Raw genomic sequence first — 72,089 nt, forward strand, 5'->3', positions numbered from 1 at the left:
GGTGTGAAGCAAGAAATGTATGAATGAATGCAAAAAAACAATATCCCTTCGACATTAGTCCTAGGTATAAATCCAAACTCATCAGAAGATACACTGGAAATAAATGTACCCCATGTTCATTACATCTTAATAAAAAAGACCATGGAATATGGTGACAACACTGACATATTTAAGAAATAAGCAGTGATTAAAGAAGCTCAACCTTCTTTCCAATGGACTCAAATGTGACCAATAGTAAACACACAGCTATCTTGCTGTGTTTCTGAGGTCAGGAGGTGCAGCCCCAGAGAAGTTTCCTTCACTCCACATTGCTCAGAGCTGGAAAAAGAGCACTTCTACCCAGACAGGACTGCTAGAGAAAAGCCCTCTACCCTTCATTTCTTATTCCTGACTCCTCCCAAAGGAGGAAGAGGGATCAGGAGACATAGGACTCATCATCCATGGCTCCGTGTGTTCTTTCTTGTTGCTGTCAGAAAAGCAAAAGATCAGAACATAGACTGTCTCTAGCCCAGGAAAGCCCAGGAATCTCTCTTCCTTGGACACAGTGAAGCTGCAGTTTCCTTTATGGATGGCTGAGGAAGCAGAGATTCAGTGAACCGGACTCAGCTTAAGCCCTCACAGTTTCAACTTGACAGAGTGTAAGCTGTCCCATCTACTAGACTTTAGAGCCAGGATGCTCTCCAGTTGCATTGTAAAAGCATTCAATTTGATGGTCTCTGGTGAAATCTTGGGTCTGGATTTCACTGTGGGACTTTGAAGAGTGAGGGTATAAAGTTGGCCTGAAAATCAGCCATGTTATATACTATGGGGACCTTTGTACCAGCCTTCCAGCTATCAACTGGTAGGTCTTAAGTCACTTAAAAGCCAAGTTTAACAGTTCACAATAATAAACACCCAGATCTTTAAAAGAACAGCAGGGAACTGACTGAAAAGAATGCATTATCAGTACACAAGAGAATTGCATTCAGGGTTGTTCTCTCTATAGGCTTTAGGGAGACTGAGCAGAAGTTAATCCAGGGTAAAGGGGCTGCTCTCCAGACTTTCCTTCACTTGTTTCTATGTAATTAAGGCTCCACACCACTTGCTTGCACACTGCCACCTGACTTTGTACTTTTGGAAAAGGCACTCCAAACATCTTTCCAGCTAGGCAGATTATGGGCCAAATATCCAGGTTGACAATCAAACAAATTCCTTCACACAAGAATGAGACTTCAGATGCTGAGTTAAGATCCTTTCTTATAAACATGTGGAACATCATAAAATGTCAATGTCAACCCATTCTATTCAAGGAGATGGATGAATAAATGTGTAAATTGGGTTTTGACATTTGTTTAATAAAAACCAGATCATTAAAATTAGAAAAGTTTGCAGCCTAATGGTTTCACGTTGTTGCCTCTGGCCTCTTTCACAGAAAGATGAGTGTTTTCCTTAACATGTGACCATGACATATGACACAACAGGTCTATTTTGGATGGAAACACTTGGAACATGTATACAGTGGTTAAATCAGTTGGTCAGCTGCTTTTAAAGCCTGGGCCCAGAATAGGTCTTGAAAACCTTACATTCTATTTCAAGGTTATGATCCACTAAAATTACTTAAAAGTTCTAAAACTGACATTGTATCCCAGGATGCTATTTTGATGAAATTAATTGGAATTGACTTATGGTATATGAATCTGCATTTTCACTCTCTAAATTTTCTCTTGCTCTCCTTCTCCTTCCCCCTTTGCCATTTTCTTTTTCTCCCACTTTGAAAAAAACAAAAACTTTTCCTTTGTCATAAAGTAATAAAGCAGTGATAGTGTTAAATAAATTTTCACATTAATAGAGAACACCATCTAATCCAGAAGTAGCTCTCACATAATAAGAAAATTCACACCAGTTCCTATTTTTACTGGGAGTGTCTCCTTCCAGACCTTGGGAATTACACTTTATAGAAAAACAGGCCCCTATTAACCCAGAGGCTTAGTTTTGAAAACTTCTGACAGTCTGACTTGCAACCTGGAGGTCAAGACCTCAGCTGATGAAATAGGGCTCAATGTAAATAAGGACAACAGCTGTCTGACCTCTTGCACTTGGCAAACAGGGAACTGGGCTGTCTAATCACTCCCAACAGGGTAAGCTTTTCTGTGGATTGAACAGCCTCTTCTATAGTTTCTGCATTTATGAGCATGAACTGTTGGCGTGAAAATGGTGCAGGATCAGAGAGAAAGAATGTAGTAGGAAGCATGATGTAGGAATCAGCTGGGATGGACGAGCCTTGCACAGGGAGGCACAGGCATTATGGAGCCTGAGACTGAGCATGGATAAACATGAAGTTAAGGATGGTTGCATTCCAGGTATCTCTGCTCTGAGACATACTGGGGAGAAGGATGGCACCTTAGAACCATTTAACCTAATAATTTCCAATGGGTCTCAACAGTTTGATCTTGTCTTTGAATCCAATTCAGACTTCCGGATATATTAAACAGATACACTCAATTGCTTTGGGCAAAATCCAGAAGTGGAACTGAAGACCCACTATCTCTGTTTCCCTGTATCAAAATTCCTCTGATACCTCCCTCAAATCTCTGGATTAATTAGCTGAAGCATAATTTGAGAACCATGTACATCTCAGCAGGCCCAGCAGTGGTGACCTCTGCAGGGCCCCTGACTATGCTCACTTATGGGATGTCACAGCACCTTTAACACCCTCTTCCACCCCACGGTCTATCAGAGACTTCCTTGCACCCTGAGATGTACTGCACACAGAGAACTTGAGTGAGAATGACTCCCTGAGGTCTGAGCATTGCTATGTTTGCTGTAGATAGCTTGCTTTTTGGGGTTGGAATACCTGAATGTTTCATCTTCAAGATCTCAGTGACCACTGCACCAGTAACTAGTCTTAACAAATGCTTGTCCTGGAGAAAGTAATGATAGCCAGGAGATGACACCTGGGATGTTAATATTAAAGTTAAAAAGGACCCAATGCTTAGTATTGAACTAAGCATTGGAGTTAATACTGTAGAAGCATCCCTCAATTTCACTAAATACTGAGTAGGTGTAGCTGCTCTGATTAGTAGAACAACACATCTGAGGGTTAAGGGAAAGAGGGTTTTAATTTACAAAAAAAAAAAAAAAAAAAAAGGCTCGAGGGAGAAAGACTCCATTGGATAGAGTTCAAGTGGAGGGATTTTTTATTATTATTAAGGGAAAAGGATCATAAAAAGGGAAAGGGGAGGGGGAGACTGGCTTTCATGGATAGGAGCAGCAGGGGAGAGGAAAGAGAAGCAGAAAGAGAGAGGAACAGATAGAGAGAGGGAGAGAAAGAGAGAGAGGGGAGGATGTGAGGTGGGCAGGGCCCTTTTAAAAGGGAACATAGTGAATATGCACAGGTGGTGCTCTTAGTGTTTAAAGCTAAGGGTGTATCCTGTCAGAACTCCAAAGGCAGGTCTGTACAGATGCCTAAATACTAACACAGAGAAAGGTCACACAACTAGTAAGCAGGGAACGGCCCTTGATTCCAAACTTAACTCAGCTTTTACCAATCTGACACAGTGCACTGATTCTTGGTTGAGCCCAGTGCTGTAGGCGCTCGCTCACTAGAGACATGAACTGGGGATGGAGGAAGCAAAGGGTGCACGGAGAAAATGGAAGAATCTGAGTGTTATTTGGTAATTTCTCATAAGAGATGCAATTCTACCATTACCACCACCCTAAACTCCATCTATCTTGCCTTCTCTGTGTCAACTCACATCTTGACCCAGATTTTTTTAATTCTAACAGCCCATGGGTGGGTACTGTCTGGATTCCTGAAGGGTTTGTGCTACAAGAACATAACCACCCAGGGCTGTCCCCTCCCCAGTGATATCCACACAAGCAGCAAGAAGGCCAGACCCAGACAGGAGGAAATGAGGTCACAGATACGTGCATAAATGTGTATGTAACCTCTGGCATGCAGCAGACAAGTGACTTAGTGTTTTTGCTTCCTTAAAATACTTCTTCCTACGCTGGGAAGATGGCTAATTCAGTAAAGTGCTTGCCTAACAATCTTGAAGACCTGAATTTTATCCCAGAGCTCATAAAAAAAAAAAAGCTGGGTGTGGTACACACTTACCGTCACTAGTATTAGGAAGGCAAAGACAGATGGATACCTATATTGGGCCAGCCATTCTAGCCTACTTGGCAAGTCCCAGCCCAATGAGAGGAGAGGGATAATGACTTAAAATGACTACCACCACCACAACCAAAAACATAGATGGCACCTGGGGAGAACCAGGGTTGTCTTCTGATCTCCATGTGCACTTGCACACACAGGTGCACCTATCTGACACACAAAAATTTCTCCCTGCAAGCTCTCCATAGTTTCTTTCTCTAACATCTTCCTCTTTGTCTGAAGATGCTTTAGCATTACTGAAACTCCATTAGAAATAATATTTTCAAAAAGACAAACTTCAACATCCTACTATCACGGTCAGTTGCTCCTAAAGCAACTCTCCTTCACCCTGCACTTACACTTTTCCCCATTACCTGCTGATACTTCCTCTTTTTTTTTTTTTTTTTTTTGGTTTTTTGAGACAGGGTTTCTCTGTGTAGCTTTGGAGCCTATCCTGGCACTCGCTCTGGAGACCAGGCTGGCCTTGAACTCACAGAGAGTGCTGAGATTAAAGGCATGGGCCACCAACACCAGCTATTTCCTCCTTTTATGTTAAATCCAATGTTAGGATATGAAATTGTTGAGTTTCCTATCTCCATTTATTGATGGAGCTTGAGATTTGGTTTCTTACTCTGAAAGCTAAATTGCAAATGAAGATAATGGATTTGAAAAGAGGTTTGTCTTGCTGTTCCATGCCAAAGATATGATCCGATTGCTGAGAATAGTTTCCAAACAATGTTGGAATGGAATCAGAATAGATGTTGGAAGTAAGTGGAAAAAATACATCTCTTGAGCAGGAAAAACACAGACACTGGCGTCTTGCAAAGCTATTTCTTGAGTATATAGTAGTTCCTTTTACGTGCTAAGCTTTGCAAAGTTCATCAGGTGTTTGTTCATTATCCTTTGATTTTAATGACACTCCTGAGTAGTTTCCAGAATTGCAGTGGGCCATTTTGGACTCACTTTATACTCCTCTATAACAGAAGTTAGGTGACTTGCCCATAATCATTAGCCCTTTTGTGTAACAACCATGACTAAAAACAGGTCCTCTGAGTTGTGAAAGCTGCGTTAAAAAAGCGAATTGATAAAGAGCTCACAAACGTCCTAGCAAAGTGTTTCTCTTCCTTGTTTCCTGCCTGGATCCTGTTCACTGTGTTGGAAAATAAATGAAAAGAACTAATTTGGAGATGGGAGAGAGAGGCAGAACAAGGCTCTTCATCTCCAGCTGGTTTGAGATGTGTTTCTGAGGTAAGCCTGATGCTACTGTGAAACGTGAACATGGACAGGACCCTGTTCTAAGAGCAGGGAGCTGCTTCCTGTCTACACACCGGCCTCCTTCCCCTGTCCCCTGCCCACCCTGCCTTTGTGGCTTCATTATTTGTAGCAAGAGAATGGGAAGTGTCTAGGCTCCATCTCCTGGTTAATCTTATTCTCTCTGGCCCATAAAAATCTCTCAAAAGCCTTGTTAGTCTGAAAACATGAGGCAAACCTGGCCCCTGGCCTTTCCCAGGAGGCCTAGATATGAGTTTCTGGACTGCCCCCTTCAAATCTTCCTATAAGCTCACTCACCCGGCCACCTGGCTCACCCAACATCTTAAACATCTCTGCTCCTCTAAAGCAGGTAGTCAGGCAGATTAGAAACACTTTCTATGAAGAATATAAACACCATGGCCCACTTTTTGTTACCAAGGTAGTTTGTCTGTGCATCAAGAGATTGCATTTTCCCCTTTCCAGGGGAGGCTGTTTGACCAAGTAAGAAAGTAACTGGCATCCACCACCATCCTGCCAGTTATTAAAAAATTCTAACCCATAGGAATCACTACCCATTCTAGTGGAATGTCATTTGTTACATTGTTAATGTCTGGCAGGATAAATAAACTAGAGAGGATTCTGGAAAGTTCTGTCTCTACTGTCTTAATTGGTATTTAACCATTTGAGGAGACCTGAGAGGCCTTTTTTCCTCCTTTTCTATGGGCAGGTCAGAGTGTTCCTTCATGGTTTAGTTACTGGATCACATTTGCAACCTCTGTTTTGAATAATGTCATTAAAAATCATGACCAGTTCCAGATCTATTCAAGAACCTTTCTTTGCCCTCACCTACAACTAGCCTAGAACTTACACTGGAACCCTGCCAACTTTGAAATCTTGATCCTTTTGCCTTAGCTTCCTAAGTACATGGGACCACAGACCTGAGCCACCAAGCCAGACTAAGTGTTAAAGTTTGTGCTCAGTTCTTTCAAAGTTGACCTCCTTTTATAATTTAGTTATTTCTATTACTAGCCAAAGACACGTGACATCATTATGTGTACCTGAATCCTTGAATGTCCCTGAGGTTCTGATATTGACTCCTAGAGACAAGTGTGGTGGTCTGTGGACTTTGAGGGCACATCACGAGGGTAAGTGCCTCAGTGGAGGGTGGAGGGCACCTTCACCTCCCACTGTCCTCTGTATGGGAGGACATAAGAAGAAGCCTTGGTCCCAGAATCCACCACCATTTGAACTTGAACTTCTGTTGTTTGGAAGTCACACCGTGTGCAGGATTCTGCTCTAGGATTTCAGCATTTCCAACAGTCTCCAATAAATGTCCTTGGCATGATGCCCATCATTGTGGGTCACAATGCATCCACAACTGATGGATAGCATGACACATGGGCATACACTGAGGGGAAAGCACTTCAAAGACATTCTAGAAATCCATAATTGCTTTGTCTGGGTGCCTGCTACTCATTTGACAGATTAGATTTCTATTTAGCATTAATGGCTCTAACTTTTACCTAGGCATTTGCAGATTTGGTGTTCTGTTACTCCCATGGAAATTTTCTCAGCAATATTTAGATTTGCTGTGGTCACTTGATAACCAAGTTGTTACACTCAGTTTAGTTTAGTCATAACAAAATAAAACTCATAAAGCCAATTTGATTTTCATGCTTATTTTTAAGGGAAAAAAAAGGCTATCTCTGATTTAAAAATTTCTTGCTCAGAACTTGCACTTTCCCATAAAAATGATGTTTTCACAGTGTGTTCTTTGATAATGCCTGGTTTCTTAGAAGGCATCCACACCATATTACACTGCTGTAATTAAACCTTTTATTATTGTTTGGGTTCATAGTGTTTTCTCCTGTTCCAATCTCTCTGGGAGGTGTGAGAAGCAGTGTTCCCCTGGGATAAGGAATGGGCAAGATGTCCTTGTTAAGGCTGGGAGGTGTATTGCTGAGGTCTAGCAAGGGCACCTACGGATGGAACACATTACCCACCTAGACAAATGCCCAAAGAGAAATCAATAAACTGATATCTGAGAACCTGGAGCAGACAATGAAATTCCACAGATACAACATAGAGGGAACTTCTCCATTCCAGGGGCTTTCTTACAAGGGAAAGAGAAAGCTTCAGTTAGGGAAATAGTGGTGACAGATCATAAACTTCAAACAGTTGCTCTGGGTAGTAAGTCCTTGGAGATGCAGCTCAGTCTGAGTCTAGGCAACACTGCCTCTCCCCAAACAAATAAGTTGAGTCCCCTCTCTTGAGGGAAGTTAAACCCAACATGCGCCATGCTGTGGTTCAAGCTGAGATGCTATTTGTGGTCTGGGTCTCATCTTTTGTTCTACTACCCCATACATCCCTCCTCTCCAGCCCATTATACTTGTGTACTAGGCTTTTGCCGGACAATAAGATGGTATATATCTTATCAACATCTTGCCATTATATCTTCCAAAGTTACACACTGCTAAGATCCCCATTTAGATAAGAGTACATTGAAGTTTGAGGAAGCTGATCATTTGCAGAATCTAGCAATAGAGTGAACCAGGTCTTTATTTTCATTTTCTTCAGGCTTTGTAGACAAACATGAACTTAGAACCCGTCTCAGTTAGGGTTTTTAGTGCTTTGCAGAGACACCATGACCACCACAGCAACTCAGAGGTTCAGTCCATTGTCATCACGGTGGGGAGCATGGTGGTGTGCAGTTAGATGTGGTGCTGGCTACATCTTGCTATGCAGGGCCCAGGAAGTAGAGTGAGACACTGGGCAATATCCAGAGCATGGGAAACCTCAAAGCCCACCCTCACAGTGACATACTTTCTTCAAAAAGGCCATACCCACTCCAACAAAGCCACACCTTCTAACACTGCCATTCCCTATGAGACTACCAGGGACAGTTACATTCAAACTACCACAGAACCCTTTGTCCAGAAAACAGGGCAAACCTGTGACTGCAAGTAACCAAATATAAAGCTCTTCTTCCAGATTTTTCTTGACTTGCCAGAGGATGTTTATTTTTATTTTATCATATTTCTGGCATTTAATGTCATTCTAAGTTTTAAAATCAACATTATAGATTATTGGCATTGATTTCACCATCTTGCTTAATATGCTTGGCCCTTCATATCTTCTGGTTTTGTATCTCTGGATCCAACCAACTAGAAATTGAAAATACTCTTTTAAAAAAATTTGTCCTACATACGTCCAGATTTTCTTCATCATAATTTCCTGATAGTCTGATAATTACTCAAAGGTATTTACATTGTATTATGTTATAGTGGGTACAGCATGAGTTTAAAGTGCACAGGAGGACTGCATGTCTCCATGCAGATACTAGATCATTCTATGTAAAGGAGCTGAGCATCCATCAAGTTTAGCATCCATAAAGATGTTCTGAAAGCAATTCCCTGTATCAAAAAAAAAAAACAAAACAACAAAACTGTATTATACAGAAGCACCTTTAGACAGAAACAGTGAGAGCATTTCGCTCTATTAGGAACCATTAAGATGGTACAGTTTATACTTCCTAGGTTGTGCACATGTATGTATATCATTGTTAGTGGAACATTTTAGTTCACTTTAATGTGTACACACTCTATGAAGAGCCTCTGTCTTGACTTACTGATGAGCAAAGCAGGACGGCGATGGCTAACGGAAGCCCGTATGCGAGCCATCTTAGACATTCCCACCCCACAAAATCCCCGCCAACTGAGAGAGTTCTTGGGAACGGCAGGCTTCTGCCGCCTATGGATCCCCGGGTTTGCCGAAATGGCGGCTCCCCTCTACCCCCTCACTCGGCCAGGGGTTGCTTTTAAATGGGAAGAGCCCCAAAAGAAAGCCTTCACCAACATCAAAAAGCTCTCCTTGAATCACCAGCCCTGGGTCTACCGGACTTAGCTAAGCCATTTGAACTCTTTGTAGATGAGAAAGAGGGCTATGCTAAGGGAGTCCTCACCCAAAAACTGGGGCCTTGGAGAAGGCCCACTGCATACCTCTCCAAGAAATTGGATCCTGTGGCAACGGGATGGCCACCCTGCCTTCGAATGATTGCCGCCATAGCCCTGCTGGTAAAAGATTCTCACAAGCTAACCTTAGGGCAGCCTTTGACCATACATGCCCCTCATGCAGTTGAGGCAGTCATCAGACAGCCTCCAGATAGATGGCTTACTAATGCCCGAATGACTCATTACCAGACTATGCTGTTGGACAGAGACCGGGTCCACTTCGGGCCTTTGGTGACTCTGAACCCAGCCACCCTGCTCCCCCTCCCTGGGGAGCCCGAGGCTCATGATTGCTTACAGGTACTGGCCGAGGCCCATGGGGCTAGACCCGACCTGACTGACCAGCCTCTACCCAGCCCGGACCACATCTGGTTCATGGATGGAAGCAGCTTTTTGCATCAAGGAGAACGGAGGGCTGGCGCGGCGGTCACCTCAGAGGATCAGGTCGTCTGGGCCCAGGCACTCCCTCCTGGAACCTCCGCGCAGAGGGCAGAGCTCATTGCACTCACATAGGCTCTAAAGTTGGCAGAAGGTAAGAGGCTCACCGTGTACACAGACAGTCGTTATGCCTTCGCCACTGCCCACATACATGGAGAAATTTACAGACGGAGGGGGCTGCTTACCTCCGAAGGAAAAGACATTAAAAATAAGGAGGAAATCCTCGCTCTCCTAAGGGCTCTTCATCTGCCCTCCGCCTTAAGTATCATACATTGCCCCGGACATCAAAAAGGGGATTCTCTTGAAGCGAGGGGCAATCGAAGGGCAGACTTGGCTGCCCGAGAGGCGGCCCTGACCACAGACATCACTAACCTTCTGGCTCTAGAGCCCACCAATGACCGTCCCTCCCCCTCATGGGACTATGAACAAAGAGACACCCAAACCCTAGAGAAATTGGGAGCCACAAAGGAACCAAACGGGGATTGGACTTATGAAGGAAAGACTGTCATCCCCTACCGGGTAACCAAGTACCTAGTGACATTTTTACATAAGATGACACATCTGAGCTCCAAGAAGATGCGGGAGCTCCTCGAGCGAGAAGAGGAATTCAATTTCCTTTTGGGAAAGAATGACATTCTAAAACAGGTAACTGAACAATGTGATGCGTGCGCCCGAGTCAACGCATCCAGACTGAAGCTTCCTCCCAGGAACCGGATCAGAGGCTACCGGCCCGGAACACATTGGGAGATAGATTTTACTGAGATTAAACCAGGTAAATATGGATACAAATATCTATTAGTTTTTGTAGACACCTTTTCAGGATGGGTTGAAGCCTTCCCTACTAAACATGAAACAGCCAGGATTGTTACTAAGAAATTGCTTGAAGAAATCTTTCCCCGTTATGGAATGCCTCAGGTACTGGGAACAGACAATGGGCCCGCCTTCGTCTCCCAGGTAAGTCAGTCAGTGGCCACCTTGCTGGGGATTGATTGGAAATTACATTGTGCGTATAGACCCCAAAGTTCAGGACAGGTAGAAAGGATGAATAGAACAATCAAGGAGACTTTAACAAAATTGTCGCTTGCAACTGGCACTAGAGACTGGGTCCTCCTACTCCCCCTAGCACTCTACCGCACTCGTAATACCCCTGGACCACATGGGCTCACACCTTTTGAGATCCTGCATGGAGTACCTACCCCTATCATTAACTTTCTTGATCAAGATATCTCAGATTTTGCTAACTCCCCTTCTCTCCAAGCTCATTTACAGGCCCTCCAACTAATACAACGAGAGGTCTGGAAACCCCTTGCTCAAGCTTATAAAGACCAGAGGGACCATCCTGCCATTCCCCATTCCTACCAGATCGGGGACACCGTCTGGGTCTGGCGTCACCAGACCAAGAACCTCGAACCCCGCTGGAAGGGACCCTACATCGTTTTGCTTACCACCCCCACCGCACTTAAAGTAGACGGCATTGCAGCTTGGATACATGCTTCCCATGTAAAGCCAGCTCGACCTACCGATTCAGCTACTGCATCAGAATGGACTGCGCACCGCACTCAAAACCCATTAAAGATAAGACTCTCTCGTACACCCTCCTATTGATTGTTTGTCTGTCTACCCCCCATGTAGCAACCAGCCCCCATACCATTCATACATTAACCTGGCAGGTTCTTTCCCAGACAGGGGAGGTCATTTATGAGACCACCAAAAACCATGCCCTCGGTGTACGGTGGCCTACATTGACACCCGATTTCTGTGACTTGGTCGCTGGTCTAGATACCTGGGACATTTCACACTGTTACCCTAAGGCTTGCAGCAATGACAACGATTTGCCACGAATGCGCAGGTCACTCCAAAGTTCGAGAGAAACCACTCCTGGATGCAGCAGTCAATGGGCCAAAGACCAATTGTCAGACAATGACTTTTATGTCTGCCCCAGGGAGGGACGGGCCTGGAAGCAGACTCAGACCTGTGGGGGTCATGAACAATTTTTCTGTGCCGCTTGGGGATGTGAAACAACAGGGGATGCTTACTGGAAGCCTTCATCCTCATGGGACAAGATTCAGGTAACCAGAGGATGGCAAAAGGGCTCCACCGGTACCACCACTATGCCTCTCCTCATTTCCACCTCCACTTCCCCCGCCGCCGCACACCCGACCGGCCGCCGGTTCCCTCCAAAGCTGGTCCACCCCAGTGGGGCCCGCGCCCCCTGCCCGCCCGCCTGGCACCGCGCCCCGGGGCTGGGGCAGAGCGAGGAGTCCACGAGGCGGCCAGAGGGCGAGCACCAGGTGAGCCGGCCCGGGGCCCCGCCCCCGCGCCCCTGCCCGATGGGGAACACTCCGTCCCAAGGTCTCTGTCCCAAGGTCAGCTATCTGGACTCGGAGGGGGAATTGAGTCTGTTGTACCAGACACCAGACCTTGAGAATATGCTGATCTGGAATGGCTCTCTGTGCCTCATTTGAACCATCCAATAGAAATGACTCTGTATTTCACATCATTTGAATAACTCTGTACTGTGCCTCATTTGAATTATCCAATAGAATTGCTGCTTCTCGCTTCTGTATTGTGCTTTCTGCTATATAAGGACCCCTCTCCCTTGGCTCGGTGCGCTTGGCCTCACAGAAGCTAAGTCGCCGCGGGTACCCGTGTATCCAATAAAGCCTCTTGCTATTTGCATCCAAGTTTGTGGTCTCGCTGATTCTTGGGTACGGGTCTCCTTCTACGAAAGTACCTCTTCGGGGGTCTTTCACTATCTGCAGTCTTCTACATGCCAGCATCCAGTTATGCCAGCACCATTTGCTAAAGATGCTTTTTTTATTCCATTGTATAAATTTAGCTTCTTTGTCAAAAATCAAGTGTTCATAGGTGTGTGGGTTAATATTGGTGTCTTCAACTCTATTCCATTAGTCTACCTGTGTATTTTTTATGCCAACACCAAGCTTTTTTCAGGACTATAGCTCTGTAATAGATCTTGAAGTCAGGGATGGTAATGCCTCCAGAAGTTTCTTTATTGGATAGGGTTGTTTTGGCTATCCTGGGTCTTTTGTTTTTCCATATAAAGTTAAGAATTGTTCTTTCAAGGTGTGTGAAGAATTGTGTTGGGATTTTGATGGGGACTGCATTGAATCTGTAGATTGCTTTTGGCAAGTTTGCCATTTTTACTATGTTGATCCTACCTATCCAAGAACATGGGAGATCCTTCCATTTTCTGGTATCTTCTTTAATTTCCTTCTTTAGAGACTCAAAATTCTTATGGTACAGGTCTTTCACTTTTTTTGGTTAGCATTACCCCAAGGTATTTTATGTTGTTTGTGGCAATTATAAAGGGTTATGTTTCTCTGATTTCTTTCTCCACCAATGTATCATCCGTATATAGTAGGGCTACTGATTTTTTTTTTGAGTTAATCTTGTATCCTGCCACTTTGCTGAAGGTGTTTACCAGCTCTAGGAGTTCCCTGGTAGAGTTTTTTGGGTCACTTATATAGACTATCATATCATCTGCAAGTAGTAAAAGTTTGACTTCTTCCTTTCTGATTTGTATCCCCTTGATCTCCTTTTGTTGTGTTATTGCTCCAGATAGAACTTCAAGTACAATATTGAAGAGATATGGAGAGAGTGGACAGCCTTGTCTTGTCCCCGATTTTAGAGGGATATTCCCTGAGCCAAGACACACAGGAGTGGGCCTAGGCCCTATCACAAAGGATATGATAGACTCTGATGACCCCCTATGGAAGGCCTCACCCTCCCTGGGGAGCAGAAAGGATATGTGATAGGTAGGGTTTTAGTTGGGGGCGGGTAGGGGGTAGGAGAGGAGGGGAGGGAGAGGGAACTGGGATTGACATGAAAAACAATTTTGTTTCTAATTCAATTAAAAAAGATGTGTGCAAAAAAAAATATGGACCTTAAGTCTGGGTTTCAGGTCTAGCTCTTGGATTCACTCCCAGCTACAACAAGAGCTAAAAGAATGGAGTTTAACTCTCTTCCTAGGAATAAACTATGTGCAGTAACTTACTTACAGCAAATATAATGGGGTAAAATGGCAGGGAACAACCATGAAAAGCCTTGCATCTTCCTCTTGGATCGCTTGTACTGATGACCATATGCTGCTGTACCAGGAAAAGATAAAACAGCCATGCTTTATAAGGCAGAGCAACCGGGGCATCTTGCATTGAGTCAATAGGCACATGAATGAGCTCTCTTACAAACTGATCCTCCAGAGTCATTGTAGTTTCACAGTCATTGTAGTTAAACAAATGCAGCATAAATAAAAGTCACACACCTTAAACTAATATTCCCCAATGGTAGTTCACACAAATCTGAACTGCAGCTTCATGAGAGACCTTGGTCCACAGCCTCCCAGTTAAACTGCTCTTGCATTCCTGGCTCAGACATTCTGAGCAAGTGTTTGTTGTTTTAAGCCTGTAACCTTGGGGGTAGTTGGCTATGCAGAAAGAGATGACTAACTTACCACTATTTTCAAGTAGGCCCATAATCTTGACACAATCCAAAGCAATCTAAAGACATAGCAAGGAATCTTCATGGTCATGCTGGGCATCTCCAAAGACATTAAAATGAGCAGAGAAAAGTCTCTACTCAAAAGGTCGAGTGAAGGAAAATAAGCAGAATATCCTTTTTTTTTTTTTTTTCAGATGTCTCATTTCTTTTAGGACCAGAAATCATTTCATGGTCTAGATGCCTGGAGCTAAGAAGCAGTATCTGTGTCCATCCTCTCACTGGCTGCAAAGTAGCAGAGTTTCTAATCTGATTGGTTGCCCTAGCAGCAAAGGATACAGAAACCCTGTGACCCCATTCTTCTGCCCACTTCGGACTCCATCTTTTGGAAGAACAATTCTGTTACATTTCTTAGAGTCCCTCAGACTAGTGAGGCCCTCACTACCCACTGTGATAACTGTCATCATTAGAGGCCCTTCAGTACACCTATTCCACCCTTGCCTCATTCCCAGCCTCTTCATATTAGCTTAGTTTCCTGGGATCACCTCTTGGAGGCACTAATGAGAGCAATGGACTAAAGCTAGTGTTATGGGGATAGCTTTGTCTGCAAGTGGGATTACCATTCCCTACATGGGGAGGAAGCCCCAGTTTCCACCCTACTCTCATTTCTGTTATGGCAATCTGGCCAATCACAAGCTGAGTACCCAGTCTCTGATGCAAATGTGAAATTTTCTTATTCTTCATAAGCTGCTGTAATTGCCTCTAGATTCTTCAGCCTTTAAATGTATACATCAATGACTTAAGGAAGGGTCCACACCTTCAATTTCAGACTGGGGCTGCATGTTTAGTTCTCTTGTGTTAAGGCATCTGAATTATTGGACAGAGTAACCCCAGATGTCCCTAGCTCTCCAGATTTCGGATGACAATCATCCAAGTCGCCCCTATTAAGGCTGCCTTATAATTGCTTATACATTTGATAGGTCCATTCCTCTGGTGAGCCCTAATTAGCACATTCACTTGGCCCATTTTTTTGCACAAAGTCACTTTCCGTTATTTTAGTGCTTTTATTGTTATACCCTTATAGCTCTTATAATTTGGCTTTGAAATGTGTTGTATTGTTTTGGTGGATAGAAATCTATAACCATCATTCTTAATTGTGAACTGTGTCTTTTGCAATAACAAAGTGATCTTCTTCACACTCGAGCTTAGGCAAAAGGCTGAGAATTAATGAAAATGACCTTGTTTGCCACACTGAATTTGTTGTTGTAAATTCTTTGTCTGAAATCTCTCTCTCTCTCTGGGCTCACTTTTGAAGTGCTTCTATTTACTGCAATGCTTTGTCTTCCTCTCTCCTTACCTTCTCTGATTCATTTTGTTTTGAAGTTTTCGGCTCAAAAGACATTATAGAGTTGGGCTTTGGTTTTTTAATTTTGTTTTGTGTTAAAAACAAAAACAATTTTAATGGTTGAATTAAACCCATTTACATTTATTGACATGATTGATATGCACTGCTCAAAGTTTGTTTTATTTCTACTTTGTTTAAACTTACAATACGGGCCCTAGGGAAAATATGGTATAATGTTTCATTCTTTCAGCAAGTTGCCTTTTTTTATTCTATGTCACAACCCAATGTACTTAAAAGATCACCATTTCTAAAGCTGCACTGTTAATCTTCATTTTCAGATAAATTTTGTCTTTTGAGCACATGACCCAGACAGGCTCATGGACATAAGGTTTCTTGGGCTCTTCTGTGTTTAAAGCTATTTTTCTATGGCTTCAAAATTTAAAGGATTCTTTTGGCTTACCTTTGAAATTTAATAGTTTTGATAGGATAATTTTTATTCTCTTGCTTACTTTCCTGTGCTACTTTAATGGCCCTTATTATGCTATCATTCAAATTTAGTCTTCCCCTGGCACCTTGTAATTTAGTCTATTTTATGTATGGATTTCTTCTTTTTCTTCTACCTTTATAGCATGCAGTCAACCCAATTCTTTCCTTTGGATTTCCTGCCTTTTCATGTCTTAGGTGTTTTTTGTTTATGTGTGTGTTACATTTCAGATTCAACGTGGGGAGTTCCAAATAGTGTGTGCTGCTTAAGGATCTTGGAGTATTGTCTTACATTTTTCTTCAGGTTCATCACTGTTTGGTTCCAGACCAACTTTTATCCACCACCATGCTTCGACACTCATTCTGGCTTCTCTTAATAAGAATTTGTTTGCACAAAGCTGGTTTGTGTCTGTCCATTTCTGGGGTGCGACTGGTGATTTAGAGGATTTATCAGATATATTTGAGAACACTCTCATCTGTCAGTGTAATAAAATATGGTTTTTATCCTGAACAATTTTGTTGCTGGGTTGGAGGGGGGGGGCATTGATAGTCAAATTGTGTATAGGTTTCCATAGTAGGTTTATTTTAAAATGCATTTATTCTTAAGTTACAAGTTACATACACTGCTTTGTATAGATTTATAGTAATGTATCAAATGCCACATGGTGATTTATTTCATTAATGACTCAGTTTTCTTTTGCCTGCAAGAATCTCATTTTCTCTTTCTTCACTCTTCTGCCTGAAGCGTTACCTTCCCAGGACTGCCTGGCTCCTTCCACCTTATCCACTAAATCTCCTCCCAGTCTGATGTCAGTGCTCTGAACTAGCAGTGCACACCCCTTCATACACCTAAGGTCACATGGTGAGTAGATTGTTTTCTTCCTGTTTTTTGTTTGTTTGTTTGAATTTTAGGGGAAACTGTAAATGGAGTTCTTAATAGGTCTAAATAACAAAAACCCGGAGTCAGATATAGAGGAAAATGCTGAGAGATCAGAGAGAAGAAGGAGCAAGCCAAGACAACTTTACCACATTAGCTCCCCAGGAGAGAAGAGAATGAGTTCCTGTTTCTTTCCACTTATATCCTCTCTCTATCCAGCCATCTCACTTCCTATCTCTATCCAGCCATCTCACTTCCTATTTCTGCCCAGCCACCTCACTTCCTGTCTGTCTGCACAGACCTCCTGACCTCTATGTTAGTTAGTGGCAAGCTCCATCCTCTGATCTTTAGATAAACTTTATTTGTACAAACAAGATATCACCACAGGGAACAATAACGTCTTCTATTTATATCCTTATTCCCCTAATTCTTCTTGACTTCTGTGAAGACTTGCAAGTATGATTTTGGAACTAGCTCACTAGAACTTGGTACTTTTATCTCCATATATAAGAATTCTAAGTTGAGTATTCTTGGGTGAATTCTAAGTTTGGCATTTAGTTATGACACATACATATTTTTATATTAATTATGTTTTCTTCTTGAGTTTGTTTTAAGGTTCACTGTGTATTTGGGGCTAATGAGATAGCCATTGACAACTCCTGCTACTAATCCTCTTAAAGATGTATTTTTTTTACATAGATGTTCATGTCCAGAACTCATTGTGCACACTGCCACAAGTAAATGAGAATTTTCCTTTCATTAATCTTGCCAGGAAAGAGGTGTGACTTAAGTCTTTCAAATTTAGACATGTGTTGAAAAACTGTTTTGGTTAAATAACAATTGAGAAAATGTTATTTCCCTTAAAGATGGTTGTGAAATAACAGAAATATATTACTATCTTCACAAAATAAAACTTGAGGACAAAAAATTAAGCATACAGTTTATAAGTCAATTGTAATTATAAACTTTATGATGGAGATATTGCCATTAAAGCCTGACTTACATTGCAAGGGTGGCCTTCTGTCAGCATGCTTGGACTTGCACTACACAGACAGTCCTTATGTTACCATTAGTCATAGTAAATAGAACTACAAACCTATGATTGTAGGTAAGGAATATTCTCTTGGCATACTTACCTTTCTCTAATATCTCCCTTTTTGGTCATATTTATTGCCTTCATTTACAGAAGTATAAGATCTTCAAAGATATTCTTTCTTCCTATGTTTTGAAGTAGCAAAGCAAGTGCTCTGCTTTTACTCCAGTCTCAGAATGCATAAAAATGAATAGATTGTGTATCTGTAACAAGTGAAATTCATGGAATAATTAAACCCATCATTTAATGATTATTTTACAGCATGCCAATTTTGTTTTGGAAATTTAGGTACATCAAAAAATCTAAAATATTAAAATGACTATCCATTATATACCTTTTCATGAAAACATACTTTGGTCTATTTTTGAAAATATATTTTCTAAGGCTACATAATGCCTTTTCCCAAATATAGCTATACAACATAAAATTTGGTCCCATTTTTCTTGATATAAACCCAGTATTAAGGCAGGGAAATGGCTTGGTGAGTAAGTGCTTGCCACATAAGTGTGAGGACCCTAGTTCAGATTCATAGCACTGAAGCAAAGCCCAGTGCAGTAGAGTCTTCCTCCCAGCACTGCTACAGGAAGATATGCAGTAGAGACAGAAGAAACCCAAGAAGCCCGTGGGCTAGCTAGCCTGGTATATGTAGCAGTGAACAATAAAACATGTCTCAAACAAGGTGGAAGGTGAAGCTCAACACCTGGTGTTATCCCTTGACCTCTATTTATGCACCAGGGCATGCACATACCTAAACACACACACACACACACACACACACACACACACACACACACACACACACACACACTAAAGTATAAGTTGGAAATATAACAATCTGAAAATAAATTGAACACACCAAGTCTATCAGATATGTGAAGTATGGGTTACTTATTGCTGCCTTTGCAAAACTCTCAGCCTCTGTACAACATGATCAGAGAGCCTTGTACCACATGGCATTGACTCCTGTCCTAATTAAGGTTACTATAGCTGTGATGAAACACCATGACCAGAAGCATGTTAGGGAGAAAAGAGTTTATTTGGCTTACACTTCCACATCACTGTTCATCACTAGAAGAAGCCAGGACAGGAACTCAAACAGGGTAAGAACATGGAAACAGGAGCTGATGCAGAGGCCATGGAGGATGCTGCTTACTGCTTGCTCCTCATGGCTTGTTCAGCCTGCTTTCTTACAGAAGCCAGGACCACCAGCCACAATGGACTGGGCCATCTTTCATCAATAGCTAATTAAGAAAATGTCCCACAGGCTTGCTTGCATACATCCTGATCTTATGAAGTTATTTTATTAATTGTGGCTCCCTTCTGACTGATAACACTAAAACTAACATAAAACTAGCCAGCACAATTCTGGAAAAGATCCACACCCAAATTCCAAAATAGTGTATCGTTTTTGCACTGTCAAAAGATCACGAGTCTCATCATCTCACCCAGCTATAAAGTCCGAGAGCTGCAATAATTAACTTCCTGGCAAGATATGCCCATTGGAGAAACAGCTCATGAATGTTATAGAATAACCAACCATCTTTTGATTGGACTCAAGTCCTGATGGATGAGACAAAACCCAAACCTGACATTGTCAATGAGGCCAAGAACCTAAGTCTAGGTAATGGGCCCTAGGGGAAATCCTACCACTGTTATTCTTATGAATGGACATACAAGTAACTTGATTCCTAATGACATTTTGCTACATATTGCTCAAATCTCATCAGAGAGCTTCTTCTTTGGAATACTCATCCTTATGTGAAATGTCTTTATTGTACCCTTTCCCTCAGGGCTCAGGGAACTATGTAGAAGATAGTGGAAAGACTTTAAGCCACAAGTGGTAGATGACTTCAAGGAAACAAAGTTTAGCAAGCCCAGCAGGGCAGATGAACATATGAGCCCAGCCTGTATAAGACTTGCTCAGGCTCAAGGCTAACTAAATCCCAGCATAGAGGAGGGGAGTAGGCATGAAGTCCTATCCTTGGCCAAGTTCTATTGGCATTTGATTGCTGCTGGGTGAGGAAAAGTTGGTTTTGTTCAGTAGAGTGACACTTGATATGTTGACCATTTCAGGGTGGCTCCATTCCCAGAAATAGACAACACAAACTGGGAGGGAAAAGAGAGAGGGAGGTAGAAGGATGTGAATAGGCAAAGGGGGGCAGAAGATGGAAGGAGGGAGGGAAGGAGCTAGAATGTGAAGTGGGTGGGCAGGAAGGGAGGGGAAGTTATGGGAGGAGCATAGATATGGCCAAGATATATTGTATTAAATTTTAAATTATAAATGTAAAGGATAAATAAAAACATTGTTTTTTTGCCACATTGCAAAGACTTTAATTAAAAGTGCACACAATCTTCCGGGGGAATCCAATGAATATACCAAAAAAGCAAGTAAGCTGGGTCTCTCTCTCTCTCTCTCTCTTTCTCTCTCTCTCTCTCTCTCTCTCTCTCTCTCTCTCTCTGTGTGTGTGTGTATGTGTGTGTGTGTGTGTGTGTGTGTGTTTGTGTGTGTAAAAACACTATTTTTAAAAGTCTATGGGTCAATCAAGTCAGAGGCTGTTGTATTAAAATTATCCAGAAATAGATTTTCCTTCTTACTAGGCTAATTGGAAATTATTGGTAACTGTTTCACCTTTAAAAAATTAACATCTTTCATAATCACTGTAAAATTTTACTCTTTGAATAGATGGTGTATACATATCCACCTTGAGCAAAACAATTCCAATATCATCATTGAGGGTTAAAACTAGATAGCTTGTCTGGTTTTGCAAATGAATAGACATTGTTCTTCTTACTGATTTTTCTGTGTTGGCTATGTAATAAGAGTTTGGGCAATCACATGATTTCAAACACACTAGCATTCAGGGGTTGCAGGTTTGATGGGGAAAAAGGAGAGAGATTAAGCTGGGTAACTGATCTGGTAAAGAATATCAAGACAGAGGCCTAACTCACACCTCTCTAAAATGCGTCATTTCAATGTAACTCATTTCTTGAATATTGGTAAAGTTGTGTCTCTTCTATATTCTGTAATACGTCTTATTTCTCTTTTCTTTGAATTATATATTTATGCCTTATTGGTTGAATGCTAACATTCATTATATGTAGAGAGAACCGGGTAAGTACTCATCTTTTAATCTATGGTATAGCCCGTAGTCAGGGCTCCTTGAGTCTCGTAAAGAGGGTTGTGATGGAAAAAGCAATTCTGCTAGTGGATTAGACATTAGAAAACTCGGGATCAAAGGAGTCTTTCATCATTAAAATGCCAGGGAATGAGTACTGTGGTTTCTTGTGGCAGGTGCCCAGGTTAATTTCTCAAGGATTTGCATTTTGGGAAAGATTGGCAAGTTAGTTATTTGAAGCTGAATTTATCTCTAAATCACTGAAAGAGAAGAACAAACACCTGGCTGGTAAGGCCAAAACCTTGAAGTTGATGAATACAGCTTGGTGAGATTTTATGCTCTTGATTTTCTGCAAGCCTGATCTAAGTCATTGCCCGTCTGATCACCAGCAATTAGTGACAGGCAAGGGAATTGCCTTGAGTACAGAGTGAGGACTTGTGGACACACACACACACTCACACACACACACACACACACACACACACACACACACCTACATCTGTATCAAGTGCACTGGTCTACATGCAGGCATATAGAAAACTGGTGTACCATTTTCCATACTAAGCACTATTAATTCTTTGGCAAACAAGAATAAAATACCTATCTTTGTCTGATGGACACCATGCTTTATGGGTCATTTCAGAATTCCTAAATCTCGTCTCAAGTTTCTGAAAATAGCAATAGAGAAAGAACTCAAATTCGAGACACTAAGACTTACTTGGGAAAAATCAAAATTTAAGAGGCTGAGAGGCATGGAGATGAATCTTCTTTCATAATTACTGTCAGGAGGAATTAGAAGCACCTCCCAACTGCAACCCAACTGGGAACCACTAATGCAAATAATTTCCCTGGAAGCAGCACTTCTCCCAGCAACAGGGCAAAGTAGTCATTCATCACCACAGCTGCCCATTTGTGATAATGGCAACCCAAGTAAGGTGGCCGGGTTTGGTAAACAAAAAGGCAGGATGCCACAGGAAATTTGAATCGCAGATAAACATGAATAATTTTTAGGAATAAATATGTATGGCCTATGCAAATGCTGAGGTTATCCACATATCATTTAAAAGACATGTTGCACGGGGCATGCTCATTCTAAAGATTAACTATAGTTCATCATCATTTGAAATTCTAATTTATTTTATGTCTTGTGTTTTCCGGCAATCCTAAACCCAGTACTTCTCTTCCAGACTTCCCTTCAGAGAGAGAGAGAGAGAGAGAGAGAGAGAGAGACAGAGACAGAGAGAGAGACAGAGAGAGACAGAGAAACAGAGAGACAGAGAGACAGAGAGACAGAGACAGAAAGACAAAGAAACAGAGACAGAGAAATCTAAGAACACACTAGCAACACAAGAAATACAGATTTCTATAATAGAAAGTATTATTTCATCAATAACTATCAAATTGCATACTCTGAGAAAAATGATGCCTGTGCTTAATATTGTCATTGGGAAATGTTTTCAAATAAAGTTCTGTTTGTTGACAATCCAGGCTTTGTAGATGCACACAGAGAAAACCATAATCCCCTACTGAGCATTGTCCTCCCTCCCTGCTAGCCTCAAAGTGATCAGCATTCACAGTAGGTGTAGATGCATGTGTCTTTGTTATGTGCATGCACTTATATAGGTATTCACACTTTCCTTTTTAGTTCTTTATTAAGTTGCTTCTCTGACAATCGAATCCATGTGTATAACACATTCTAGTTCTTGTCTCCCCATATCCTCTCTAATCTCACTCCCACTCCTATTAACCCCCATTCTTCCCTATCTGTACCTCTCCCAGATCCATGACTTTGGGATTTATTGGCTGAGTGGTTTATTTTAACCAGGACCCTCCTTTTGCCTTTGGAGTAAGGCTACCCACTAGAGCTTGGTGAAGCCAGCAGTGGGTACACAGCTGAAGGAAAAGGCCCCTCTTTTCCCTGAGACTGTTGTTAAGATAGATGGGTGTGATGTTGAACTACCTTGTGTTCCCTAGGGATCCTATTCCCCATGGAGGTTTATAGTCCTTCAATTCCTACCTCCCAATACAACTGTCACTAGTCACATGTGATTTCCAAGCACTCAACATCTATCTTGTCCACATGGAGATGTGCCATTGTATGTCACCACACTTGAATATGAAATTTCATGGCAGCCATGAAAATTATGGAGTGGAAGCAAGAATGGTCACCTAAGTTACAGAGAAAGATAATAGGGTACATCTTTTTGGACAGATTTGCTCCCTACCCACTACACTCAAATCCTGGTGAACACACACACATACACACACACACACTTCCCTGGGCCCCTTCTCTTTCCCCTTGGAACATACCTTTGTCCACATAAATTGTTTCATTCTCCTACAAATTCATTCACTCTATCCTATACTCTTACAGCTCACAAAACATTTACTGAACTGATAAAGTCACTTGTTCTGCAGAACGCCCTAAAGCATAAGAATAATCCAGTCTGGCCACCACACTTTGGGAATCTGGATTGGATTTTTTAGGTTGAACCTTATCAATTGGTATCAGGTCATGTTTGGCTTCCAAACCGGCTGGCTTTGTATGGCTTGACATCATTTTTTTTCCACACACACAAACCTGTTTGGAGATCCATGGCAATATCATTGTTAAGTGCACCATTCTAGAACCAGACTTAATATTTCTAAGTTTTGAAAATTTGTTGAGACAGTGTTTCACTATTGCTTTGGCTGATACTGAACTCCTGAGTTCCAGTGGTTCCCCTGCCTCAGCCTCAGCAGGAATCTTGGCTTCCTTTTGAAAGCCTAAGTGAGTTTTAACTTAACTCTCTGAACCTCATTCTACCAATATGGAAATGAAGGTAATTCATAATTCATGGAGTCTGAGGATCAAAAGTTTAATCTTCATCTAGAATTTCAATACATTGCCCGGCACATACGAGGTGTACAATATTATTTTGAAGTATCATCCTTGTCTCTACAAAAGCCCATATATCCCATTAGCAAAACTAAATCTGTCAAGCAAGAAAAAAACACCAAAAACAAACAACCCTTTTTTTAATTGAAGAAAGTATCCAGGAACTTAACTTCCTGTTTCAAAGAGAAAAGCCAAATGACAGGGAGGGGAAAGTCAGGGAGGGCAAGGCAACAGACAACAGGTGGTCCCCATGGCTCCCTTCACATTGGGGCAGGGTTTTAGAGCCTAGAGATTGTCTGTTTATTCTGAATGAGAGCCAATGTCTGAGTGCCCTTGCGAAGAGTCCGTGTTGAGTTTCATGTTTATGCAGGGAGGGCCCGAAGAGCAACACGGCCACAAGGACTGATGGACAGAGAGATAGACTTGCCCAGATTTATGGCCCAGCAGCTGAACAGTGCCAGCTCTCTGGTGGGGACACACTGTGGATTTAACACAGCCCACTGGAATCTGGAGCCAGAAGTCGAAGAATACATCGGTATTATTAGCCATCTCCTGGCAGGAAGACCGCCCTGGTTCCCAGCTGTGTCAAGATGGGTAAGCTTCTTGGGTACTGCTTTCAGAGAAGCGCCCTGACTTTGTACCTACACATGAACCATAACTGGCCTCTTGTATGATCACCTCTGCCACCAAGGTCAGCCTTGTCAGTCACATCTCCAAAGTATAAAGTGCTGGAAAACCAGAAATGTGAACTAGACTGGCTGGTTGACCCACAGGGTCAAAAATCAGGGTCTTGGCTACAGAAAGGGTGGAATCAACTCTCACCTTTGGTGCTGCGTATTTGTGAGATGCAAGGCCGGTCTTTACTGGCTAGGACCTCAGTTTCATTATCCGAGAAACTGCCTAAAGTCTGCCTCACCAGTGGCTGTGAGGTTGAAAGGCAGATGTGGATATGTGGATTTACCTGGTACACCTGACTTCATTTTTTTTTTTTTTTTTGTTCTCTGTATGCAGGTCGATCCAGGAAAAGCCATCATTTGGATACACGAAGTCACCCAGCCAGTGAAGAGTGAAGGCAGGTCGGCTTCTCCACCGCTCCACACCCACCCTTGGTCCTCTCATCTTGGCTTCTCCCCAGAGGGCCTCAGGCGTCTAGGCTGGCTGCCAAGCCAGGAGGATGCTGTAACTGGCTTTCAGGGACTCCACCCCCACCACTCTTCTACCTCAGCATGGCAGCCTTGTTCCCTGCCCCACCCTAGAAGATAAGGTCTGTGGTGGCCCCAGCCTGCTGTGCCAGCTCCTGCAATAGGATTTGTCTCAAACCGCCATCCACAATCTGTGTTTATTTGTGGCATGCAGGGGAGCCAAGGGCTATGAAGAGAACTAGGTTCCAGAACTCTCCATGATCTCTTTTGGCTGTCAATCAAGCTCTGTACCTGAAAGGAGAACTGGGTTCTCTCTTCCCAGTGCTTCACAAAGGGAACTACACACTAGCTATAATGTGATAATTCAGTCTAGGCCAGGACCTTACCCAAGGTGAGAAGTTTTTCAGGAAAAAAAAAATTAGAGATTTAGAATACCAAACCTTATGGATTTTTTATTGCACAGATCGACATTCCAAGTTTTATATCCATGTGTATAGAGGAGCATAGTTGGTAACAAAGAATTGCTTCGGCCGGCCAAGGGCTCCTGGCCTGCTCTACTCTACCTGCAGCAGCTTGGGGCACAAGAACTGAGATCATTCTTAAGTTGCCCTTTCAGCGTGTCCATTACAAGTGGGAACAAGCTGGGGCCGGCTCACCCAGCTCAGAAGAGCCGGGTTTTACATCCCCTGCCAGCTCCACAGTGACTTGAAATCAGGGCTGTGGGACTTCTTCAACTACAGAACTGGGGGTCAGTGGCTAGTGAGTAGAATAAGCAGTGCTTTTCACCTTCTCTGTGAGAGGCGATTTTTCAACACCCACGATACACTGCTTACAGTCCTCCTAACGTATGACGAGATGGAAGTGATTTTCTGAACAGCTCCGTTTAATCAAGCGAGAAAACTCCATTTTCAAGTCTATAACTCTGTTCTCTTTCTTTTGGAAACCCTCATATATTTGACAACTTCCCAGCCTCCCCTTCAACATCTCCTCTCCCCTTTATGTTAGCAGAACTGTTCCCAGTATTCCCCCAGAGGGACAGGCATCTAGGCAGCTGGTGCGCAAACTCCAGCACTTCCTGGAAAGAAACCTGTGGACAGTGAGGCAGGCCTCCAATAGCTTCGCTGAGCCCCTTAGACTGCAGACATTCCCTGACTGTCCCTGTCATCTAGCTTCCCCTAACCTGTGGCTTTCTCCATGGATCATATTTACAGATGATGGCAGACGGCTCTTGGGACAGACAAAATACCCAAGTTTAAGGCAGCAAGGCCAAAGACCAAAGCAAGAGCTCTTCTTTTCCCTGACAACAGTCCCTCTTCTTTCCCTGGGGCACAGTGGGTCAAGTGAAGCCCACCTCTCTTCTGACTCAGACAGCTGGCTTTTTTTCCCCCACCCAGCACTTCTTTCTCTAGTCTAGGCATACAGCAGATTCCAGTTTCAGCTGAAGAAGAGGGGGAGGGTCCAATACCAAAGGAATCTTAAAAAAAAACAAAAAAAAACAAAACTCCACCTGACCCCTGTCTGAACAAATAATGAATCTCCAGAAAAAGCAGCTCGCTGATGGGTCCAGGCTGTGCCTGTGGATTTATGAGGTGACATCAGTTTGAAGACGAGGTGCAGGGCCCGAGCTGCGGGTGACACACTCCTGGATTGTTTTAACGGGCCAGCTCCTGAAGGACACCAAATCCCTCCCCCAACTGAGTGTTATTAAAGTGGCAAAGATGGAGAGGAGAGCTTTCCCAGATAAATCAGCTTACTTGCTCTGGGCTCACTTCCCATTACCCCGCCTACTGGAAAGCGCTCCCTGGGGGAAGGAAATGAAGGGCTGAGAAGCACTTGCAGGTACATGCTTAATGCCTTAAACTCTCGCTTTGTGTTAACAGCGATTCATGGGCTGGGCTTTAAAGAAATAGATGGATTCCCAATCTGACCAATTTAAATAATCCCTGAGAGAGGACTGAAGGGAGGATTTATGTCCTTAGAAACTAAAAGGCACGGCGGAGCTTAGCCTGGAGGCTGGGTTTCTGCACTCAGTATCGCAGAGCAATTCCGGGAGAAGATCCACATAAACCCTAGTGCAAAGAAGTTACTGGAAGAGGGAGGAAGAAGAAAGACGTGGACGTGGACGTGGGTGTGAGCAAGACAGGAGGGTGGTGAAGCATTTGTCCTGGAGACAGAGTGGATGGGAAAACAAGGCATGGACTGAAAGCTTGTGCTTCTACTTTACACTGTAACATGCATAACATTATCTATCTGCAGCTCTGCACGCATACAGCCTACCATGGTGTGTGATGATCATACCTAAACATATGTGTCTCTCTGATAGACCGTGTGCATACTTGCATTTCTTATAGGAAATGCAAAGGCAGAGAGATGCACTTAGATGTAGCATCACAAAAACATGTAATAATTAAGGAGAAAAACAGGTCTCAGAGGCCGAGTGTGGAAAGAAAATAACAACATGCTGTGACTGAACAGTATTTGAGAGTGGTGACAGCCTAGGAATGTTTCAAGGAACATTGCTGGAGTCTCACCAGGTCCCACAGCCACCTCAGCCCCAAATAAGCACACAGAGACTCATTATATTAATTATTAAACTATTGGCCAATGGCTAGGGCTTCTTATCGGCTAGCTCTGTCTAAATTCTTAACACATTTCTATTAATCTAAGTATTTCCACATGGTCTTACCTTACCAGAGAAGGGTCTGGACCTGTTACTCTTTCATCTGCTACATGGCGTCTCTCTCATGGCAGCCTCTCTCTGCTTCCTTCCCCAGAATTCTCCTTGTTTCCTAGCTCCACCTATCTTCCTGCTCTACTAGCCAAACTGTTTATTCATCAACCAATAAGAGAAACATATATATATATATAGAAGGACATCCACAATCAAGGGAAGTGAGGAAATTTAGTTTTCTGAAGAGAGTGTGTCTCTTGAGAAGGGAGAAAGGCAAAGGGTCTGTCAGGTAAGCCTGGATCATCTATATGTCTTCTGGGTAAGTCAGAGGCATGGTCAATCATGAAAACAAAAACAAAAACAAAAACAAAAACAAAAAAAACAAGGAAATGTCCTGACAGTCATACTTTGAGCCTCCTGTCTATACAATTATAAGCTATTCAGCAGTTCCCAAAGTGTGAGAACAGCAATATAAGGTGTCAATGCATAGCATGAACAAAGTGAGTTGGGAAAGAGAATGTACTAAACTCAGGACAATGCTTTATTTGAAGATTAAAATAATGAGTCAAATAATGACATCATCAAAAACTCAAGGCTCTTATAGAGGGTTTAGTAGTAGCTAGTATGTGTTGAATGGAAGTCTAGCTACATGCATCATTTTCCAGAGGCCTATTTTCAAAAAAAAACTCTAGTACCTGATTGCTAGGCTTGCTCTCTGTGAGGAAGCCATGTTTGATAAATTAATTTTAGAACATGCATTATCCTAATACCTTCTTTGGTGCTTGATAAAATACTTGAAATTCGTTGTCTTAGAAAATTTCAGAAGTGCAGTAAATTGCTACTAACTGTACTTACCATCTTACACTGTGGGGCCCTTAAATGTGCTCATCCTTTCTAAAGGAAGCCTCGTCTCTTTTGACCAATATCTCTTCAGCCCCAGAACTCCACCATACCTTCAGTCCCTGTCTTGGTGACACACTTTGTGCTCACTCTCCTTCTATGAGTTCTTTCAAAAATCTCACATACAGATGAGGTCATGCTGTGTTTGTTTCTTTGCTGAGTTCATTCACCCAGGTCATCACAATGTCCTTGTTGGAATCCAAATACCTTCCCATTGAATGTATATACCATGTCTTTATTCATCCATCTGTTGACCAACACTTATACTAACACTGTAGCCCAGAGATGGTCAATGATTCTGCAATAAGCACTGAGCATGAGAGTACAAATGTGTTTGTGCACACTAGTTTTATTTCCCTAAGAAACGTACCTTTGCTTGGGATCAGGCAGGCTCTCAGGAGTTCTTAAGATTTTGAGTATTCTACACATTATCTTCTACAGTGCCTATACTACTGTACATCCCCACAAACATTCTTTTAGAGCAAGTCTTGCTCTGTGCTGAAGTGAATGAGGAATCACTTGGTGGTAGGATTGCAGGAACCATGAGTCTGGAAACCAGGCCTACTGTTGCAGAAAGGATGTCCCATCTGGTCCAAATGGCAAACTTTTATCAGACCAGAGCACTGAGGTAGGGCTTAACAAAAGCAGACATGACCCAGGAGAAATAAGGTTAGAGATTGTATAAAAATCACCTGGGGCTCCAAATCACACACTTGGCTCTGCCTTTCCCTTCTGTTTGATTTTTGATGGATTTTCTTGGTCACATACCTTTAAGTATGCTCTCCTGTAAGCCTAACAAAAGGAGCACTGGTACCAGAGATGTAAAAGCAGACTGCGTATAGCAAAGAGAATTTGCAGTTGTGGGTGGGATAAATGGAGACTGTCTGCAAGCCCTGATAAAATTACTTTCTGGCTGAAGGGTCTTACAAACTCTGTCTTGAGTCTGAGCAGTGCTATTTCATGCCTCCACCTCAAGCATTTTCTCTCCAGAAAAAAAAAGAAAAAAATCAGTGACCCAAAAAAGCATTTGGTGGTGGGAGGGGGCAGGGTCCCTGAGCTAATCTTGGAGATAGAGGCAGAAACACGCCTGCTCTGGGTTGGGCTGGGGAGGGGTGGGGAGGGGAGGCATGGCTGCTCTGTTTGGAGAGGCCTGTCATCAGTTGGCGCGGTCTGAGCACTCAAGTCTTCTGTCAATAAGCACTTTATGGGGGAGATAAATGGATTTGGAGTTGAGGGTGGGAGGAGGGTGTCTGGGAAAGAATACAGACATTATCTGAACCCTTCTCTCAAGCTGTTTCACCAGAGTGCTCAAGGACACAGACCATGCATTGAGGAGAGAGAAGGCTAAACTCTGCCTCTTTCAGAAAACAAGCCACAGCATTCTGGTCTAACAGTAATAGGCAATCTTGGCGGGTCAGGTCCTGGAAAAGCTAGACTTGATACCCACAACTTAAAGTCTAATTTTAGTTACTCTTCTGGTTATAAACCCTTTGAGGAGCCAGTACTGTGCCCAGGAGTTTTTAGGTTCAAATCCCAACTCCATCATTAGGTGCATATGACATGACAGACAAATCACTTTTCATTCCACATCCACTCCCTGACTGGGTCTTAAAAAAATGGAGATTATTAATCAGGTAGTGGATGAGGTAATATACATTTAATCTGGTGCCTGAAACATTCAGGCATGTGGGAAATTTGAAGAATTGTGGCAGATGCTATTGGTAGCCCACCCACATCTCCATCGTCATAGCCACTTATGGAAAACATTTGTAACTCTCCACATAGTCACAAGAATATGCCTAGTTCTCGTAGAGAGCGGAGCAGAAATGTCTGAGACATAATCTCCCAGGAAGCCATTCTCAGCCAGCGACGGATGGACAGTTGGTTAATGGACAGATACCCCTTGTCTGCAATAATGCTGAAGCACATTCCATACTATAGCTCGTGTATATGCTGTTGTCTCCTACAGCAACTCAACACCAGCCACCCCCAGGAACAGGCATGCTGGACCCCTTTTATCAGCTTGCCTGCCTTTGCTGACTTAGTCTTACTGTCCTGAGTGTCTTTCCAGAGATGGATCCCAAGGACACTGCTTGTACTTGGCTTCTTGTCTCGGGGACAAGATGAGTCTAAACCCAAGACAGGGCTTGTTAACAGTGGCTTCCCTTCCTGAGCCCACCAGTGTGCTTCATTTCCATCGGTGTTCTGGTAGTCAGTGTTTACCCCGATGATGCTTCAGAGTCCACAGAAAAACTCAAACCAGAATCCAAATGCCAACAGAGTCTGGACAGGACCCAGTGCAAAGAGGTTATTTAGTCTACCCTGGAAAATGAAGAAAGAGTTCAAAGAGTCACTCAGTGAATACAAAAATAGAGCAAAGACTATTATTGATTGGTCACCAGACACACCCTTCCCCCTGGGGACACATCTGCTTCTTACACCTGAAGCTACTCCAGATTCACTCCCCTTGACCTCAGGCCTCCACACCCACCTCCAGTTGCCCTCCTGGAGGCAGTTGCCAATGACCTCATCACTGTCTTCTCCGGTCAGTGCTCTTGTATAACCTGCTTCTATTTTCCAAATATGGAAAATATTTTACAGAGATTACATTTTGGGTGTGCCACTTCCTCAAGACCTAGAGGTTCTCACCTTAATCACATTAGCACATTCTTCAGATTACCTTGTGTATGTGTATTTGGGGGTGGGAGACTCACTGGACGCCCGATGCAGTCATAGGGTGTTGTTTCTTGTAACAGCCAGTCAAAGAAAGCTTACTCCTCATACTCCTGCCTGCCCTCTTGCTGAACTCTACCTCTGGGATCTTGAGGTCTGTCTTAGGAGGAAGATAAATTCTAGAGTCAGTGAACTGTGAACTAGTATGTGCTAGAGCCCAGGATTAACAGCAGGCAATAGTGATACCATTGGGTAACTCACCAGCTGATGTCTTTGGTGTTAGAAGCACTGCCTGTCTAGGTTATTCTTCCTTGGGACAGTTTCTCAAAATTTGATCCATGGACTTCCTATATTAAAACTCTACTTCCTCTCTCTGCCTTTTCTCTGAATGTTCGAGTGTCTAAGTGTCTGTTTCCCCTGGGGAGCCAAAAGGCGATCTCGGGTATATTTCCTTAGGCTCTCTCTCACCCTTTTCCCTTATTCTGTCTTTTGCTGGCCCATAACTTGCCCAGGGATCCTCTTGTCTCTGCCTCTGCAGTGGTGAGGTTACAAGGACATACCACAATGCCCAGCTTGCTGGCTTGCCTGCTTTATTTATCTGTTTGTTGTAGATTCTGAGGATTGAACTCAGATCTCCATGTTTCAAAGGCAAGCACTGTATCAACTGAGCCATCTTCCCCAAACCCTAACAGGGCTCCAGATACTATTGGAAATGCAGATTTCCAGCCCAGCTAAGGCACATGAAGTAAACACAAGCTATCTGGGTAACAAGGTGACAAACTGGTCAAGTTATCACATTGGCAGCACCATGTGTAGGAAACCCTTGAGTCCTGGAACAGCAGATCACCCTGTGAGCGCATCTTACACACTGTAAACTTTGCAGGATTCTCCTCAACAGAATGGCACCCTCACACAGACAACTTTGGCTCACAAAAGTCTCTGAGCCTTTGAGGTAACTTGAAGGGGGTGAGAAGCTTCCACAGACATGGTCTTAGTGAGTGTTCTGTGGGGCTTAGTGTTGGGGGAAGCCACACTGTCTTGTTACCTTTTCTTTTGAAACTTCTTTGTAAGTTCAACTTGGTCCTGCTTTCATACTCCACAATTTCATCTACAAGGCCTTACCCTTGATTTACATGGTAATTTGTTCTCAATTCCTCCACATGCTGCTCCCAGAAGACAAACATTGAAGGGTGATCATTATATACTCTCAAATTGATTTGTATCCTTGCAAAGTAAATAGCATGTTGCCCTGTGTATTTTCATTTCAGCAAATTGTATTTGTCTGTAGGGCTCATCCAATACTTACTCTGCTGTTGAGTATTGCATTTAATGCTGTGTGGTCCTTAATTTTGTTGCTGTTTGTGGTAGGCAGATCAAAGATGGTTCCCAGGGATGGCAGACTCTTAGTCTTCATGTCCTTGTACAGTCACTGCATACTGACCCTGGGCAGACTTGTTCCTGATAGATGGAATGGGGATACCTCTGCTTTGTGATGAGATGTTGGTTTTGATTATATCCTAAAACTGAGACTTTCTCTTTTGCTCTCTCATTTTGCTGACTCTCATGGAAGCCAGCTGCATGTTTGCAAGTTGTCTTATAGAAAACCTAGTATCAAGGACCAGAGAAAGGCCGCCAAGTAATAGCCAGAAAGGAACTTAAGGCCTTCTATCCTATATCAGAAAGGAATTGAATCATGCCAACAGTGTTGTGGCTGAATTTGAAAACAAATTCTCTCCTAGCCCAGCTGAGATTTGAGTTGAGCATGGCTCTTGCCAAAACTTGATTACAGTGTTATAGAAGACCTTGAGCTAAGGACCCAGCTAAATCACACTTGATAAAACAGAGGTAAATAAATGTTTGTTGAATTGAAAGGTGAATTTGATGTACTTTGTTTCACAGCCGTAGGTAACAAATATGCTTCTAATCATTGCATCACCCCCAGGGTGTACATCTACTACATTTTCCTTGCTTACTTCCTATAAAACATCTAACACTATCACAAATATTGTGCACACCTGGAGTAAAACCCACTCTGGACCGGTGTTGACAGTTTCTTGCTATGTCTATGCATAACGTATTGCTGGGCAAACTATGGAAGCACTTGAAATCCAGGGACTGAAGAAACTAAGAATCTTTCAACTTTTAAAAGAAGGCAATTTTCCCATAGACACTCTTTTTAAAAGATGGACAGTCTTTGAAGGGAAATAAAGACTATCTGATGAATGTTTTCCATGGTAGATTAAAGAATACTAAGGCTGATCTATAGGATTATTTGAAAGTTTGGTGTCTTGTCTTAGAAAAACACTCCAGTTTTTCATTCTTCTTACCCAAGCTTCAAGCATGAGAAGCTAGGAGTCTGGGGAGGAAGCCTTGTTCAAAGCTGAGTGGACACATCAATAACTATTAAAATAATGTTTCTCTGTTTGGATTTAGTAAATGGCCCCAAGTTCCTGGGAACGTGTGCAGAGACCCTGCATCCAGGAGAACTGTCATGTTATTTTTTTTACAGTAGGCTGAGATATATTAGGAAGTCACTCGACTGTGGCTATCCTACATCAAAAGGTGTTTCCTAACAGAATACCATCATGCCCCATTTACAGTAATAGCATGCACAGTTCTGGCTGCTGAGGGCAAATAAGATGTGTCCTTGTAACATAAACAGCCTCACCTTCCCTCTGAGGACTGAAGGGCCATGAAAGATTTATTTATGTGGGTTTTTGCAACATGAGGACATGTGCAAAACATACTTTTAAGCACACAGACTGTTGTGGACACTAGTAAATACAGACGAGTGATTGTCTTAAATGAAGTCTAAATTCTAGAATCTTCTCCTAGATATTGGAGAAGAGCGTCTCAGAGGCAAAAACACAGAAGTTTTCTGAGTTCAGGCAACAATTTTTTTTTTTTTGCTTTAATCCCCAGTGATCTTTGGAAAAGTAAATTGCATATAAAATCACAATTAAAGTCTTCATCTTAAATGTCTTAACATATAGTTCCATGGTATTACATATATTCATAATTTTGTGTAGCTATCATCACCATCTATCTCTATCACTAAAAATCTATACCTATTAAACAGTCAACCTCCCATTCCTCATCAACCACAGTCCCTAGCAACCACAACATAACTTTTTGTCTCTATGACTGTGACTATCCTAAGTATCATAGCTCATTTTGGTTGCCAACTTGACATACCTGGGAAGAGGAAAATGTTCGGAGAATTGTCTCCATCAAATTAACATCCTTTGACATGTCTATGCGGCCATGTTCTTGTTTGTTTATTGACATAGGAAGGCCCAGCCCATTATGGGTGGAGCCAGGCAGATGAGGTTGGCTGTATAGGATTGGCAGCTCACAATGATCTCAGAACCATGACAGTAAGCAGCACGCCTCCACGGTCTCCACTTCAAGTTCCTGTCTTGCTTCCCTTGACACTGGACTATAACTTGTTGCTTTTGGCCATGGTATTTATCATAACAGAAAGCAAAGTAAGATAATGTGCATATCAAATAACTGGAGCCTTACGATACTTGGTTGTCTGTGACTGCCTGGCTAGTTTCATGCAACAAAGTGCCCTCAGGTAACCGACATCAGAATTTCCTGTCTATGGCTGAATGATACTCATTATATGCATATACCACATTGTGCCTGCCTTGATCTTATGAACTATGCTGTGGTGAACATAGAATACAGGTATGTCTTCAAAATTCTGATTTCAATGTTTTCCAGGACTAGAGTTGCTAATTTCCTTTCTTTCTTTCTTTCTTTCTTTCTTTCTTTCTTTCTTTCCTTTTTTGAGCAGCCACCATACAGTCTTCCACAGCAGCTGCACCATTTTGTATTCCCATCCACACTAAACAAGGGCTATAACTCATCTGTGTCCCAGCAGCATTTGTTCTGTTTTCTGTTATTTGTGTGTATTAGGGTGAGGTGGCCAGGGCGAGGCAGTACTTCCTGCTAGTTTTGACTTGCACTGCCTTAGTGTGCAATGACATTGATCATCCCATCCTGCATTTACTGGCTATTTGTGTGTCTACTTTGGGGAAATTTCTGTTCAAATCTTTGTCCATTTTTAAGCTGAGTTTCATTTTTCTGTTGTTGAGTTGTAAGCCATTTTTGCATCTGCTAGATCTAGGCTCTCATCAGATGGGTAGTTTGCAAACCTTTTCTTCCATTCTGTGGGCTGACACTTCACTTTGAGGACTTTTTTATTATGTAGTTTTTAATGTGTTTTCATTAAGCCCAACTAGTCTACTTTTTATTTTCTTACCAACACTTTTTTTTTTTGTGTGTGCCATACTCGTCATTGCCAAATCCAACATTATGAATCTTGTGGCCTAATTTCTTTCTTAGGCATTTTTGGACTTTTAGGTCACATAAATTTTTAATGCAGACTGGGTTAAGTTTTGCATATCAGAGTAGTTCAAGGTCTAGCTTCATTTTTTTGTATGTAGATATTCAATTTCTCCAGCATTATCTCTTCAAATAGCAACCGTTTCATTTCCTAAATGGAGGAACTAAGGAAGACCAGAAAACAGAGACACATAGAATCTGAACCTCTGGCTCCTGCTCATTGCCATCCTAGACACTTACAATTAACACAAATTTAAATTGTATAGAAAGCAAAACCAGCATATTTTCTTATGATGTAATTGAAAACAAGTGTGTACCTCTGAGGCTGGCAGAGCACTTGATGGCTTCACAATATGTCTACAAGCTCTCTTGTAGACTTAGAGCTAAAGTCCTCTCCAATTAGATGTGAGCTAGACTCAGTAACTGGACACCTAAAGCCTAGAATGCAGCAGAAATGGCGTTTTGTGGCTTCTGAGGCTAGGCAGGCTATAGAAGGCTATAGTGGGAAATTACCAATACGGAGTCAGGTAGAAATATAAGGGTATTTAATAGGGAAAAGCCTTACTTACAGAGCAACCTAGCCAGCCGGTGGGTCAGCAAGTACCCAAGAGAAACCGAAACCGCAAACACAGTCACACTACGTCACTCTGACCACGCCCTCACAAGCCTGGTCAGGCACACCTGTAGCCAGCCCCTAAGAAGGCGTGGCTACGGCTTCCCCTACAGAAGGCTGTGTGTTTTCTAGCTTGGTGTTTTTCTTGAGTAGTCTTAGCTTCCTGTCCATGTCCATCTCAATGGAAGCATATCTCCCAGATATAAGCTAGCCTTCTGGTGGCCTCAGCCCTACCCAACATCTTCACTGTGGGATCATGAGAGACCCTAAGCAAGAATCACCCACCTGAATTACTGTCCCATTTCTATTCTGATCCACAGACAGTGATGTAAGAGTTTATTGTCTAAACTGTTAAGTTCTGGGGGATCTCCTAATACAATAGATGTCTAGTGCAGGGAACTATGTGGCTTCCCTTAAATTGCCACCATTGGGGTAAACTTATTATTTTATGAATATGGAAACTTGTTCCGCTTGTTGTTGTTTTTGGCTTTCAAGACAGGGTTTCTCTGTGTAGCCTTGGCTATATTGGAACTTAATCTGTAGACCAGGCTGACCTTCAGGCTGGCCTTAAACTCACAGAGATCCACCAGCCTCTACCTCCTGAGTACTGGGATTAAAGGTGTGCGCCACCAATGCCCAGCCAAGACATTCTTTTTAACAAAATTTCAGAATGCACATCTAGCTGCCTGTATACAGTCTGCAGTGATGTCCTCAGGCTACTCCATCCGCCTACTCTGTGAGAATGGCCAACAGGAAATTGTCTCTTTTCAAGGTCTGATGTTAGAGCCATGGGGAAACATTCCGGCATAAGGCCATATTAAAACAGGCTCCAGACCCAGGTCCTAGCTCCGGCTCCTAGTTCTGGCTCCACCCAGGTTTGGCTGTGTCATATTGTTCTGATCCATTTTCCTTTGATGGTCTCTGTTCACTACTTTCATCTGGAAGACTCATTCATTGATACCATCAGACAGGAAAAACATACCAAGCAGATATAGATAGAAGTCTGCCTGTGGAGGTATGAGAAGACCCTGCTATTCACAGGACTCAAATGTTGGCCAGATACCTGCCAATGGACTGTCTCAGCTTTGCCACTGACTGGCTGGCCCCATAATCGTGGATGAATCACCTTACTCTTGTCAACATCTGCCTCTGCTTCTTTAAGTAATAGCAGGGGCAGATGTTGACTATGTTTATCTGTTGACTATGTTTAAAACATTAGGTAAACTTGCATGCATTGTCTTTAACACAGCTCTGGGACAGAGGGACTATTATTAGCCATGTTTATAGGTGAACGAAGCTGAGAGTGAGAAAGTGATGAATCCAGGATTCAAACCCTGAACTACTACTGTCGTAGTAATTCTGAGTTAGTTTTGGTTTGAGTTAGAATTGTGGGTGCTACAATTCAGATGAGATCCTGAAATGATCATATGAAATGTGGACTATGTAGACGCTGTATGGCGGCAGGTGTTTAATTAAATGAAGAATGCCTGGCAGTGGTGCACACCTTTAATTCCAGCACTTGGGAGGCAGAAGCAAGTGGATCTCTGTGAGTTCGAGGCCAGCCTGGTCTACAGAGTGAATTCTAGGACAGGCTCCAAAGCTATACAGAGAAACCTGGTCTTGAAAAACAAAACAAAACAAAACAAAACAAAAACAAAGAACAATAGAAATTGTTCATAAAGTTGGCATTAGGACACATATGTTTGCTTCTAGAATATAAGGGCCCCTGGTTCTAGAGGAAAAGGAAGATTTGGTCTCTGTTTGAGAGTGGTCACTGGAATGGGAAGTGGGGATGCAAGAGTGCAAGACAAGAATAAAGGGGCTGAGATATCAGCATGTAATTCTCTGTAGGACTGAGACCAGGATGTTCTGTAGTGATTGACAAGAATGTACCACCATGGACATCAACAACCTCAGCCCAGGACACCACACCAACACAAACTGAATTCTTACACAGACATCAGATACCAGAGTTTCAACAATGATTGAGCCATTCATTATCCTTAATAAGTCAAGCAGGAGAATGTAAAGATACAAGATGTTGCAAGAGTCTGCAGAGCAAGTACAAGTTAGTCAGCTTTCCAGCACTGAGACAAAATATCTAAGACAAGCAACTTACAAGGAGGAAAGGTTTATTTTGGGTTATAGTTTCAAAGGTTTCAATCTGTGGTCAGTTGGCATCATAGGTGTGAGCCTCTGGCAAGGTGGAGTTTCCCAGTTCGGGAGTGGTTTACATCATAGAGCAGAGGCTATCACAAATGGAATGGGTTAGAGGCCAAGGGCCCAATGTCCCTTACCCAGTCACTCTCCCAATCACTTAACTTCGATTCCAATAGAACTCATCCCGCTAGTTGCCACAACCTCCTGATTGGAACATGCTGGCTGTTAGCACATGGGCTTTGGGGAACATTTAAGACCCAAATCTTGAAGGCTAATGGTGAGAAAGCAAGGGAGACAGAAAAAGTTTGGGGGCAAGCTTAAATTTCTACAGAATAGAAGTACATTTTCCTATTTTCGTCCTCAGGCTTGGGGTTCTAGTGATGAAATGGAAGAATGCTATCCTGTCATGCTCTGTAGAGATCTTCACTTTCCAGAACATCAAAGTCAACAGACCAAAACACTGCAGTTATCTGGGTGTGGAGACACACATTTTTGTAGTCCCAGCTCTTAACAGATGGAGGAAGAAGGACCAGCAGTTTAAGGTCAGATGCCTGGGTTACCTGAAAAGCTGTCATTTACATTTGACATCATTTATGATGTCAAAATGATGACAACAAAAAGTGTCATAGGCTGGCAGAACAAACTGTGTGCAAGGGGATCCGTGTGTGTGTGTATAAAGATTCCCTAATACCAATGTGTTGCCCCAGGACTATATTAAACCATGGAAATTTGTGTTCCTTGGTCCCTGAACTATGTAGTGAAAAAAGTGCATGAGCTTTCTGAGTGACCTTGGGGATTTCCAGAGAAAGATGTCTTGCCTGGACAGACTCGTTGGCTAGTGACTTCTGGAAAGCTAAGTTCCTTCCTGGAAGAGACAGTACAGCTGCCTTACTGAAGTGAGGGCTGGAAAGGTGAGGATGAGAAGGGATGTTGATAAGGTCCTGTTCCCCCTACTTGGAGGAAGAGCCTGGGGTGAACCATCTAGCTCATCTGTTGCTTGGAAATGGAGCACTTTCATCCTCTGAGGATGGAGAAGGAAGGGAAAGAGAACAGGGATACAAGGAGACCTTGTTCTAAAGGCCTTGGAGAGGCGGGTAAGGTAAAGAAGGGTGGATGTGAGCAGTGCAGAAGTTTCCAGGCCTCTAAGTAACCTGTGGACTTGACCATACTCCATTCCAAGATTCTATCACTCTTTCCCTGTGCACCGCTGATCTCATCCGAAGCCTTTGGCAGTTTTCTGATCAAGGGAGCAGTCAGAACAGCCCAAACTGGAGCATCAGAGCTACAGCTTTCTTCTGGAGGTCAATGGGTCACTTGCACAACAGTCTGACCACCCATGGTGGCAGTACACAGATGTCATGACCTCTAGCTCATAGGCATCCAATCAGTTTGCTTTTGCCTCTGGTGAGCCCACTCTTTAATCTCCGCTCTACCAAACTGCCTCCTCTCCTTTTTCACCCAGCCTCCAACCTCCTCTGAGATGCCTTCTTTGATGGTCTCCATGGAAACTGCACATTCCTTCTCCTGCCTCCATAGAGGATGGAAGTGCTGTGAGGATGCTGTGCATTACTGCCGTACAAATGATCCCTGCCCCACTCCAGGCAGACATAGAGACTGAGAGATACCAGTTGAGTCAGGACTGTGGTTAATTTGCTGGAAACCAACCTCTTAACTGGAGTAGTGGGTGGAATGCGTCCTCCTGGAGACAAGGGGCTCTCTTAGGTTCAGATTTGAAAACAAGCTGGGAATTCCTGAGAAGCAGGTTTGTTTCCAGGAGAGAGGACACTGGAAAACAGATACTAAAGGAACCTTTGCAGCCATCAGGGTGTACAGTTCCTGCTTAGCTTGCCAAACTGCTGGCAGCCACTGAGTTTTACCTTTTCTCCCTTCCAGACCCAACAAAATCCTGGCTGGAACCCACCTGGGCAATGACCTCTTGGGGAATGCAGCAAATCCACCCTGCTGGTCATCTCCAGGAAGCCTCAAGTTTGGTGTCTGTGACTCCTATGAACCCACAGCTTCCAACAATGGCCTCTCTGGGGCACACTTCCCTGACACATGCATGGTCTCAGCAGCTTTCCTTAGCTGTGGAGGAAGATTCCATAACTCCTTTCTTCTGTCCATGACTCTAAAGCCAGAACCACATGGCCAAAGCTGCAAAGTTCTGTTGCTTGCTGGGGCTGGAACATGGTTCCCCTTGTTCAATTATATCTTCACCAGCTTTCTGTTTTGATGATTTCCTTCACTGCCTAAACTTGACTGCTCTGGAACTTGTTCTGTAGATCAAGCTCAGAGACCTGCCAGCCTCTGCCTTCCAAGTGTTGGGATCAAAGGTGTGCACCACCACAACAGGCTCTAAGGTTTTCCCTATTCCTTTTTACAAATTGGAAATTTAGCTGGATGGGATCTTGCTCTGAGGTCACCACTCTCTTTATTACATTTCTTAATCTGCTTATCTTCTTGATCACAGAGCTTAGTTCCATTCTATTCCTGGTATTCTTTTTCTCCTCAAATGTACGTGTTTTTTAAAATCTTTCCTTTCTCAACTTGCTCTTTTTCAATATAAATCTTTATAAGCGTGAACACTGGCAACCATACAACAGAGTCTATACTAGGCTGTTTTGAGATTTCCTCTGCCAATGGAATTAATTCAAAACTCTTCACTTTAGCCTCAGTCAGAGTCTTCAGACAAGAGCAAAAAGCAGTCACATTTTTTTTTTTACAAAAATATCCCAAGAACAATTTATAGGCCACATATTAATAATCTTCTCCTCTGAAACCTCTTGAACCAGCCTCCCGCAGTTCATCAGTCACACTCAGCACCACTGTCTTCCATGCTCCTACTAGGATGGCCCATTACACCGCACTTAAAATGTTCAACAGCTTTTCTAAACCACAGTCCCAAGGTCCATATTCCTTCGAACAAAAGCATGGTCAGACCTATCACAGCAATACCCAAGTCCCTGGTACCAACTTCTGTCTTAGTTAAGGTTTCTATTGCTGTGGGGAGACACCATGACCACAACTCTTAAAAAGTAAAATTTTAATTGGGTAGCTTATAGTTTCAAATGTTTAATCCACCATCATCATGGTGGGTGGCACATGGCTGTGAACAGGCAGGCATGGTGTTGGAGGAGGAGCTGAGAGTCCTACATGTTGAGCCTCAGGCTCAAGTGAACTGAACTAGGTGTAGCTTGAGCACACGAAACCCCAAAGCCCACCCCCACAGTGACACACTTCCCTCAACAAGGCCACATTTCCTAATAGTGCCACACCCTTTGAGCTTATAGGGGCCAATTACATTCAAACTACCATAACTCCTGTATACTAATCCTTTCATAAAAGTTAGCTATAGTTTGACCCAAAGGGTTGAGGAAAGAAAATGGACAGATAGACAGCATGAACGTGAACTCAAGGACTGACCAAATCATTCAGATTCCCATTCATCTCATTCTCTCTGAAAAAAAAAAACAGCTGTGAAAATACAAAAATCCCTTTAGTATTTCTTTCCAATCAATTTTTTGGGGGGAGTTTTCTGGCTTAAAACTTCTGGAGAGAAGAAATTCAAAGTAATAGTCAGAGACTTCTTGAACACTAGCCTCATGGTCAAGTCTGGGTAGAGCATACTATTCTTGCATTCTCACCCTTGGCAGTAGTGGCCAAGAACTTTTAGGTTCATTTCCCTTTCCTTTCCACTCCATGAAACCCAGAGGTATGTTCTCGTATCCGGCCAATTGTTACATTTATAGTTTGACAATAAAACGATGTGTGATAGGAGAAATAAAAATTCTCCCGGATCCAGAAAAAAATTAAGCAATATAAAAAAAGAATGTGTGGGTGATCAGTGCTAATCCAATGGACTTCATATCACAGTCCTGAACATCAGTGACTGAATGCTGATGCAGAACAATGCCATTAGTGGGATGCTGAGCTGAGCATGGTCTTTCTCTCTCTCTCTCTCTCTCTCTCTCTCTCTCTCTCTCTCTCTCTCTCACACACACACACACACACACACACACACACACACACACACACACTTTCTCTTTTCTTCCTTCCAAACAAAATAAAGTGCTGCTACACCCTCTTGGGTGAGTGAAAAATCAAGGCCAACCCCAGTACATAAAGTAGCCTGGGAGTCCAGGCATCTATAGGTGGGGACTGGTGCTTCTCATGCCGACTCAGGTAGGACCTTCAGAAGCTGACACCTCCTAACCCAAAGCTGCAGCCCCTGCACTGACCTGCTCTCTCTACACACAGACCCAGGGAGTAGAGGGCCTGTGTGGGTTTACCGCTCCATGACTCCTCAATCCCACCAGCTCTCCAGAACCATACCTGGGACCCAGCTGAGCTCAGAAGTTGGAAGCGCTTGTCACACCCTTCTTCTGGGGATTGTGGGGATGGGGGAAATCACTAAAGAGGCAACCCCTCATATGAGAAGAAGGACATGTGGAGGGGAGAGTAATCCCTGAGGCAGCAAACTTTAGGATGCAAGGGTCAATGTTATGATAAATCTTTCCGCCAAAAGCCGCCGAGCCCCAACGCCACGTGTGCGCTTTATGCCAGCTGCCTGCCCAAGTTAGGGACCCAATTAATGCACAGAGAGACTTGTATTAGGTACAATGCTGCTTGGCCAATGACTAGGATTCTCATCTGTTAGATCAGTCTCAATTATCATAAATCTATATATTTTATAAGACTTATCGGATGCCTTATTGCTGTCCCTCCTTGCCAGTGGATCACATTGTGCTGCTGGAGGAAGAATGGGGGGGAAAAGGGGACACTTCCTGTTTCCTTTGCTTAAATATGTGTCTCCTTGCTATGTCACTTCCTGCCTGGATCACCACTTCTCTACTACATTTCCCAGAATCCTCTTTGACTCCTAGTCCTGCCTAACTTGCTGCCATTGGCCAAACAGTATTTAACTCAACAATCAATAAGATAAACATACACAGAAGTACATTCCCCATCAGGTCGATCTTAACACCACTATCGAGTAGTCCTGCTAGGTGGTAGGCATGCTGAGAGCAGGGTCTTTCCTATCACTTCGAAACTGCCTAGTACAATGCCTGACAGAAGTAGAGACTTAATACTCTCTCGTTAAATAAATGTGGGGATGAGTGAACAATGGTTTGGCTGTGTTTCACATGTGGAGGACACGTATCACCTCGCTTTCCTCTACCTCTGCTCCCATTTCTTAACCAAGGACATCTGCTCTGTTTCCTCATACTGGGGTGATGGAAAACTTCTTTGCTTGCAGCCCTGTTTATGCTGCACTTACGCCCAGGGGTGTTCATCTCCTCAGCCTGCTGGAACACAGGACTACAAACTGAGAGGATTTAAACAGTAAAACTAATTTATTTGTCATGTTAGAATAAAAAAGCCCATGATCATGGTACCCACTGAGTTGGCTCCTGGTAAGACCTCTCTTCTCATCCTGCAGACAGAAGGATGCCTTGGCATTTGGCTGTGTGTGTACTCACTATGCAAGGAGGGGGAGCTTGTCTCTGGTGTTCTCCATCTATAAGGACACCAATCCTGAGGTATCAGCATCATATATTATGACCACATTTAACTTCGGTTACCTCATCAAGGCCTTGCCTCCAAGTCAGTCACCTTGGGGGTTACAAGTTCACTCAATAAAGCTGGACAGAATGAATTGAGCCTACAGCCCTAGGCAAGAGACGCTGTCCCTGAGCCCCTTCATAGACTCCCTCTATGAAGCTGTCCCCTTCTCTAGAGCACAAGAATCTGAAAATCATAGGCATGCCTGCCCACAGCTGAGGGTCCATTTTCCATGCCACATTTCACTAACTGGCTACCTGCAGCCCCAGAATTCTGGAGGAAGACATCATCTCTTCCTCCGGAGAGAGTAGCAAAGAGACAACTGTTTCTGAGGACCATGGAACTCAAAATGCCATTGGGTTTATGTGTACATGTGCCCTGCAAGTCCCCTTGTTATGTGGGAAGGCACCCATGTGGGGAAAAAATAAACGCAGTTCATGATCTAGTAATTCAGGGCCAAGCCTGGGGTCAGCTCCCCACATATGTGCTATGAATATGATACATCCTTATTACATGCTTTCCTAGCTTAATGTGTAGCTTTTAGACCTGCAGGCATGGTATGCGTACCTTCTTTTGTTCTCATCTCCTGGGCAGGCCACAGATGGAGGGACCTTACACTCCCATTTGTTCCAGGCATTTCCTATTTATGCTGGGCACCCCGTTGTATTATTTATTATTTCACCATCCTTTCACCATTGAAGGGAAACAATAAATTCTATACTCCCTTCAGCTGTGAAACACAAACACTCAAGTGCAAGTTGTGGGGATAGACCAGGGGAGTGGGTCTGTAACAATAGAATAGTTGTTCTTCTGTCCCTCTGCCGGCTGCAGCATGTACAAGGTGCTTAGGCACACTTCCTCCCCAAGGAGCTTGCTGATTCTGTATAGGGCACAAGACTTATGCTCCCCGGTCCCTGGAGAAGAACACAGGAAGGTGCACAGATGTAGCAGAGTGCTTAATTAATCAAGGCCAAATGCACGGTAGGGATGCAGGAAGAAATATGACTTTGTCCACAGAATTCTCCAGACTACAGCTTCTCAGCTGTAGCGTGGGAAATGCTGGAAAACCTGCCCAACAAAATACAACACAAAAGAATGAAAATTCTCACATCTTTACAAAACAATAGACAAAAAAGCCCACAAAGATCCTTTAGTGGCTCCCCAGGTCCAGGCCTGGGAAATGTCTTTGAGGTATTTCCTTAAGTCCTGTTGTCATTTAACACTCTTGCCACTTTGCTTCCAGGGACAGAAGAGCTGAGGAAGCTTGAAAACAGGTGGGACCATCTGGATCAATCACTCTGACTTTTGACTGGTTGGGTCAGCTCTCACCTTGCAGCTTCCCTTTTGGCCCCTCAGTTCCCTTCTCCAGATGCTGAGGCCTGTGTGTCCTGACCTCATGAAGTCTCTGAAGCTCTGTCACCATTCTTGGCAGCCACTCACTCCATGTGTTGATCTCTGCTTGGAGGAAATGGCTGCCTCCAAGTTGCAGAGGATGGACTGAAGCCCTGAGCTTGGAGGGAGCCCCAGAATCATTTCTCTATTTTTGTAATGTCATAGAGTTGTCTCATTGTAATCTTAATTTACTTAATATTTAATTCTTGAAAACAAACAATATACTTATGCAGAAGAGCATTTAGAATGCATACAGTTCCTTTACAGCTTTGTATATTTTCTTCAGAGATGTTTGTTCTTCCCCCCTCTTCATTATTTTCCTTTAAAAAGCACAAGATGGAATATAAAAGATATATTGCCTTGAGTTGAAAAAAATTAGTGTTGTTGAGAACTTCATACATGAGCACTGTGTCTATTTCACTCCTGTCCTTCCCGCCCCTGAATTGCCATATGTCCCATCCTCGCCCTCCTAAATTCATCACCTCTTCTTATTGCTACATGTACTAACACACATGTGTGCGTGCGCGCGCACGTGCACACACACACACACACACACACACAAACATTCACACATACATACACACATATATGAACATACATTTAGCACTGCTCATGTGTATATTTGTATAGGGCTTACCACTTGAGATTAGACAAGAATGAGCCCTGTCCCTGGAGAATCTCTCTCTCTCTCTCTCTCTCTCTCTCTCTCTCCATATATATATATATATATATATATATATATATATATATATATATATATATATATATGCTACAATAAATCTTTCTGCCCAAAGCCACCGAGCCCCACCACCATGTGTGCGCTTTACACCAGCTGCCCACCCGAGTTAATGAATAAACAAAGAGACTTGTATTAGATTCAAAGCTGCTTGGCCAATGACTAGGACTTCTCATCTGCTAGCTCAGTCTTAATTATCACAAATCTATATATTTTATAAGACTTATAAAGGATGCCTTCTGCTGGCACCCTCTCTTGCTGGTGGCTCACATCCCGCTGCTGGAGGAGGCGAAAGGGAAAAAGACACTTCCTGTTTCTCCTTGCTTAAATATGAGTCTCCTTTCTATGTCACTTCCTGCCTGGATCACCACTTCTCTACTACATTTCCCAGAATCCTCTTTGACTCCTAGTCCTGTCCAACTTGCTGTCTCATTGGCCAAACAAGTACTTTATTGAATAATCAATAAGATGAACATATACATCATATGTATATGTATACTCTCATGTATATGAGAGTACATTCCTCATCATATATGTATGTATGTATGTATCATCTCTCTGTGTGTGTCTCTTTCTCAGCAGCCACACCTCTTAATCTAGGAGTTTAACTACATGGAATTTTCCCTGGCCACAGTGATTTGACAACCAGTATTGTCGTTATGCTGGTCTTGTTTAGGCAACCATACTGTTGAGATTTCATGGGGGTACATTTTCCCTGTTGGATCTAGAAAACACTATCTAGCAGTAAGTACTTCAAAAATATATATTTATTTTATATTAAATATATTCATATTTTATGTCTTCTACATAATGTGTGTCTGTGCACCACATACATGTATGGTGCCTGAGAGCTAGAATAAGCCCTGGAACTGAAGTTACAGAGGGTTGTAAGCCACCATAAGCATGCTGGGAACCAAACCCTGGTCCTCGGCAACAGCAACCAATCTTGTAAAGCATTCAGCCATCTCTACAGTCAAAGCACTGTTCAGACAATGAACTTCCTTTTAAAATAGTTTCAGGTTGGTAGAAAAGTGGCAATGATAGCATCAAGGTTTCCCATGATATTCTTCCCTCAGCCTCCTTAACTAGCACCTTATTAAGGTATGTTTGTAACAATTAATGAAACAATATTGATACAATATTGTGAATTGCCTACTGTTTTTGTTGTTGTAGGATACTATCTAGACTAACTCATTACATTTGTTGTTGTTGCTAGGCGTTGGTGGTGCTTGCCTTTAATCCCAGCACTGGGGAGGCAGAGGCAGGCAGATCTATGTGAGTTCGAGACCAGCCTGGTCTACAAGAGCTAGTTCCAGGTGAGAACTTTCTGAAATGGACTTTTAAAACATAGGAAATAACCCCAAGCTGTGATAAGTGGGATTCCATGAGGTTCAAAGGCTTCTTGGAAGCAGAGGAAGCAATCACCATAGCAAAGAGGCAGCCTGCCCCATGGGAGAAAACCTTTGTTAACTCTACCCCAGACAGCGGCTTGCATCTAGAATATACAGAGAACTTCAAAAATTAATTTTTTAACAAAATCAAATGTTCCAATCAGTAGATGGGCTAATGAAGTTAATAGTTCCCGAAAAAGAAAGGAACTTTTTAACATTCAATGTCCCCAGCCATTAGAAAAATGCAAATGGAAATTTCTTTGAGAGCCCATCTCATCCGGGTCAGAAGACTATAATCAGGAAAGCAAAGGACAGCAAATGCGGATGGAAAGATAGGAGAAGTAACCTCTATTCTCTGGCAATGGCATGTAAAGGGGTACAGTCATTATGGAAATCAGTGTGGAAGTTTCTCAAAAAATTTAAAATAGAATTACCATGTAACTCACTTATACCACTCCTAGCATATTCCCAGAAGACCATATCATGCCACAGAGATATTTGCACATCCATGTTAATTGCTGTTCTAATCACAATAGCAAAGAAGTTGAGTCAGTCTAGAAGTTCATCGTATACATAATGGAATGTTATTCCACTGTAAAATGAAAAGAATTCATAGAAAAATGGATGAATTTGAAAATTATATTAAGCAAGAGAGCCTAGACTCAGAAAGACAAGTACTGCATGGTTTGTCTCATATGTGGACCCTAGCTTTTAATTTTTCATGTGTATGTATGTATTTTCATATGTGTGTGTGTATGCAATCTTTCATATGTGTATATGTTGATATGCATATGTGTTCACATGTGTGCATGCATGCATGTGCATATGCCTGTATAGATCTTAAAATGTAAAGGGACTACATGTGGGGGGGAAAGGGGTGTTAAATGCAGAGAGACAAAAGAGGGGTTACCTGTGATATGAAGGCAAAAACAGGGCTATTAGGAGGAGGAAGGAGTGGGCAGGGGGGATGAGAGAGGATCTGCCAGAAGAAAGTGTGCATGAAAATGCCATAATGAAATCTAGTTTTTAAAAGTAGTTTTTAAAAGCAGCTTAAAAAAATTAGGAGAAAAAAGACTAGGTATGATTCTTGGCTTTGCACATGCTACCACAGATAAGATGCTGGTTTCACAACTATAAAATGACTGACAGTCTCTAGATAAGCCTTTGCCCATCGGTGAATTTAGTCCTCATTTCTCTTCGCATATGGAATCCTCTGAAAGTCATTAGGTACAGTCATATACCACATCCTCAAATGGTTTGGTTTCATGTAGTTGTTAAAGGTGGGAAATTGTCTAACATTTGTTTGGAAGGCCTCAGAGGTTGAAGACACCCCCGCCCCCACAGCTGTCACTCTCTCGGACTTCTGGCAGGGTAGGACACTGCTCTGCATTCTGGTGGGGTGTTACAGAAGCTCTCCACCCCAGCTTTCCTGTGGCTCCTCCCTGTGAGCTCACTTTCTGCTCAGCGACTGCCTAGGAAGGAAGTCGGGACCAGGTCAGGTCCCATCCCTCCATCATAACCGCAGGATGTTGAGGCTGTACGTCACCATAGACGTCATCTGTTGCAAAGTACTCATTTTACAGTGGGAAGCATGAGATGTCTAAGGTCACACAGCTGGTGAGAGCCGATGCCTGTGCCAAAGTCCATGTCCTTCACTTTTCAGTCTGGGCACTCTCCATGGTGCCTGCCTCTGTTTAGAGCCCAGCACCTGCTTTCAGTGAAAGCATCTACATTTCACTTAAACAGAGCTACAGCTCATCTCAAAGAGAGTGAGTCTAACTGGATGAAGTTTTCCCACCTTGAAAGAGGACATTAACCAGATGGGAGATGTCTGTGCTGTGTAACGAGGGACAATCACAGGAAGTGCTGTCATGTTAATAAGTGTCAGAGTTGCATCTGCCTGTCACACAGAGTAGGGCAGCATGGCAATGTTAACTATTTAAAGGACATCTGAACATTTTACTAATTACAAAAGAAGTAGCAGTGACTGCTCTTGGGAATTTTCATCTTTTTTACTGAAAGATAGATACGGTGGAGTGGACAGGGTTGCTCTCTGAGAGACTCTAATCTTACCTCCCCACTCCTGGATAACCACAAACCACATGCAACACCCTCTCGTCTTGTTTTGCCACACATGACTTCTCCTTTTCTATCTTTTCCTCCCTGATTCTTTCTCTAGCATCTCCCATGTGATCCAATCCAAATCCCTTTCCCTCCTGGAGCCTCTGTGCTTCCTTTATTTGTATAACGAAGGGACTACACCAGAAAATTCATGAGTTTCCCTTTTTGTCTTGAGATTGTTAGTTATTTATCTGGTAACAAACCAACTCTAGTCAAAGTGGATTGAGAGCCTGATAGTCTTTTACTTGAAGATATATTTAAATGGTTGTACTGTCTGACAAAAATGTAGTAGGCTACTGTACCAATTTGTTTCTTGTCAAGTTGATATGAACTGGAGTCATTTGGGAACTTCATCAGATTGGGCTGTAGACAAAACTGTGAGACATTTTCTTGATACTGATTGGTATGAGAGGTCCAGCCCATTGTATGTGATACCACATCTAGACAGGTGGTCCTAGAACATACAAGAAAGGTAGCTGAGTTTGAACTTTGGAAGCAGGCCAGTAAGTAGCATCTACCCATGGTCTCTGATTCAGTTCCTGCCTTGAGTTCCTATCCTGATTTCCCTTCATGATAGACTGTAAGCTATAAAATAAAATAAACCTTTTCCTCCCCAAGTTGCTTTTACTCATGGTGTTTCATTACAGCAAAAGAAAACAGAGCAGGACAGTTCCCTAGCCGGCTTTGTCCAGGTTGCTGCTATCCCCAGAAGGGTTCAACTCCTCAAACGAAGACCAACATTGTATAAGTAATCTAGAAGAGTAGAGTAGCCAGGGACCTCAAATCACATTACAACTATACCAGCTGTTCAAGTGCAAGTAAATTTGTTGTTAAAATGCTAAGGTCTATTTTTAATAGTTGGTGGAGTCACTGTCCCAAGGATCCTGTGACAGCCTATTAGGAACTTTTCTTATTCACATCATTTGTGTGTGTGTGTGTGTGTGTGTGTGTGTGTGTGATCCTCCACCCCAGTGTGAGATGATACATCACCCAATCCTGAATAATTGAGACCAAGAGCAATTTATTAGTCACCTATGTTGCCTGACCGTGGGAGGAGGACTCATGCCTTTCAGGACCACATGAGTGTGGCACTTGGGAGTAGAGTGAGTTTGGGCAGACTTTACAGAAAGACAATGCTGTGTCTCCTCCCACAGAAGAAGGGAATGGTCTGTTTGAATGTGTTGTAGGCTGGCAAGGAATGAGCGTCCATCGGTGGAAGCCTGGGAGGGGGTGGCAGGGAGATTCCCAGTTAAGAAACCGTATAGAGGGAACTTTTACCACCAATTGTGGAATATGTCTAACAGGATCATGTGACACTTCAAGGATCCCATGGAGACTCAAAGAAGTCAAAGCAGGACAGAAAACCATGGGTCTTAGAGCAACACTGGACCCACTTCACTATCTGACCCCTAACTGCAGTCAGGACCTCCCCATAGTCTAGCAACAAAAGCATGAATGACTACTACAATAGGACATCCAGGCTCCAGTGAACTTTAGGTGGGGGCAGCACCTAGACTTTGCTAGTTGTTGACTGCTTTTACCATCTTCCTGGCCATAACCATTGATATAGAATCATGAGCTACTTTAACTCAGGGTCATTTTCTCTATTGCTTTCCCAAGGCCCCTGGGATACTCATTCTGCCTGTCCATTGTATAATTACTTGGCCTGAAGAATTTCTTTGCTCCTTTATTCAAAACTTAGTTCACCCAGTGGAAGCTAGAAAGCAAGTGAATGAGCTAATATGTCACATCAAGGTGTTACTTTTACACTTCCCATTTGCAGAGAACAGGCTCAGCTTTTGTTTAAAGGAAAGGGTTGGCAGAGTGTCATCCACAGGCCAAACTCATCGTCCCTCTGTTTATTCACAGCTCTGAACAAAGAATGGTGTTTAAGTCTTCAAATGCTAAAAGATCTCAAGCAATGTGTATGTCATGGACACTTTATATAAAGACTAAAGTATCTCTCATACAGCTCTTTACTGAAAATGTTTTCTGGACTCTGACTTGAAGTTAAGATGGTAAAATATCAGAGCATTCCCAACAGGTTAGGGATACCAATTATGGATTAAGGGCTCTCAATTGGCTGAGGGTGAAATGCCAAATCAGAAGGAAGACTATATTAAACCCAGTGTAACAGCTAACTTTGTCAACCTGTGCAGCCTAGAATCATCTAGGGAGAGAATTTTGATGAGGGATTAACTATATTGGGTTAACCTATGGGCATGCCAACGAGAAATTGTTTTAAGTTAACTAAAGGAGAAAGAGCCAGCCCACCAATCCATAGACAGAATTCCTGAATAGGGAAATAGAGCTTAACACAAACAAGCAAGCAAGCATGTATGGGTATCCATTTCTTTCTGCTTCCAGTTGTGGATATGACATGACTTGCTGTTTCAAATTCCTTGCCATCTTATCTTCCCTGTTTTCATGATTGTAAGTGTTAACTGTAAACTAAAACAAGCCTTTCTCCTCTAAGTTGTCAACAGAAATGAAACTAAGAAAGCTAGAGTAGAAAAATGAAACCAATAAACAAAGAGAGTAGTTGGCAGCCAGTGGCCAGAATCCAAAGCCAGAGAAACATAAAAAGTCAACAGTAGGTTAGGGCAGGAGAGGTGACTCTGGAAGAGCTGCCAAGTGCCCCTCTGGTGGGTGTCATTTTCTTTAGAAGCCCATGAGAGACACAGGCAGAAGCAGGTGGGAGACACAACAGTGGAGGAAAATCATGGAAATCAGACCTCCCCAAGGACAACTTTGACCACGTGCTTATGGAAAGAAGATGGAAAGTATGGCTGATGTCTTCAAATCAAAAGATCATTTTCATTGAATATTAAATATCAGTGAAATCGGCAAAGGAAATGGCATGGAACTGAGATAGGTTACAGTAATAATAGGAACAAAAGACTGAATGGTAAAAATTAGTTTCTGGAGGCCTGGAGTTTCCCTAGAATCACCCACAAGAAAGGTGATGACCCATAAGCAGGATCTTCCTGGCATCTGGGACTCCATCGTGGCACTTCTGCCCTCATGGAACCCTGACACAGAGTGCTGGGAAGCCAGCTCCTGCCAAATTTCATTGCCTGGCATTTCCACTACGTGCTCATACGCATCTTTGTTTCAGAGGAAGGACTGGTGGGCGGGGTGTTCTAGTCTGGGACACAGTGGGTGGTAAGAGTTTCCAAGAAGGCAGAGACAGGCTGATTGGCTCAGTCGCTTAGGGCATGCTATTAACAAGGCCAGGTCACATCCTAGTTCCCTACCACACCCAACGAGCAATGTCCTTTCTGGGGTCACAAATTGAGGTCTTCATCAGAAAATGGGGGTGAGGGAGAGTGTATTGGTTAACTCTCCACAAGTTCGTCTCCTTGGATGGAAACAGAATTTGGCTAATGGGGAGAGGTCCCTTGATATTTTATTATATATCATTGCACACTTATTTGGAGTATGAACACACAGAGTCTTCGTCCATTAGTTTGGACTGTTAACAAACCACCTAAAAAAACTGGGGCTATAGATAGTAACTATTCACTTAACTCTGGACTGAGCAGTGGCGATGCAGGCCAGCTCAGCCAATCTTTACTGAGTTCCCATAAGCATCTTTATTTGGCTGGCAGATCAGCAGATGGTTAGAGGATCTAAGACAGTCCCACTTCACTGTCTGTCTATCACTGAGCTGTCAGTCAGGGCAATGGGGAGCACAGGGCTTGTGTCTCCAACAGATTATCCTGCATTTATTTGCAGGACTGATGGCAGAGGACACAAGGACATCAATAGAGGGAAATGCATGCAAAATTCCTTTTCAAACATTTATTTTTTTATTTAGGGATACACAGGTGCATATGTAGAAGACAGAGAATAACTTGCAGGAGTCAGTTCTTTCCATGCTGTGGATTCTGGAGATCAAACTGGAGTTGTCAGGCTTGGCAGCAGGTACAGGTGCCTTTACCTGCTGAGCCCTATATTGGCCCCTATATTGGTCTTTTAACATTATCATAATAAAGCTGAGGGGAAGGCTCAGTTGCTAAAATGATTGCCACGTAAGCATAAGCATGAAGACCAATGTTGAGATCCACAGCCAGTATGGAAAAGGTTGGGTAGGTGGCACAAGCTTGCAATCCTAGCACTGGGGAGGCAAAGACCAAAGTGTCTCTGACTCCCACTGACCATCTGAGCTTGATCAGTCAGTTAGCTGCAGGTTTAGTGAGAGACCTTGCTTCAAACAACAAGGTGAAAAGCAATAGAGGAATACATCCAACCATGACCTCTGTCCCCTCCATATGTGTCCACATGCTCATGTGTGCACACTCATGCAAACACACACACACACACACACACACACACACACACACACACACACTTTTAAAAAGCTGTCAAAAGTCTGGCCTTGATTTATTCTAGAAACAGAAGTGACGAGACGGCATGGATGCATTTTAAATGAGTGGGGGATATTTTAATGTTAAAAACAACACTGAGTGCTTGGCTCCTGTCATTTCATTTTATCCTGTGCGGTCATCAAGTCAATAGGGATGTGCTCCAAAGCAGAGCAATGCTCAGACTCCACATTTAAATTACATCACACAGAATCGCTACTCTTGCACATGCTTTGGGGGTTTCATGCCTGTGCCAACAAAGTCACCACTGTTTGAAGAAACAAAACAAAACAAAACAAACAAACAAAAACCACTTCACTAGAATCTCTTTTCTCAAGCTCACAGAGTCTTGGCAGCAGTGAATCAAGGGACTGAATAGGCACTCCTTCCCACGACACCTGAACAGGAAGTGGGTTTGGCTCCAATCTCTCAGGTGACTCAGGTGAGTGGTCAAGCTGGATATTTTTTAGGTGACAATTGTGTACATCACAAGGATGGTCCAAGTGTGCACATGGCAAGGTGGTATCTGTCACATGACTTCTTCAGGTTTGGGATTTGCACTTTCAGTCCTTGTACACGGTGTCCTTCATGCCACAGTCTTCCCGAAAGGGTCAGCCATACTTCTTTCTTTCTGTTTCCATTTCCCCCATGGGTAAGAGGGTTGCATCTCAAATTTTCTAAGACCTCTTGTGTCCTAGAAATGCATGATGCCATGACATATTGTTCCTGAGAATAGATCGGTTTAGCTAAAAGCAATGTCAATTCTTACTCTCAAAACAAAGCCCTGCCTTTGTCTCTACCTCCTGCTCCATGAGGAGACTGTGTGATGCCACTGGGCAGCAGAGTGATTCCTTTGGAAGCAGGGGAACTAGGGACACAATAAGCATTCTATTCAGGACTGGAACTCAGACACGAATGCTGCAAGTCTGGCTCTCAACCCTTCATGCACTATAAATTTCATCATTTGCACAGTGACATACCCCAGCAGGAAAGAGACCAGCTAAAGTAGCATGTAATATCCTTCCTATCCCCACGCAGCTGTCTGAGGCATCTCTTTCCTCTGGTCAAGTCTGATTTGTATTTCTTCCCAGTTAATACCCCCAGAGTGCTCCAGCTTTCTTTCTGCCTGACTAACATAAATAAAAGTGTGTGACCTTGCAAGAGTAAGTAGACTTTAAGAGTCAGCAGGGACTCGATGCTAGGACAGGGCAAGGCCTTCTGTCTTCCCACTTCCCAACCTCATTTCTTGCCATCTCACAAATCCTTATGAAGGCCTCTGTGGGTAGGAGAGTGATGTCCTTCCGACCCAATCCTGATGACTCCAGATACCCAACCTTTCACTAAAAAGCTCTGCAGCTGTTTCTAGTTAGGTGTCTATTTATGTTGTTAGCTGACCTGCTTCTGGACCATGTGTGGGTTTTGATCCCTCATTTCTCCAGCTGCCCTGAGCCCCATCAAACACAACTGAAGTCATTCAGAAACCCAAGTATAGATATCACAAAGCGACACAATGTTCAAATTCAGTAAGCGTTTACCAGGGGTCTGTTTCATACAGTCTGTTCTGTGTTGTTCACAGACAGGAGAGAAGACACACTTATGTGGAGTCAATCCCCCCTTGTCATCATGCAGTGAAAACAGATTGTAACATGGAAACTGTAACATGAGGACTAACTTAAGATTTATCCCTGACTACTTTACCCCGTGTGTGTGTGTGTGTGTGTGTGTGTGTGTGTGTGTGTGTGTGTGTGTATGTGTGTATGCAAAGATGGCTATGCAGTTGTATATGTGCATGTGAAGGCCATAGGACAATCTCAGGTATCATTCTTCAAGCGTCATCTATCTTGTTTCTTGGGACATGATCTTTTGCCCAGGCCCTGGATCTCATCGATTTGGCAAAGCCGGCTGACCAGGGAGCCCCAGGGATCTGTCTGCCTCTGCCTCCCCACACTGGAGTTAGTAGGGTATGCTACTATGACTAGCTTTGATGTGGGTTCTGGGGGACTAGGAGTGCATGCTTGCACAACTGGCACTTTACTGACTGAGCCATCTCCTTAATCATGTTATCCATTTCTTTTCCCATTCATTCTATAAACAGGACGCAGCAGCTCAAAGATCTGTAGGTGAAACAGTACGTGCCCACTACCTCTGAGCACACCAGTGTGTCTTCCAGCCAAAGGACCTGACTAAGTTATAAAGAAACTCTTTAACTTGCCTTCAGTGTCAAAGATCAGTATAAATGTGGGGTGAAATCATCAGTGTTCATAGCAGGGGAGGGACCCTACATCCACACCCAACACATCACCCTAAATGGTAGGCTTTGACACAGCCCCATTAGTGAGACGTGTCACTGCCTAGAATTATAATTAGTGCTGCAAAAACTCAAATACTTTGCTTCTCAAAGGTCAGTCAGTGGCTTCACTGACATCCTATAAACCAGTTTGAGAAACCTCACTGTCTAGACACATGTTCGACATTCTGCCAAATGGCAATTTACTAATTTTATCATCCTCACTTATTAGTTGGCTTTTGAACATAAAGACAAGTTTTTCCTCATTCCCATTTAGTTATCAGTAGATTCAGCATTTAGTCAATAGGCTACAATATTTAAAAATAAGAATTTACTTTCTTATTCAGTCCATCTCAGAGTTGGCTTAAGGGAAGCTCCCACAAGCTAAAACCTCTGTCCGTTTTCCATCATTCTTTGGGGATCTTGTTACTTTCTAAAATGAAAAGATCCTGCAGGCTTAACTTTTACCTTTTCTCCTCTGGCCATAGAATCCACCATTTGTTCAAATAATTTAAATCCCTCTTAGTAGAGAATATGTTTAGTAGCTGAGACTAGATGCTTGGCGCATTCATTGTTGCCGTGATTCATTAGCGTCCAACCTGCTAAAAAGACAGAGTTATAATAATAATGCACACATACCAACCTACATATGGACATACATGTCTATATTTATAAACAGACACATCAATCAGTCCTTCTGGAGGTCTATGTTCCAAGTGCCCTGAGCTCACTCTGACAGCTCCAGTGCTAACTTGATACTAGGGATTCATTGTGTCCTGTGAAAATGAAAACACTGTCTATATCATAAGTGCTTGTTTTGCTTCATGCTAAAATTCACAGAGAGTAATTTTAGAATCACTGCCCCATCCCCTCCACACCTCCATGGAAAGCAAGTCTCATTCTAAAAGCCTACTAAATGGTCAGAGTTTCACTTGTTGGCTGAAGGCCACACAGTCAACAAACACTGACTTGGAGCCTCCTGTAGCATCGGGCTTGAGCACAAGCCTTGTTTCCCTCTTGGATTGCCTTAAGGCATTTCCCTGAAACCTTGTCTAAGTCATCTGCAGTCTCATTCCTGGGGATCTGGTACTGACACAGGAGACAAAGTGCACCTCTAATGACATTCCAAGTAAACACTCAGTGAACGTTTTTTTTCATTTCCCTGAAGTTAATCAAGAAACCAATCATATAAATATCTCCATTCCCATAAACACAATTACCCACTTATTGTAAGAGTGTTATCTCCCAGGGCTCTCCACATTCCTATGGCTTCTCGACCCCCATGTTTAGGCATGAAGAACTTTCTTCTCTTCCAGTAAACACAGATCCATCTTCCTTACAATACCTGGTTCTCTAAATGCACAGCAGAGCCTGAAAGAGCCATAGCCACAGAAGTTTATTTTAGCTCTATCAAGTTCTCACATTCTCCATCCTCCATATTTAAAAATATTTATCTAATTAAATCTATAAGTGAGAAATTGAGTAATATACGGAATTAAGGAAAGGAATGAAGAGGGAAAATGGGCCATTTATTCAACTTTTCTCAGCTGTGGTTCCTGAACTGGGAGACTTGGCTGAGGGCTGATGGAATGCCATGCAATATAACTTCCATAGGATGCCAAATTTAGGTCCAGTATGAAAAGAAAACAAAATCCCTCCTACAAGACAAACTATTCAGTTTGGAAATGTGAGGGACTTTTTTTTTTAAGTCCTGCATTAACCCTTCAAAATGAGAGTTTCCATAGGGCAAGAATCAGCCCTTAGTGGGCAATGCAGAGAAGTTTCAAAAGCTTTCATTTCGCTGAATAGGGACCTGTTTCTCCTGAAGGCTCTGCTCTGCCCTTTTGGACAGAATCCACTTCACCATATCCTGTCTAGATGGAGAAAAACATATGAAGTGAAGGGGAGGAGACCAGTACCAGGTGCTAAAGCTCTCACATAGCACACTCTATTCTTTGTTCTTTATAATCCATCCTTCCCAAAGTTGGCTCACAAATATGTCTAACTCCTTGCACTGGGTTAGCCCAATAGACTAACCTAGCTAGGAATCCAGGTAGACGCTTTCCCAACACATGGAAGCGACTTGCAGTTATAATGAGTGAAAGTGTGACAAGCCTTCCCATATTGACTTGAGTGTTGGGCTGCTCAGGTCTGGTCCAGTTAACTTTGATCGTGGTGTCCCTATGACACAATGGTAACATTTTAGCAGGTATGGTAGGAATGGTATCTAAAGCAGCTCATTCAGTAATATTAGGACCTTATAGCATGTCATATTCCATCTTGTAGAACCAGGAACCAGAGTGCTTAGCTGGAACTAAATCAGATATCACCTCTCAGGCCCACCCCAGAAAACTATCCTGCTAGCAAGGCCACAGTCCTAAATGTTCCCCAACCTCCCCAAATGACTGGTACCCAAACTGGGGAGCAGTGCAAACTGTGAGCCTCATTTCACATTCAAATCCCAAGAGCCTATGTATATGGTTTTGTTCTATTTACACTTTAAACATGGTAAGTGTGTGTCCTGGGAAACTAGGACAGACCTGGGCACACTAGGGCAATTAGTCACACAGTGTTGCAAACTTCCTCAAATGGCAGTTGCTCACCAGGTAGTATAGAGAGCTGTGCCCTAAACTGCTTTGCTGCCTGGTATTCCAGCTTTTTGCAGCACTCCTTCACATCACTATTTAAGAGATGCTTCTAGAACTATGAATGGATCCTGCTCAGTCTCCTCTAAGCTTGGGAAAATCCTCAGATGCTCCATTCAAAATAAGACCAACATTGCCGTTTGGTGCTAGGCACTCACTCAGGTGATCCCCCAAGCATTCAAGTGATCTGCAAAGCGAAGGTGACCTTGAGATGGCTGGGTCCATCTCCCAGCCCTATGCAGTGAACTACAACAACAACAAAAGTACCTTTTGTGTTTCAGGTCATTGCTCAAATACCAACATGTGACCCTATTTATGTCAAAATAACTGCATCTTTTTATTCATAGGACACACCTGCTCATTTGAGTCTGCGTGAGTTGCAGTTTAGGCATCACTGTGATGTTTGTTTTCAGTATTTCTTTCTCATGATTTAACTGAGGGGGTGGAGCCTTTTTGTTAGTCCCTGTGGCCCCTTCCTTAGAGTGAGTTCATTCTCAGCAGCCTCAATCCCCTGATCTGTGGTTTATCCTCAGCTGAAAGCAGTCTAGACCCTTGGCCTGGGTTGGGGCAATGCTTGTGTCTTCATTCCTTCCCGTATCCATGGCTACATGGATATGAAGGGAAGGCAGAACAGCCAAAGCTGCTTTCCTACAACGCCTACACTCAGAAGCAAACTTTGTATCTCAGAGGGTGGGGAACTATGAGCTGGGGAGAAACCTCTGCTGTAGAATCAGTGCTGAAACCCCCCCCAACCAGTCAAACTCTGTATAGGACATACTAATCACTGTTGTTAGCCTGGCCTACTACAGCCACAGTGGGTGACTGCAACACACACACTAATTTCTCACAGTTATGCAGGACAGAAATGGAAAATCAAGTTGTCAGTAGATAATGTTTGAGAAAGACTCACTTCTTGCTTTGCAGATATCTGCAGTAGGTCTGTGTGGCAAATGTCTTCAAATGATGGTTCCTTCTTTTAAGAGCAAGAATCCTACCATCAACCATGTCTTTATGACATAAGCCTCCAAGTGCCAATGCAGGAGGGATGAGCTCAGCATACGAACTGGGGAATGGGAAAACAAACGTGCATTCCCTGGAAGCCATTCACTTTCTGGGATCACGTGGGAGGCTGGTTCTTTATTGGACTGCAAGTTAACTTGTGAAGCCCCTCTTCTGTAGTGTCTATCAGGGTTCTGTCTTCTGATTCCTCTTTTTCCTACCCAAGAAGCATAATCTGAATTGGCTGAAAACACTTTCTGATAGAGGAATGCCTTGGATTATTGACAATTGCCATGTGCTTCTTCACTAATCCCCTAGCTGCTGCCAGTTTGACTACTGGCATTCTCATGATGATCAATACTAGTGGTGGTGGCAGCATTAAGAAGAGATAACACCTGACATTACCTATAGTCCATGATATTCCCAAAGTAATGAGTAATTAACTGAATTGCAGTTGATAGCTTGGGGATAATACCGCAATTATAAAATGTCCGCATGACTCGTTTCAAGCCACATATAAAAGAAAACATACAAGATTTTAATACCAAAGCTAAAAACACATCTGCCTGAAAGATCTATCCACTTTAGAAGCAAGGTTTCCAGGCTGAAAAGACACTGAAGATGGAATTCAACATAGATGCTCCTGGCATCATACTGCTTTGGCTTCTTCCTATAAACGACTGATTCACTTACATGTACACAGAGAAATAATGGAAGCGAGTGGGCCTTGGTGGATGCTCTCTGTGTCCTGCCTTTCACTTTGCAAACTAATTTGCTGCACCCTCTCTTAGGAAAATGGATTCCATTGTCAACAGGCTCAGCCTCCTTGGAAAGGAATTTTTAACAGTCATCACTACTCCAGCAGTCTCCCAAGGGTCTCAGATTGTCTGTCTGCACCTGCACTCCTCTCCCAATGGGCCTGTCTTCAAAACCCCGACAACTCTGTGGGTGCTCTCCCTAAGAAATCCAATTTTTTCCATCTTGCTGCATTTCCAGGTATATTTCAGCATCTTGCACGGTGTAGCTTCTTTATCTGTCTCCACATTTCCATACAGACATCAAATTATATTTAAAGTAAAAATAGAAGGGGCAGGCAGGAAGAGCAGAAAATCTCCAAGCAATCTCTTTGGTTCCCCCTGTCTCTGGGCCCTCCTGCCACAGCTCAGTCCTCCCTCCTCCTCCCAGGCAAGCTTATCTGCTGCACTCTGAACTCTATCAATCTTCCTGCAAGGCTAATGCTCTCAGGACAGTGTTAACACTTAACTCTCCTGGAGAGAAAACAGATTCTGTATGGTTCAGAGACAGGCCTCTGGGGCGCCACACTGGCAACCAGACAGGCCCTAACAAGATGGGATCCAGGTGGAGAGAGTGGTCAGGGAGAAATGGGCTCTGTGAAGTCAAGAGTCTAGTGTCAGAGTGAAACAAAACAAATGAAATCAAAAGCAAAATACTTACATACAGAAAACAAACCAACCCAAGTGACCATCAAATAAATACCCGAGCCATTCCGAGACAGCCAGGTTTACATTTGGGATTCTGGTCAACTGCACAGCTGTTAACTGTTCATTCTTTCAATTCTTCTCATTGAGTAGTTTAGTGATGGAGCCTGAACTCAGTACCTTGCACATGATGGGCAAGCACTTTACCAAGGAGCTCCATTCTTAGTCCTGTTCCTTTAATTTGAGTAAATATTTGGCATTGTCTCATAGGTCTACACAGTACTGGTAAATAATCAAAGAGTAATACATATTGTAAAATACATGTTTTGTGATTAAGGTACCTAAAGCATTTCAATTTGATGACTGTCGCATTCTCTGCCTTATGTCAGTGCTTCTCTCACATATACAACAGGATGGCCAACTGACCTTCCTGAGTTCTGGTCTCAAGATCTTTTCTGACTGCCTGTTGTCTGTAAATAAAGTAATTGCTCAGAAAATGGTCACTGAATCCAGGTATGCTCTCTCTAATAATCTTGCTGCCTGCCCTTCATATTGTCCCTGTCAATGCCTGGAGTAGGAAATCGAGCTGGGAGGAGTTTCACACTGGGAGCCAATCAATAGAACAAATGGGTAGTCCTGGAATCCCAGTGTTGTCCTAGCACTTAATCTCTAAAGTTTTATAACCCAAGAGCAAGGCTGATGCTTTTATAAGAGTATTTACTAACACTGTATTTTTATTTGGTTGGGAGGAAAGTAGATACTAGGTTCCTTTCCAAACACCTGGCAACAAGAGAAACACAAGGCTGACTCCACACTCCCTGTTATTGCTGCACCACTGCTTCCTCCAAGCCTGTCTGAAGGAATTTTCCAGGAGGGTCAGTTGGGTCTCACTTGTGTTCATAAAGAAATGGCTCCTTGGTGCATTCATTGGTTCTTTTTCTTATGCTCAGAAGCAAGTCTTTTCCTGTTCCTGGCTTTCATGGCAAAGCCATGCCCACCAGTCTCTCCAGGGAAGCACTTCCCTTTTACAGCTGCCCCCTAATGAGGATGCTAATACCTCAGTCACCATGACTCTCCCTCCTTCATGCTGCTGTAGGGGTTACATTGAAATGGAAAATTTGTCCCTGTGTTAATTCTGGGCTGAGTTTTGACATCTGGTTTTGGAATCATTTCTTAATACCAAGATTTCATAGTGGATGGTGCTCCAACCCAAACATCATCTCAGCATCTGCTGACACCTTCTCCTTCCTGCATCTGGCCAGGCTCCATCCTATATATTCTCCAAGGCTTAGAATCTGACATGTTCTAGAGTTTTACTTTTTTTAAAAAAAAATTCTCTCTTCAGCCATTTAAAGAGGCACCCAGGCAACTTATGAAGTGTTATTATCCCCAAATGTCTTCTCATGTTTGTTTAATCTATTTTGCCTACATATTTAGTTTACATTAAACTATGGGTTTGGATATAAGTTGTCCCTAAAGTTTCATGCATTGATGCCTTGGTGCCAGCTGCTGTGGTAATGTTATTAAGAGTCGATAAGCTCATCCATCTGCCCAGAGCTGGACAGGCTGTTAGGAAGTATGGGGCCTCCTTAAAAGAAATAGGTGAGCAGAGGTCATCTTTGAAAGGTATCTCTTTCCCCAAACCTCCTCCTCAGAATTCTTTTGGATCACCTTTCCCTTTTTGCTCCACCATCAGATATCTGCCAGGTGTTCTGCCATACCACAGCTTAGAAACCAAGAAACAGTAACCAATGACTGAAATTTCTGAGACTGTGACCTCACATAATTCTTTCCTCCTTTAAACTGTTTCTCAAAGGCATTTTGTCACAGCAATGGGAACACTGATTAGTGACTGTTGTGATTGTACACTCCTTACATTTCTCATTACTATGACCAAACACTTGATAAGGAGTGATGAGTTTATTGTAGTTCACAGGTTGAGAACCAGCCCAACATGGCAGCAGAGCTTGAGGCAGCTGGTCATACTATGCCAGCGCCCAAAAACAGAGAACAATGAATACCAGTGTTCACCTTATTGTCTTTTCATTTGGTTCTGGACCCCATTCTGTAAAATAGTGTTGCTTACATTTAGAGTGGGTTTGCTTGCCTCAATTAACCACATCTAGAAACTCCCCATAGAGATCTGTCTCTAAGATCCTGTCTAGTTGTCATTTAATATTAACCATCACAGGTAGGATTAGGCTTTTATGCAAACTCAAAATCACAGCAGCCATAAAAGCAAGTTTTGTCAGAAAGGGAGAAAGAAGATTTGGGAGAGCTAGAAGCTCACAGAAAATAATAGAATGTCTTATTGATCAGTCAGAAAGAGAGCTTTTAAATGATTTGGATTACAGAGATGTGGACAAAGTTGAAACAGATTCAATTTTGGCAAACAGATTTACACTTAGTTTCTTTGCATATTTTAAGTTACTTCATACTCTATAATATTTGAGGCAACATACAACATAAATGTACAGAATATAATAAAACCCAAATAAAGACAAAGAAAAATGGAGTAAGAAGCAAAAAAGAAAAAGAAATCTAGATTATGATAAGGCAAAAATCCCAACTATATAGATAATGAAGGATATGATGAATGTATCAAATTATTTCAAATTTGTTTCAGAGATTTTTGCACAAATGAAGCAAAATTGACATATTTCTAAACAAACAACAAAATGGTGAGAATGTCTATTGCTTCAGATTCGTACACTTGTACCAAACACAGAATTCAGACTGTCTCTTGTGAACTAAGCTTTTGTTAAATGTTTACAGTACACTGTTCAAGGTCACATTCACAGATCACTCTCTAGTAGCTGGTGTTGGTAGGAGTTTTTTCAGAGCAAAGAAGTAAGCTCCAATCTCCACAGAAGAATTGACTAGATCCTCCCAGAATTTTGTCTGCTACCTGCAAACCAGAGGTCTCTACAGTAGCCACTTTAGGGCAGTTTCCAGCACACAAAAGGACTCAATTGATTTCTCATAATGTTCCATCATGAAGTTTTGTGTGAAGACTGTTAGCATTGAAAAATATTCAGACTAGTTCCTCAATGTGTCTACTAAACAAGAGCATGCACACACACACACACACACACACACACACACACACACACACACACACACACACACTGAAAGCTTAATGATATTCCTATTAAATGATTGACATGGGTTTCTTAACTCCTAGAAAGAACTTTATTAGGTTGAAACAGCTGCAAAATATGCTTCCCTGAATCCCAGAATTAACTATTTTTATCTATACTTCATTGTAAAGGGATAGAAACCAAGGTCATGGGACATTCAGTCACAAACATTTCCATTTTGAACTTACCTTTTTTGTATTAATTGGGATTAATATCTGCTTTAAAGTCACCAGTATATTGTGAGAAAGGAATAATATTACCAGAGTATATTATAGAATCATAAGTTATTGTTATTCTTTGTTGTATCTTTATACACTACTTATTTATTTTAAGATGATCTTACTTGATAAAATTGAAAACTAAAAATCAAAGCCCTAAATATAATCTAGGTTAAAGCCTTCAAAACTATTGTAAAATGTCAGATGGTTCCACTCAATATTGACTTTTTATAATAGGATAAAGATGCAAGGATGAAGATTCAAGATGAAAAGCACTATATGAGGGTTTATATTGTATAATTTGATTCATATGCTTTATCTATTACAAGTCAATTAAAGATTAAAATTTCCCAAAGAGCTGTAAGTAGTCATAATATTCTGGGTAGGTGTCCCTGCAGAACATTATAAGTTCAATAATGAGTTGTGATATATTGAAAACTGAAGCTCAAATTTGTTCTTTAATTTATGTTAGTTCTTGAGTAGTTGTTTCTTCTTAGAGAAAAACTGACTAAATATTGTCTGTCTATAAATGAAGACTATATATATACATATATGTGTGTGTGTGTGTGTGTGTGTGTGTGTGTGTGTAGAATAGAAACACACATACACACACTATAATATATATATATATATGCATAGATAGATATAGATAGATAGATAGATAGATAGATAGATAGATAGATAGATAGATAGATGTTGGTGAAATAATGGGCAGGTTCAATTTTGAGTTTCTTTCTTTTTATACATTTTTGTAGTCTTGTTTAATTATATTAATGAAGGAGGACAATGACTAGATTCAACCAATCACAACATGCTTCAGAATCTTTACCTTTTGGAACAGGATAAAACATATCCATTAGGTCATTGTTCCCACTGCCTAAACCACACAAATCACTATAAAAGTCACAATTTTGACTGATAAAAGACCTATGAAACAATGAGGACTGTGACAACTTCAAAAACAGGAACACACTTCAAATTGATCTACCCACACTCATCATTTCTTTCCACTGGGACTATTTGGCAAATCTCTGTGAGATGCAGGTGTTTAGGAACAGAGCCCCCACAGAAGGCAAGAGAAGCAGACACATTGGAGGTCACTTGGTCCTCCTTGAGATTACCTATTGAAAATTTCAAAATTCAAAAGACATGAGCTTATGGAACATTTAATGAGTTCTGTACCTATTTTAAAAACATCTAGAGAATTAAGCAGAAAGCTATGAAGAAATAGAACACTAGGGAAAAACAGACTCATGAACATGAGAAATCCTACCCCAAGACATTTGACAGATTTTGAAGGTTTGATGGAAACAAGGCCATGTGAAAAATCTGAAGGATACAACTTAATATCTCACCAGTTTCTAGGTTAAGGCTCTTAATTAAAAGTCAAAGAGGCATACATAGCAACTCATAGAAATTCAAAGTTAATGGAATCTCAACTCAGACTAAGCTCAATTGCTGATTGTGCTGGGATGATCAAATGTTTACCTGCTCTACCAAACAGTGGAAATAAAACCCTTCTTGGTAGATGTGAATCTTAAGTGGAGAATGTGGAGTTCTTGATGCACAAACTATTCTCTGTAACAGCAGCAAAACCACAAGTAATCCAAATATCAAAGTTAAACACTTCAAAATAATTATAATTAATATTTTCAAGAAAATGATGAAAAGGATAGCAGAGAATAAAACATAAACACATTAAAGAGGCAATAGAAGTTATATCTATTTTTAAAGAACCAAATACATGTTTTGGAATTTTTTTTAAAAAGCACCATGTCTGAATTTAATAACTCAATAAGGTGCAAATTGAAGTATAGGTAGAAGGGCAAATAATAGAAAAACTGTAAGAGGTATTTGGAGTCTATCAAAAGGTAGAACACAAGTACACATAGAATTTCAGAAGAAATAATAGAGAAGATGACTCAGAAGCAATATTGGGACAAATAATGACTAAAAATCTTCAAAACCTGATAAAATTCACATGGATTTTTAAAATAACCCACATATTTAGATAAAGACAGATACAAAGTATATCCAAGCATAGCATGTCTAAATTGGGAATCAAAAATCAAACTAAATGACATGTGGGGATGGGGAAGGTTTGTGTTCCTTCCAAAGAGCAATGAAAATGACAACTGACTTTTGGATTGAAGTTATGAAAGTCAAAAGACAATGGAATGAGGAGACAGGCTAAAAGAATGTGATATCAGAATTCTGTATTCAGTGAAAATATACTTTAAACCAAAAATCAGAAATAAAGCAAGGGTAGAATTTGGTGATTCTAGGAATGCATTATAGGAAATGACAAAGAGTATTCCTTACACAAATAAAAATCATCCCATATGATAACTTGGAAATTCAGGAAAGGATTAGAACAATGGGCAAGACAAATATGTGGGCAGATTTTCATTTTAAAAACAATAATGTAACAATTGCAGAGTCTAAAATATTTCAAATTAAAATTAATTATAAAACTTGTTACGATAAATCTTTCTGACAAAAGCTGCTGAGCCTCACCAACACGTGTGTACTTTATGACAGCCTCCCGCCTGAGTTAGGGCCCCAATTAATGCACAGAGAGACTTGTATTATGTACAAATGCTGCTTGGCCAATGACTAGGATTCCTCATCTGCTAGCTCAGTCTTAATTATCATAAATCTATATATTTTATAAGACTTATCTTATAAGACATTGGTGTCCTGCCTTGCCGGTGGATCACATCACACCGCTAGAGCAGGAGCCAAGGGGAAAAAGCAGGACTTCCTGTTTTGTCCTTGCTTAAATATGAGTCTCCTTGCTATGTCACTTCCTGGCTGGATCACCACTTCTCTACTACATTTCCCAGAATCCTCTATAACTCATAGTCCTGTCTAACTTGCTGCCTCATTGGCCAAACAGTACTTTATTCAACAATCAATAAGATGAACATACACAGTACATTCCCCATTAAAAACTAATTTCACAAAAAGGAGATAAATGTAGTTAAGATATTTTAATTACATCTAGGGAATGGTAAAACAATAGAACTCTGGATCAAACCCAGGCCCTCACAAATACTAGAAAAGCCCAGAGATAAAGAATTTTATTTTTTCACTTTCTTTTTTGGTACTGGCACTGAACCCAGGGCTCCCTAACTGATAGGGAGATGATCTCCATGAGCTGTATCTCTAATCCTTTTATATAAAATAAAGAATATGTCTATTAATTTATTAATTATTTATTTGCTTATTTAGAAACACAGACTGGCTTCAAACTCATTGTGTGGCCAAAGATGACCTTAAACTTCTGATTCTCCTTTGCTATGGTCTCAGTGTTAGGATTACAGGTGTATGCCACCATGCTCAGCATATGTGGTGCTGAGGATCAAACTCAGAGCTTGGCATATGCTAGGAAAGTACGCTACCAACTGAGCCACATCCCCAGTCCATTAGTCTTTAGTTGTAATAAACTAATGCTATATGCTGTAATATCTGGAGTTGTCTCTTTTAAAATAAAAGCATATCCATAGAAAAAAATCATAAAATGATAAAAGTTGTTCTATTGATGCAATGTAAGGTAAGAAAGCATAGAGAAAGAGAAAATAAAAGAGTGAGGCAAAAGTGAAACTGCACATGAGCAGATAGAAACTCAATTACCTCAGTAGTTAATGCAGCCTTGACTGGATTCTTCTGGTATTGTCAAACTAGATGAGGCGATATGAATTTATGAGCTCTTTATTTATATTTAACTACAAGAATAAGTACTCTTGGATCCAAACAGTATAAGGACCAGGCTAGATCTATCTCAGTTGGCTTGATGATCCAGAATTACAAAGTTGAGAGATAAAACAAATCAACTCAAACCCATGGGAATGCTCATGATCCCAACCACACTTGGTCAATGCTGAGAACATTCTGAGATGCCAGGGTATACCCAGTGTGTTTCTTCAAGAAGTAGTCTAATATGGAAGTGCAGTCAGTGTCTGGTAAACAGAAGAATCAATCATGAATTCAAAGATTTCTTAGAAACTAGATTTGCATGTCTCCTCATTAAAACAAGCCATGTTGACAACAATCTGAAAAAAATGTAGAAAAATTACACTGAAAATAATTTCCTGTCTTCATCTAGATCTGTGAAGATTTCAGAGCTTCCTGAAGATAGGATTTCCTCTATTCTTTGCAGAACTCCTTCTGTCACTTAGGTTATTTTTAAATTAAAATTATTTTGCTTTGTTTTATTGTTTTGTTTTGTTTTTGTGCTATGCTAGGGATTGAACCTGAAGCCCTGGGCATGGCAGGCAAATGTTCTACAACAGAGCAATATCTGAAGTGCATCCCTCCCCCTTTTATCTGATCAGACCTACTTCTGCCAAGGGATACAAACTGTATGCCTTCCAATGAACAGGCATGGAGAAGATGCAAGAGGAATGCCAAGAAGGGGGTGGAGAGTGGAACCTTCTTGCTGATTAAGAATATGGAAACTCTCGTTTTTTTAGGGATAAGCTGCTCTTACTCTGTACAAGTCACACAGTTTCTGCTATCCAGTTTGGCACCTATCCAGGTCACAGCCTTGTCTTATGCAGGAGCCATGTTGCACGAGAAGAAGGATGAAGCCAAGATGTGCCTTCTAGTTGGATGGTCAAAATCTGTTCAGTCAGTACAAAAATCCTCTCAAGACATTCTTCTAATTATGGAGTAAAACAAGAAACTGGAGTACTAAGGCTGGGAGTGGAGCTCAAAGACAAACCCAGTTGGTATTTCAGGGGAAACTGGACTTGGTTATGTCTCATTAAACAGCCTCTAGAGATCAAAATGTCTGGGGTAGAGAATGACGGGAAGAAGCCGACCCCTTCAGAAAATGCCCAGTATCTTGATGAATATGAGGCCAAAGAATTAAAAAGCACTGAAAAGGGCATTCATTTCTTTCCCCCTGGCAGCTCCCTAATGCTGAAGCTCCAGGAAAAATCACAAAGGAACTGCTTTTCTGAGTTTGGCAGGTGTGTCTTCTTACATGGAAATGATTGTGTCAGTTAAGACTGGATTATTCTGCCTAATTGGCTGCATTTGTTATCTGAGATCTGAATATTGCCTCACACATAAATTATTTTATTGTATGCTAATGTCCCGAAAACCAGTAATCCCTGTAACACAAAAACCATATGGCTTCATCTTTATTTGGTTATGCAGGAAACATAACACACTCTAGCAATCCTTCACAGACATCACCCTTGAACAGTAGTTCTCAACAGAAATCCTTCTAGACAGATAGCTTGGGGAAATTTAACCAAGTTACCAAGTATCTGTATGTACTGGTATCTGTATATATACAAGTATCTGTATCTACCTGTATTTTTTCTTTTGAATGGCACAGCCTTTTGAGTCAGTTTTCTTATTTCAGGTTTACTGAGAGGGTAACTGGAAGCCTGTGAGCTTAAGGCCATACTGGTGATCAAAAGGATTGGGATCAGAAGTTCTGAATCCAAGCACTACTCTTCCCTGTGTTCTTTTTTGTCTGCAGTCTTTGCATTTGTTGTTGCTGAAAACTAAAAATACCAACAACACCCCTGAAAGTGTTACTTCTACCCATCCTTGTGATCTGTGCCAGGTTAATTCATTCCATTAGGATATAGTAGTTACTTTTTTTGTTGTTGTTGTGAAGAAATCCAAGGATTAAAAGCAATTTATAGACTGTGGTGATATCTTTCTTGCACAAATAAAGCCTGTCTGGGGGTCAGAGAATGGAGCTTACCACTAGCTAACCATAGAGGTCTGGAGGGCTGTACAGACAGACAGGAAGTGACGTAGCTAAGCAGAAACAGGTTATAAACAGAAAGAAAGAGGAAGTTGCTCTCTTCTCTGCTAAAACACTTAGAAGGTAAGGTGTGCTGTGGCTTGCTCCTTCTCTCTGATCTCTCAGCATTTCCCTCTACATCTGACTCTTTTTACAATAGACTAAAGAGATTATCTTGGCTTACAGTTCCAGAGTCCATAATGTTTGGGAAGGCATGGAAGCAGGCAACTGGAGCAGAGAGTTCTTTGATTATATTTTACCCATACAAAGGAAACAGATGGGGCAGAAAGTGGAGCTATGATATGATATGATAAACCTTCAAAGATGGACCCCTGTGACATATATTCTCCAGCAAGGCTCTGCCTCCTAAAGCCTTCCCCAAATAGCACTGCCAACTGGAGACCAGATGTTCAAATGCATGAGTCTACGAGGTATATTTCTCACCCAAGCCACCACAAATTAGATTCCTTCGAAAAATAAAATCTCAATACCACATTGAGTTTATCTTTGATGCAATGAGTTTATTCTACAATAAATAAAGATAAGGGACGAGCTTGGTCTTGCCTCAACTAGATATGCCTTACTTTGTTGACTCCTATGGAAGGCCTTACTATTTCTGAAGAGTGAATGAGGGGGTAGAAAGAAGGCAGGGAGAGGGAAGGGGAGGAGAGGAGGGAAGAGAAACTGAAAAAAATAAATTTAAAAGCAATTAACAAATAAAGATAATATGAAGATGAGCCTTGAAGTTAAGCAAGCATACAGCAAGGAATTCCACTTTGAAACCTTCTTGAGTTTTAAAAATTTTCTATTACTAGAAATTTATTTGGGGAGTAGAACAAGAAGGAAACAAACATGTTTTGGCCAATGGGAGGGCAGGTGCTGTGATCATGGGATCTCACATGTGTGTGTCCATGGGTAAGAGTCTTTGGACATTTAATAAGATCGCTGCTTTATTCCCCTCCCCCCATGCCCAAAGGCAGATGGTTCTGATGGGTAAGGCAGAAAGGCAACTGGAAAAACAAACTGGAACTACTGAAGGGAAGATGGCTCAGGTCTCAGCTTTTCCTGTGAAGTGGCAAGTGAATTCAGCATCCGTGAAACTTTCCAGGCCTGGTTGGACTCCAGAAGGCCCCAGGGTGTGCATCCGGCTTGTCTCCGCCACCTCTCTCTGGCCAGAACATGAATTGCCCTCTGACTCTGGTCTGGCCACATTGCTCCATCATGGAGAGGCCCATGTCCCTGTCCTCATCTGCTCTGCTCAGAAGAGCCTCTTCTGCACTGCTCCCAAGGGCACCAGCCAATGCCAGGAAATGTAGGCACCAGGCAACACAGTTCAAAGAGACAGAGACAGCAGATGCCTGAAAAAAACAAAGTTTAAAAAAGCTCATGGCCTTAAGGGTGGAGCAGAAGAGAAGCAAGGGGCAGGATGGAG

This window comes from Cricetulus griseus, chromosome 2 (assembly GCF_003668045.3).
Source record: "Cricetulus griseus strain 17A/GY chromosome 2, alternate assembly CriGri-PICRH-1.0, whole genome shotgun sequence".
In the NCBI taxonomy this organism is placed as follows: Eukaryota; Metazoa; Chordata; class Mammalia; order Rodentia; family Cricetidae; genus Cricetulus; species Cricetulus griseus.